General features: G+C 37.7%; 1 protein-coding gene and 1 long non-coding RNA gene across 2 annotated transcripts; both read right to left on the bottom strand.

Moving 5' to 3' along the window:
* Positions 1-28,460: 28,460 nt before the first annotated feature.
* Positions 28,461-29,081, bottom strand: LOC149179617 (uncharacterized). The gene has a single exon (XM_089418023.1). It carries the CDS (start codon positions 29,031-29,033, stop codon positions 28,521-28,523), a length of 513 nt encoding a protein of 170 aa, XP_089274149.1. The 5' UTR covers positions 29,034-29,081; the 3' UTR covers positions 28,461-28,520.
* Positions 29,082-29,811: 730 nt separating this feature from the next.
* On the bottom strand, positions 29,812-36,276 carry LOC149179618 (uncharacterized). The gene is made up of 2 exons (XR_016257392.1): positions 36,144-36,276; positions 29,812-29,842 (listed from the first exon to the last, which is right to left on the bottom strand). It is a non-coding gene; the product is annotated as an uncharacterized LOC149179618 (long non-coding RNA).
* Between the last annotated feature and the right edge of the window lie 35,813 nt (positions 36,277-72,089).

The following is a 72,089-nucleotide window of genomic DNA, read 5'->3' on the forward strand; positions in this document are numbered from 1 at the left end:
CTCTTAGTCCTGATTCTAAGGACTATGAGAGCAGCGGTGATGAAGCGCGGGATGATGATTTTCAAAATATTGGAGTATCACAATGTCCTCTTAGTCCTGATTCTAAGGACTATGAGAGCAGTGGTGATGAAGCGCGGGATGATGATTTTCAAAAGATTGGAGTATCACAATGTCCTCTTAGTCCTGATTCTAAGGACTATGAGAGCAGCGGTGATGAAGCGCGGGATGATGATTTTCAAAACATTGGAGTATCACAATGTCCTCTTAGTCCTGATTCTAAGGACTATGAGAGCACCAGTGATGAAGAACAGGGTGATGCAGTTAGTCCTAATTCTAATCAGTATAAAGGTAGCAGTGACAAAGGACAGGATGTAGCATCTTCAATAAGTAAGCAGCCACATTTTCAACATAGTCCTAATTCTATGGACTATGAGAGTAGCACTGACAATGTACATGAGGAAGAATATCCATTAAACATCGAGTCAGATTTTCCATTTAGTCTGAATTCTAAGGACTATGATAGTAGCACTGAAGAAGGGGAAGATGAAGGGTATCCTCTCAGTCAAAATTTGAAAATCAGAGCAGATCATAGTGTGGATAACATTCCTCTTAATGATGATGAAAGTCCTTATAAAAATGATGATCCAATGATGGAGATGTTGCCAAGAAATATTGTATCGAGGAGTAGGAGTAGACCTTTTCGTCTCGATGCAAGCTATTCTAGTTATACAAGGGGTAGAGTAGAATATCTGACGAGAAGAAGTTCTATCAGCGCTCTCATTTCAAGTGAATGTTGCCAAAAAAATTGCTTGAAACGTATGGATCTCACATTTGCATTAGAAAGCAGGAAGAGATATTTGTCAATGAATAAAAGCATGCAAAACTCATATTTAGTTGGCTGCATGCAATCTACATTGTCAGGTTATGATTATCATATTAGGAATTTTTTATTGTGTAGAAAAGCTTTCAAAATGTTTCATTCAATTGGGAATTTTCGTCTCTCGAGAATTCAAGAAAATTTGGAAAAGGATCCCACATTTTATTCAGAAGTACGTTATAAAAGACAGTTTGGGCCATTATCAAATACTGCAATGTCATGGATGAAATATTTCTTTTCATAGCATGGAGAGTGTATGCCAAATAGAGAGACAATACATATTCCAGATAATTTTTCAAGACGAGAAATCTACAACTTATACAAAGAATATGCAGAAAGTGCTGAGGGACAGGGCCACTTTATTACATATCAATATTTTGTGAAGATATGGAAGAAAGAATTCAATAATGTTCGTATTCCTAAGAAGACAAGGATGGGGATTTGCAGTACATGTGCTTCTCTTAAATAAAAAAGGGACAAATGTGAAGGCTCAGAAAGAGGTAAGTGTTCATAACTTTTACTTTTAAAATTGTATAGTCATCAACTATGAAAACATATTTCTTAATGAATTTCTTTTATGTTGTGTAGATTTAATTGTCAAAGAACTTCAAGAGCATCGCGAACAACAAACAAATGAAAGGAAGAAGTTGTACAAGCATCGAAAGAAGTGTTATGATAATCCAAATAAATATTTGGGTTTGATAATTGATGGTATGGACCAGAAGAAAACACTTTTACCACATTTTGTTCGCACACCCAAAAATCTACAAGAGGAAAATTTTATTCAGTTTCACTTGGTCGGTTGTATGGTCTTCAATGGGAAAATGTTGCCAAGGGTGTACTTCACAGCTCCAAATATTCATAATGATGCAAATCTGACCATAACCATAATTCATGATGTGATTTCTCATTGGTCTGGTAATCTTCCTGAAGTTTTGTATCTACAATTGGACAACACTTGCCGTGAAAACAAAAATCAGGTTGTTTTTGGGTATCTGAACATGCTTGTTGAATTGAGAATTTTTCAAAAGGTAAAGGTTGGTTTCCTTCTTGTTGGGCACACTCATGACCATATTGATCAGATGTTCAGTCGTTTTTCAGTCACATTGAGGAGGAAGGAAGTTGGGAGCTTGCCATCACTAATTGAATGTCTTAAGAAATCATACATGCCAGAGCCTGCTTTTGAAGTGTTGGAAGAAACTGTTGACATGCGAAGGTTTATTCTGGGATCATATGGTGAGGGGAAATGCATTGAACAACTTAATGACATTAGCTTCCAACATCAATTTCGTATCAAGAAAATTGATGGGAAAACACTAATATGGGGCAAGAAGTATTCAACTACTACAGAGTGGGCACCGTCATCAGGATTGCAATTTTTGAAGTTCATTCCAGATCATCCAATATTTGCATCAAAAATATTGTTATTACAATCAGTTGGTGAAGTTCAGAATGCACGTAGACAGAACAAGGCTATAAATTATTCTGATTGCCTGGAAGAAATTAAAAAATGTATTAGATATACATATGAGTACTTTGACATTGCTGATTCAGTTTGGTGGGAGTCGTTTTTCAATAATCAAAGTGATCTCATTTCGACAACAATAAATGAAGATATACCTTTGAAAAATCCATTTATTTGGCCACAACATGTGTCGAATGAACATGAGGAAGTAAACATTGTTGAACAGCAACAATCTCAAGGTATTATTAATTCTTCACAGGCAGAGGAAAGAGAGATGTATATAGGTTCCAGAAGATCTCGTGCACAACGTGAATCCATGGAAGACCTTTATAGGGGTTCAGTACAGGATATTAAGGAGGGTTGCATGATTGCAATGCTAGCAGATGGAGATCCCAATGGCTATCCATTTTGGGTTGCTAAAGTTATAAAGGTCTTTACAGAAAATGAGGATGTTACAGGTGTTGAAGTACATTGGTATGCCACAAATACACACCCATTCAATGGTGTGTATAAGCCAGAGATGGTAGTTGACAAAAGAAATGGTGGAAAAAGAAAAAGAAAGGGTACAAATATAAATCGCCGCCGCACAGACATATTACAATTGAAGGATGTTGACATACTTGTTTATGACTTCAATTTAACAAAGAGAGGAACTCTTCGCTTCAAGACGACAGAGATTCTGAAAAGGTTGTTACCAGAAGGAACAGTGTTGACATGGGACTCTGCTGAAACCAGTCGTAGATCTAGAAGACTTTTGAAACCTGGAATCTTGGGCATGCATGTGGACTCAGATGGGGCACTAGTTGATGACAGAGAAGAATATGGAACATCTTCGTCAGCATCCAGTCACTCATCTGAAGATGTGAATTCTGATGGTGTGCAAGAAAATATGAGTGATTTTGAATAATTGTTTAAGACAGTTTATATAACTGATGTATGCATCGTATCTTCAAATAAAATTAATGTTTTCCATATTTTGTTAAATGAGAAGTTATGAAGCATTTTTATGTTGTTGGATTATGTCTTAAGTATGATAAATTTTATTGTTTAAATATCTACAATGCAATATCAAATTAGAGATATAATGTCTGTTTTATTCAGTGTAAAAATAAAGACTTTTGAATTCATTCAGTGATATAATTTGTTCATAATGTCATGTTTTTTTAGTTTTGTGGTTGAAAACATGTTAAATTTATACTTAGGAAAGAAAAATGATATTCTACGAGAAACATTAATGTGTTTTTCCTTAAAATTTAACTTTGTTTGAGACATAAAAAATTGATTTTATTAGCATTGTTTAAAAAGTATGAAAATTGACCCTAAAAAAAAAAATCATTATTCCAGTATCAACACTTTCGTTCTGAAGCTATATTTTGGAGGAAAATTTCGTAGAAAATTTCGTAGTCACTGCCATTTTTAAAACAACCGCAAAATTGACACCTAAAAAAAAACATCGTTCCAGTATACACACTTTTCGTTTTGAGCACTGTTTTTATGGTTTTTTTGGGGTTTTTGGGCCAGAGTTCCCGTTTTGAGTTTATAGTTCTCGTTTCAAAGTTTACATTGTTTAAAACAAGAAAACAAATTTTACTCCCACTAACTTTCAGGTATATACATTGATCCATAATGTTTTCTACAAAACCAAAAGAAGAAATTACATTATGGAATTTCAAATACCATTGGCGGGATGCTTGTTTTAAACCATATAATGACTTCTTGAGCTTGCAAACCAATTGCTCACCATCACTAGAGGGGAATCCTTCAGGTTGTTTCATGTAAACCTCCTCCTCTAGATCTCCATTAAGAAAAGTCGTTTTCACATCCATTTGTTGCAACTCCAAGTCAAAATGGGCTACTAATGCCATAATAATGCGCAAGGAATCTTTCTTAGATACAGGAGAAAAAGTCTCTGTGTAGTCGATTCCTTATTTCTGAGTGAATCCCTTAGCAACAAGTCTTGCCTTGTATCTCTCAATGTTGCCCAATGAGTCTTTCTTTGTCTTAAAGACCCATTTACATCCAATAGCTTTTGCACCATTAGGCAACTCAACAAGATCCCAGACTTCGTTACTCTTTATGGAATTCATCCCTTCCTTCATGGCATTGTACCATAGTTCTGATTCTTTGCAACTCATGGCTTGTGAAAATGACTCGGGATCATTTTCGGCTCCAATGTTGTAGTCAGATTCTTGTATATACACAACATAATCATTAGGAATTGCTGATCTCTTTGGTCTAGTAGATCTTCTTAATGTTGTACCATCATCTTCCTGAGAAGTATGTGATTCAACTTGTTCAAAAATTCTTGGCAACTCTTGAACTCCTTGATCTACTGGAATATCATCAGCAGCTTGTGGAACTTCAACAATTGGTTGTTCAACACCAGTTTTTACTTGAGGGGTGCTATAAATAATAACCAATCTATCACTTGAAGTGGAAGGTTGAGATTCTGAATGATCCTTCTCAGAAACTATGTTTCTGGTTTGATCGCTCCCACTGATCAAGTCATTTTCAAGAAACTTTGCATTTCTTGATTCCACAATCCTAGTGCTGTGAGATGGCCAATAAAATCTGTAACCTTTAGACCTTTCAGCATATCCAATGAAATACCCACTAATGGTCCTTGGGTCCAGCTTCTTCTCTTGTGGATTATAAATTCTCACTTCAGACGGGCATCCCCAAATGCGCATATGTCGCAAACTCGGTTTCCAACCTTTCCATAATTCAAATGGCGTTTTAGGAACCGCCTTGGTTGGAACTCGGTTTAATATATACACTGTCGTCTTAAGTGCTTTAGTCCACAAAGATTTAGGAAGATTGGAGCTGCTAAGCATACTCCGCACCATGTCCAATAATGTTCAATTTATTCTTTCTGCTACACCATTCTGGTCGGGTGAACCAGGCATGGTGTATTGGGCAACGATCCCATGCTCTTGAAGAAATTTAGCAAATGGCCCAGGTGCTTGTCCATCTTTTGTGTATCTACCATAATATTCTCCACCTTTATCTGATCTCACGATCTTAACTTGCTTGCCGCATTGTTTCTCTACTTCAACCTTAAAGATCTTAAAGGCATCTAATGCTTCACTCTTTTTATGAAGCATGTAGAGATACATATATCGTGAGTAATCATCTATAAAGGAGATGAAGTATCTCTGACCATGTGAGTCCATGTTTGGACTACATATATCAGTATATATGATCTCTAATATGTCCGAACTCCTATTGGCACCTTCCTTTGACTTGTTGGTCTGCTTTCCCTTTATGCAGTCCACACAAGTCTCAAAATCAATAAAATCCAGAGTATTAAGTACCCCTTCATTTACCAATCTTTTAATTCTTTCTATGGAGATATGACCTAGTCTCCGGTGCCATAATTTAGATGAATCTTCATTAATAACACATCTTTTAGTGCCAGTGTGAACATGCATTGAATCATAAGTGACATTGTTTTGTAAATTAATGCAGTAAAGACCATTAGACAAAATACCATTCCCAACATAATCAGATTTATAGAATAGACTGAAAGATTTTTCTGAAAAGTTTAAGGAATATCCAAAAGGTACAAGCCTTGAAACTGAAATCAAGTTTCTAGAAAAACTTGGAACATAAAAGGTTTTTTCTAATTCCAAAACAAAACCACTACTTAAAGTTAAATAACATGTTCCTATAGCTTCCACATGCGAGCCCATCTTGTTTCCTGATAAGATGTTTTGCTCACTTCCCACTGGCTTCCTTAGGTTTTGCAAAGCCTGCAAGGAATTCGAAATGTGAATTGTTGATCCAGAATCAATCCACCATGTGTTAATATTAACGTTAACCATATTAGATTCATAAAAAACAAATGAGATTAAATTACCTTTGTCCGCAAGCCATTTCTGAAATTTGGCGCATTCCTTCTTCATGTGTCCCTTCTTTTTACAGAAGAAACACTTGGAATCCTTCTTGATATCGGCTTGGGGAGGTACTTTACCTTTCCCTTTCCGATTGGCTTGAGATTTGCCCTTTCCACGCGTTGCCAGCATTGCACTCTCTCCCAGCTCCATCACCAGTCTCTCTTCCTCTTGAACACACATGGTCATAAGTTCATTAATTGACCATTTATCTTTATGTGTGTTGTATGAGATTTTGAAAGGTCCATATTGGTGCGGAAGGGTGTTCAGGATATAGTGCACTGGGAAGGACTCCGATATATCAACCTCGAGTTTCTTCAATTGAGCCACAGTGTCCCTCATCTGCATGATGTGCTCGCGCACACCTTTCACACTGGTGAGCCTTAGGGATGAGAACTTCATGATTAGGGTGTTTGCTAGTGCCTTGTCTGAAGTGACGAATTGATCATCAATGGCCTTCAACAAGTCTCGGACCTTTTCATGCTGATCAACGGAACCATGAATACCAGCTGAAATTTTAGTTTTAATGAACATCATGCTTAGACGATTGGATCGCTCCCATCGTTCATAAAGCGTGATGTCCGCTGCAGTGCTGGTATTAGTAAGTGTCGATGGTTCATCTTTCCTAATAGCATAATCTATGTCCATCCACCCTAAATGAAGGAGAATCCTCTCCTTCCAAATCTTATAGTTATCTTCCTTAAGTTCGGGAATGTCACAACGAATTTCAGAGAAATTTGCAGGTTGTACTACTGCATTAAAATTAAAAATCACATGCTTATGTTAAAATTGAGGCTTAATAAACTTTTATGTTTTACCAATATAAATCATGCTCAAAAAATTGAATCTAATGACATAAAAATTGCCTGTGGGCTAAATTTTCAATTCAAAGAGATTCAATAAAACTTTATGATAAAACTTATTAATTCATAACTCCTGTGGGTAGGTTATGAAATTTTATCCCAATTAATTACATAAATATAATAAAAATTCCTGTGGGATAAAATTTATTATATTTAGTCTAATTAATTACAATTTAATGTCTAAATAATCTTTATGTGATCTTACCAATCAAAAAAATATATAATTTTATTTAATTAAAGATGTTGTGGCTATTATCTAATTAATTAAAATTATATGGATCACTAGACATTATTTTTGTTGCATAAACAAAACTTAACTAGAGAGAAAAATAATGTTTACTGAAAGGAGTAAGTCAAAATGACATTTTAAATAAACTCCATATAACTGTAATAATTCTTCACAAAATCAAAATTAAGATTAAAGCAGTCAGCATTACCGTAAATGAATGCAAATTGATTGTTCAAATTATAAACAAAACAAAAAAATAGACTATCAAACAAGCTATTTTGCTCATAAGACAAATTAAATTAAAATTAAATTTCAATAACGCTAAAACTGAACTTCATGCGAAATAAACATAGAATCAAAAACTGAATGCCCAAATGAGAAATAAACCATTTCTTATTTCTTCTTTAATTACAAATGTTCATTATTATAAATGTAAGTTCAGAGTAAATTTTACAATTCATTAACAAACCCATGAGGCAAAATTGGTCTAACCACAGATCCATATGTAATCTCAGGTTTAGCCAAATTTATTAGAAGCTAACCAGATCTATAAAGGGCAGGTTGATCTGATGAAATAAGTTAGTCACTTCAAATTTCCTCACCATAAAACAAAGATGCAGTCATAAAAAAAAAATTAAAAATAAGTTTGTCAAACTGTTGTTTCATGTATACATACATCCAGATCACAGATCCAACTTTAGGAAAAATAAAACCTCTGAGGAAGATAAATCTAAAGTTGGATGATTAGTTCCGACAAATCACAAGTAAACTTATCAAAAATTTTTAAAAAATAAAGTTATGGCCACGACATTAATCATAGAAAACAGAAGATAGAGGTTCAAATTTAATGCTTCCATGAAATTTGGGATTCAAGGCTAGCTAGATCAACCAAAACGGAGCGGCCTGACATTTTTAAGCCCTTAATTGCTATGAAGCTTGTAAATGATAAGGGGATATGGGTCCTTTCTTTGATGAACCAGCCGAGTGCGAAGAAGGAAACACCGGCCAAAATGACAGTTCCCCATGCCTGAGAATACCACCCGCTATACTTCCTAATGGTGCAAATAAAATATGGACAAGATTACATAAGGTTATTTTCAGGTGGTTTGCAGGCATTTTTTTTTTTGTATGGTCTCCATGGATCGGACATGGATTCCATTGCTTTTGGCTCTGGTGTGCCTAATGTCACCGTTAAATGCCCTCGTTTCCTCTTCTGAATCGACCTTTTATGAATCTTTTGACGAGTCGTTCGAAGGGAGATGGATCGTATCCCAAAAGGAAGATTATAAAGGTGATAGATCGAATGTAGAGAACTTAAAGCAAGGGAGGAAATAAGTTCACTTCTAAATCAGGAAAAAAGGGCAGTAAAGATTATCAGAACCAAAACGCAAGCAGGTAAGCCATATAATCATTAACGCGCACAAAAATTACGAATACAAAGCACTTCAAAGTATTCGTATCGCACACCAAGGCAGAGGTAAATTCTGTTCTGATACCAAATGTTAAAAAATTTGTGACAGCGATTTTGTATACGGAAAAAAACTTAAAAATTATGCAATTATGCAACAGCGATTCTGTATGCCGAAAAATCTTAAGTGCCCAGAAATATAAATTACCTCCAGCCGTTGGTGACGTTCTTGATGCAAACCATAGTTCACTTGCTTCTTTACTTCAGCACTCCAGCTTGAATCCAAGCAAAAAGAAAAAAATACAGAAAATCTGAAAGCACTTCCAAGCTCTGCTCTCTCAGCTAGATAGTGTAAAACACTGAAGGAGATTGAGATGCTAGCTTGGGGACTAAACAGATAAATTTATAGCCAAGCTTCTGATGGCTGAGTAATGGACCACTTCAGTAGCTCCCAACAATAAATTTATTAACTGCAGTTGATTTCCTTAATTTAAGAAAATTACTGCAGTTGGTTTCCAGAACTTAAGGAAAGACTGCAGTAAGATTCCAGAATTGTAGACAACAATTGTCAAAAAATTTATGGAGCTTAACAGTATTTGTATTCATTTTCAATCCCGTGCCTTTTACGGAATTGGAATGCTATTGTACCCCACACGCTTTTAGCTTTTAGGTTAATTCCTGGAAATGAATGTGAATTAGATTGTTTCTACGTGGCTTCCTTCCATCCAACGGTCGCGTCTCTCTTCATTTTCTCTGAGAGAGAGTTGGATTACTGCTTACCTGTCTTCAGTTTCTCTGCCGTGATTTTTGGAGGGGGATACATTTTCTCTGCCGTGTTTGAAGTGCTCCATTTTTTTTTCTCATAAACCTAGAAACAAAGAACAGCTACGACGCCCACTTCGAGGAACTGAACCCAAGTCTTTCAATTCCAGACGTTGACGTTAACAAATGACCTAGAAGTTGTTTTGTGAGTGTAGTCTATTTGCCGGGTAAATCGGGTCAATGATTTCAATGCAGCAACCTTCTATTTATACAGCACCACCGATTCTGGTAGAGCATAATCCTTTGTAACCAACTGCAACCCTCATTATTTTTCAGCCATTGCAGTTCTCTTCCAAAATGGGTATCAACACATATCACATGTTATTCCTCTCTTCTTTTCTTCTTCTTATGGTTACTCTTACAATGCAAGCGCCTTCGCCAACCCCGTCTCCATCTTTAACTTCTTCATCTCCACCTGCACCTCCAACTACTTCACCTCCTCCAACTGCTCCATCTCCATCTCCAACTACACCTCCCCCTCCATCTCCAACCACAGCCATCCCTCCCTCATCTCCATCTCCAAGTCCTTCACCTCGTCCCTCAACTGCTTCTAATGGTGGGTCGCATGGAGTTGTGGGTGTTCCTCGCACGCTTCTTGCCATGGCTCTCTTTGTCTTTTGGATGCTGTGAAGGAGAGGCCTGTCCGATTGCATTAGGTTAGCGAAATAATAGGCCGCACGGCCAATCTTTGCTTGGTATATTAGTATATAAAAATTAGCTTTTGAGTATATGGTTTCATGATATATGGTATTCCTTAAGAATACAAGTTCTTCCTACGTGAGATGGCTCACCCTACGATGGGATACTAGATCACAAATTCTTTTTGTTTCGTGAATTTAGATATTATTTTCTTGTCACTGCTTTTGGATAGGAGTATATTGGGATTCATATCTCGTTATGGATGAGGTTTTGTAACCGATGTGAAATAACACAGGCTAAAGTGAATTGAGCTTCTCAAGCCGAGGACTTCATTTCGAAAATGGTTCTACGATATAATCCCTCCTAAGTGAGCGGTGAATCTAGGAAGTGAATCAATGTATAAGATTTAAAAAATAGATTAGTATTGTTCCTCATCTTTATAACACTACTTGTTTGAATGAATACCTAAAATGTATTTCAAATCAAATTTTGGATCTATGATATCGATGAGTCTATGTTTAGCCTTTATCATTTGTAAATTATTTATATATAAATATTCATTTATTTATAACTCCTATTTTTAATAGATTTTTATTATTATATTAAATTAGTTAAATAAAAAATGACAAATATATACGATGTCCACAAAGCACAATGGAAAAAATGACAAATCTATACCATATCCACAAAGCACTAATCAAATGTATGATTAATCATTCCAAAATCGATATTAATAGCTCAATCAAATTAGGATTCCCAACAAATGATCAACAACATATTATAGTTCTCACAAAATTGTAAAGAAATCATAATCTTTGTGAGATTGTTATTAGCGAAGTTTATATTCTTAATACAAAATGTTGCCTTTGCATTTTGTTTTTCTCAGCACATAATTATAGGGAGAAATAGGATTTTGTAATAGTAGGACTTTTTATTTTTACAATTATGTAGAGAAGAAGTATTCTTCCACAAATAATGTTGTTAAAGCTTCCATCCAATTAAATATATTTAAAAAGTCCAATAAACTAATCACATTGTATGGTAGTTTGAGAGAACCAAAGAATTTTTGAGAAAAAAATGTTAAAATGTAACTTGCAATTGTTTCCTACATATACATTAGCTCCATTTCTCTATGTTCTAATGCAACCATGAAAAAAGGATTTCAACATAATAGTGCTATTGAGTATTCTTGTTTATATTTATCTTTACATGCAATAAAATCATTTCCATTATTGGCTTATATTTGTTCACAACAATCAAAACAACAAAATTTTATGTACCATCTTGTAGCTCCTTATTTTTATGCTTTGTTTGATATATATTTGGGTATCTAATATTGAACATATTATGTGTTAATTTGATTGGGTAATTAACCATGCATGATATGTAAATAAGGACCTCAAAGTAAATTTTCCAAGGTTGTAAATAATTGCATAAATTCCAGTTAAGAATGGAAGATACTGCAATTGAAAAATAATGCACATATCGGACACTAGACAAATGTTAGGGCATGGACAACTAAGACAAATGTTGATATCATATGGAAAATATAGATAAATGTTGATACATGGGTGGATGAGACAAATATGGAGAAACAACAATAATTAAAATATGTTTGAGCTATGGACAATTGGGATATGAACAATTAAGAAAAAAATGATGAAATATGGACATTTAAGTCAAATTCTAGCACATGGGTAATTAAGACAAATATTGAAACATGAATTTAGATAAATCTTGGAAAATGTACAACTTCGAAAGAGTTGTGACATGATGAAAACCATGGGAGATTGAAATATAATGAGCATGATAGGGCATAAAGTTAGCTTACAAATTTTTTTGGGTAAGTCACATCAATTTTAGTTTCATCGACATTTCAAAGCAATGTAGTGTGGTCACTTATGAGGGAGGATATTGAACATTTCTTTACTTCATTGTATTTTATATAAGTATCGAATATATCGAATATTGTTCAAAAAATGGATACGAGGAGCATAAATAGACTTGACTCCATGACAATAGTAGAGGAAATTTGAACCCATGGGGTCAACAACCCTTTTCAATGTGTCATGCCATAAACTCACCACCATCTACAAATCACATATCCATGTGATAACTCTTTTGAGTGTTTTGTTAAAAGGCACATGTGTCTCATGGAAGAATGAAGTATGTAATGTATAATTGAAAGAGAATATTCTTATTTCTCCACTTTTTCATGATGTGAAAACGGTCTTCCATGATGCTAACCACCTATAACTTACACCATTGTACACATGTGAGTCCCGGTAGATGATGTGGTGACTATTTGATGAGAAGGATTTATTTTTTAATAAGTATAGAGGGTGGGACAAGATAGTAAACTTGGATTCCTTTGTGACTATGGTGAAAATAAATAGTGTGTGGGTCAATGACTACCATTTGAAGTCTTTAAGTGACAATCCAATGTCTTGGACTTTTCTTACCTACATTGAAGGACTTGCCTGGATCAATTTCAAAGGGACTATGTAGTAGAAAAGGAAAATGGTTAATCTTGAGTGGTGATTGGCTAAGAGGGAGAAGTTATGGTTGAGATGCTTTGAGGCTCATGCTTCAAGAGAGATAGTGGTCCATTGTTAGTTTTTGTAGAGCCTAATGCAAAGTGGTGTTCATTGAGTTTGAAATAAATCCTATATGTTTCCTTTCCAAATTATAACTTGGATTGGGGTTGGAGTACATAGTAGATGCCTATGGATATATGGTGTTTTTCCCTTACACAACCACTTGAATTTTAATTAAATGTGAGTTATACTAATGTTGATTTATGTACATCAACATTTATATACTTATGTGTGTGTGCATGTGTAGTAAATCATGGTTATTATGAAATATTTCAAGTTTATATGTAAATATTGAGCTCCTGGAGCTACTTAATTTTTTATTCATTGTAGTTCTTTACCAATATGGGAACATATATCAGATGGCATTCCTCTGTTTTTTTATTCTTCTAGTCACTCTTACAATCCAAGCTCCTTCGCCAACCTTTTCTCCATCTTTGAATTCTTCACCTTCTCCCTCATCTCCACCAACAACTGCACCTCCATCTCCGACTACAACTTCCTCGTCTCCATCTCCAACTGCTTCACCTCCTCCTTCAAATTCTTTAGATGGTGGGTCACATGGCATTTCTCTTTCTATGGGCATGGATCACACTCTTCTTTCTATGGCTCTCTATGTCTTTTGGATGTTGTGAAAGAGAGGTCTTTCCTATTGCATTAGGTTAGCCAAATAATAGGCCACACTACCAATATTTTCTTGGTATATGAGTATATAAAAATTAGTCTTTGAGTATTTGTTTTCATGATATTGTATCCCTTAAGAATAAGAGTTATTCCTGCGTGAGATGTGTCACCCTACCATGGGATATCAGATTACAATATTTTTTTGTTTCATAAATTTAATTAGAGATATTACTTTCTTGTGACTATTTTCCTTGACATAATAATCATATAGTATGTTGGGATTTATATCTCGTTATGGATCAACTTTTATAACCAATGTAAAATAACATTGGTGAACCTTAATTATGCTTATCAAGCCTAAGACTTTATTTCGAAAATGGTTCTATCATATACTCCCTACAAGTGAGTGGTGAATCCACTTAAATGAAACAACACATAAGATTCAATAAATATATTAATATTATTCGTCATCTTAATAACACTATATGTTTTCATGATTACTTAAAATGTATTTCAAATATTGGATCTATGATAATGATGAGTCTATGCTTAGCTCCTATCATTTGAAATTTATATATATATAAATAATTTTAAATTTATAGCTACATGTAGTATTCTTGAGTAACTAATTTTATTTATTTATTATTATTATTATTTTTCTTAATTTTTTTTTTTTTTTGTAAATGAAATTTATAGAAATTTTCGTTATTGTATTTTAAATAATTTTCACTCACATATAAATACTTTGAAAAAAAACATTAAAAGAAAAATGACAAATCTATACAATGTATGGTTAATCGTGTCAAAATCAATATTAATAGCTCAATCAAATTAGGCTTCCTAACAACTGATCAACAACATATTATAATTCTCACAAAACTGTAAAGAAATAATAATTTTTGTGAGGGTATTATTAGATAAGTTTATATTCTTAACACAAAATGCTACCTTTTCCTTTTGTTTTTCTCATCACATTTTTATGGGTAGAAATAGGAGTTTGTAACTAAAGGGCATTCAACTTTTAGAACTATGTACACAAGATGTATTCCTCCCACCAATTATGTTATTAAAACTTACATCAAATAAAAAATGTTAAAAAATTCCAACAAACTAATCACATCATATTGTACATTTAATAGAGAAACAAGGAGTTTTTTAGAAGAAAATGTTAACATGTAACTTGCACTTGTTTCTGTTAGGCCCCTATACTAGTAGTGTAACCCCTTATTGTTATTAGTACAACCCACTTATTATATTGATGTACCCATGTAGTGCCCATATTGTTACTATTGTGCCACATAGAAGCCCACTATTGTTATTATTGTGCCCTTACATTATTATTGTTATGTCGGCTCTGATTATGTTATGACCCCTTAGACTCCTATATATAGAAATGAGGTCTTTTCATTTGTATCATCGAAGAATTTCTCATTTGTGTAATGTAAAGGAGGTTGCCCCCTCGAAGAGGCTGAATTCTAAGGCGTGGATCTTTCTTTTCTATCTTTTTGTGAGCTGGTTTCATAACATTTGGTATCAAAGCTTTGGATTCTAGGGTTTCGCTGCTCCAAACAAGTCATCGTGGAATTTTCGCTATAACTTTTTTCTGCGACGCTTCAGAAGCTAAAAAAAACCCATTTGAGAAGAAATCACGCTAAACCTCGGGTCCAAATTTCAGAGTTTTTTCGCTACATTTGCAGAGATATGATCTGAGGAAGTTGGTCTTTTTGCAGACTCCTGAATTACATTCCAAACAGGTGACCTAGGGAAAATCGTCATAACTTTCTCTCTGAGCATCAGATTGAAATTTCGTAAGAAGGTATAGAAAGAGGACGGATTGTAGTTTCTTTTATATATTTTGCAGAGCCAAATGTCGAAACAGGGGCACGTGGCACTTCATACAAGTTCGCTCTTCTGGAAAGGTCTATAATTAGGTCATCTTGGGAGATTGTGCATAACTCTTTCTTGGAGAATCCAATTTGGATCAGACTGGTGGAATTGGAAAGAGGACACAGAGGGCTACTATAGGTCGTAATTTCAGAACTTAAAGATCTGAAAGTACAGAGTTACAGTCGTTTCAAGATCAAGCTCCTAAAATCAAGAAAAAGCAAGATGAGGAAGTTTGATGGCAAGGATCCGGTAAATTGGATACTTCAGATGGAGCAATATTTTGATCTACATGGTGTACCACTGTTACAAAAGGTATGTATTTCATCTTCATATTTAGAACCAGATCAATTTTTATGGTATGAAGGGCTTTGTTCTCGTAAACAACTTGTTACGTGGTCAATTTTCACAGAGGAAATGATAGCACATTATGAGGATACAAAGAGAAACACCTTCGTTAGAGCAACACCACAACAATTGGAAAGAGTAAAAGGGCTTTGTGACATAGTGGAAAGCAAAATTATGGAAACTAGGAAGCACACCCCTCACAACTATAAAGATGGAAGTGTTGTTTCTCCTAGCCTTCCACAACCTGCAAGGGTTACACCACAACAATTGGAAGAAAAAAGAGAAAAAGGGCTTTGTTACAATTGTGATAGCAAATGCACTAAAGGTCATAAGTGTGCCGAGAAGAAATTATTTTACATAGAATATGAAGAGGAGGAAGAAAAGGATCAAGAAACATCAAAAGAAGAGGATATACGCTAGGACCCCACCCCAGAGAAAGAAGAAATGAATCAGACCATATCTTGTAAAGCATTGGCAAGAATTACCACTCCTGAAACTCTCAAGATAGAAGGACATATCAAGAAGAAAAAGGTGCAAGAAGTGAAAGATCACATTGAGAAAGAAGAAATGAATCCAACAATATCTTGTAATTCATTGGTTGAAATTACCACTCCTCAAACTATCAAGATAGAAGGACATATCAAGAAGAAAAATGTTCAAGAAGTGAAAGATCACATCGAGCATCAAGAAATGAATCCGACCATATATTGTAAATGATTGGAAGAAATTACCACTCCTCAAACTCTAGAGATAGAAGGACATATCAAGAAGAAAAAGTTTCAAGCAGAGAAAGATCACGTCGAGCATCAACAACAAGTTCTCCAACTTTTAAAGGATAACGCCACTTCGGTGCAAAATCAAACGAAACAACAGGTAGATCAACATCATAGTGAAAAATGTTTTGATGAAAGTGATTGGGTATTTTTACTGCTACATCTCAAGCAAGCTATTTATGAGAAGGAAATTTTGGCAATACTACATGCACTTAAAAAATGGCGATCTTACCGAATGGGAAGACTCTTCAAGGATGAGGATGCGGAAGCATTGATTTGTGCTATTTCTTTTATCCAACTAGATTGGATAAATGAAGCAAGGGATGAATGGAAGAAGGACAAAGAAGTATGGCCACTTATTCAAAAGTTGCAAAAGATCCCAATTCAAACAATATTGCCAGAAATTGAAAAGGAAGGAAAAATCATATTGGAACCTGGAGCAGTCACAGAAACAAGAACTTGACAGCTATGAAATCAATCAATTTCAGAGTATCTCATCAAGTGGAAGAACTTACCCGCTGAAGATTCCACTGGGAGGATAAGAATTTTATACAGAAGCATCAAGAACTACTCAAGCGTTGAGGACAACGCTTTTTGAAGGAGAGGGGCATGTTAGGCCCCTATACTAGTAGTGTAACCCCTTATTGTTATTAGTACAACCCACTTATTATATTGATGTACCCATGTAGTGCCCATATTGTTACTATTTTGCCACATAGAAGCCCACTATTGTTATTATTGTGCCCTTACATTATTATTGTTATGTCGGCTCTGATTATGTTATAACCCCTTAGACTCCTATATATAGAAAGGAGGTCTTTTCATTTGTATCATCGAAGAATTTCTCATTTGTGTAATGTAAAGGAGGTTTCCCCCTCGAAGAGGTTGAATTCTAAGGCATGGATCTTTCTTTTCTATCTTTTTGTGAGCTGGTTTCGTAACAGTTTCCTACATGTACATTAGCTCTGGCTCTTTTTGTTCTAATGCAACCATGAAAGAAGGATTTCATCACACTAGTGATATTGAGTATTCTTGTTTATACTTATTTGTACTTGCAATAATATAATCCTCCTTATTTAGCTTATATTTGTTGACAACAACCAAGACAAAGTTTTATGTACTTGCTAGTTTATCTACCATCTTGTAACACTTTATTTTTATGATTTGTTTTATATATAATTGGGCATGGAATATCGAACATATTATGTGTCATTTTGATTGGGTGACTAGCAATGTAGGATATGTAAATAAGGACCTTGTTGTAAATATTCCAAGGTTGTAAATACTTGCATAGATTCCAATTAAGAAATGAAGGTGACCAATTGAAAAATAATGAACATCTTAGACACTAGACAAATGTTAGGACAGGGACAACTAAGACAAATGTTGAGATCATATTGAAAATATAGATAAATGTTGATATATGGGTGGATGAAACAAATATTGAGAAACATCGAGAACTAAAATAAATATGAGACATGGACAATTGGGACAAATAATGGGACATGAAAAACTAAGAAAAATGATGAAACATGGACATTTAAGACAAATCCTAGCATATGGGTAATTGAGACAAATATCAAGACATGAAGTTAGATAAATCTTGGAAAATGGAAAGCTTGGGAAGAGTTGTGACATGATAAAAAACATGGAAGATTGAGATAAAAAATCCCTTACTGAAAAAGGGCACTCTTTAGATAATGATCAAAAGAAAAAAAAGATAATTATCAAAAGGAAAGTTGAAATTAGAGTTAGCTCAATTTTCAAAGTTGGAAGCTTTTGCACAATTTGCTTCCGATCTTGATACCGATTCAACAACTTCTGTCTATTCTGTTGATCCAGTAGCAACACTAGTCCATACAGAAGTAGATCATCCATTATTTGGGGGTCAATCTATTAGGAATAGGGTTACATAGCGATGGATGGTTCGAACCATAAATGGACCGAATTCCTAGAAGGAATCATGAGAATTATAGGGCATAAGCTTGGTTTGCAATGCCTTTTGGGTAGGCCACTTCAATTTAGTTTCATCGAAATTTCAAAGCAATGTAGTGTGGTCACTAATGAGGGAGGATATTGATCATAGCATTATTTTTTCATGTTTTATATAAGTATGGAATATACTGAGATTATATGAAAAATGATTATGAGGAGCACAAAGGGGTTATGGCTTTGTTCTCGCTGAAAAAAAAACCCTCCAAAATTTTGCATACAATAAAATTTTGGAGCTTAATGTGGATCTTGCAATCGTTTGTTCCATAGTCACTTTTGGTCAGCTAACACTTTTAAGTTCCCTTCTTGGATCGGAAGTATCGAAGTCACTTTCTCACACTTGCTCAGACGGCAATAAGTTCATGAGTGCAATTTTTTACGCAAGATTGGATAAGCATAGCACGTTCCATCAATATTGTGCATGTGCGATGACCAATCCATATTGGCAATCAGTGCGCACTGAGATCAATAGTTTCTCACATTATAGTTGCATTTGTACTTCTATTTCAATGAGTTTTGCAAATTGTCACTCTCGCACACATTTTTTTTTGCGAGTGTCACTTTCATGTTTTTGGTTGTCACTTTTCCTTTATTTCACTTTGACTAGTGTCTCTTTCATGTTATCTTTGCTTTGGCATGCGTTACTTTCACTGTCGTTCACATATCGAAAAAGTCATTCGCACTTCAACAATTGTCGTCTTTTTGCATGTTAGCTATTACACGAGGCATGGATGCCTGTTCTGGTGGTTTCAAGGGGTTATCTCTTTGTGAATGAGTTTGTATAACCATGTAAACATCAATCACACTCATTCCCAAAGTTTTAAGGATTGTCGCACAAGTGGCATCACGATTGTCGTAAAGTATATCTTAAGTGTCGCACTTGTCGTAACTTGTTGTAAAGTTGTCACACTGAAGGAAATGCATTGTTCAAGTGTCATGGATGGTCTATGTTTATTGTGTCGTCAAGTATTCTAAGTGTATCATCATAGTCAAAGTCTTATCAATGTCCACGTCAATCTCACACTTAACGATTTCTTGAAAGGATTCTCAACCAATCAACCTAGCTTCACCCGACCTCCCTGAACTACGCACTATGCATTTTCAATCCTCTAGTTGTGACCTTCCCCTTTGGCACTACACAATGCACAGTTCCTACCTCCTAGGACTGTTGCACTGCGTAGTTTATGTGCTCAAGCTTTGACCTTGACCTCTATAATTTCACAATCCTTTCTCCCAACATGGCCCTAACTTAGCACTATGCAATCACAAGCCACAAACTCATTCCCTGAGCTTCTCAAATGTGTGGTTTTATAATATCCCAACCTCCCTTATCTCCCAGAACTGTGTAGTGTGTTCACTCAGTGTCCATCCCCTCAGCTTGCCTCTTGGGCTGCCAAAACTGCGTAGTTTTCTCGCTCATTCCAACCTAAACTCCACACTTTGCAGTCTCAAGGATCAAGCCTTAGCCTTGAGCTCTTGAGCTACGTAATTGTGCAATCACCTAGGCTCATATTTCCTATAGAATTATGAAATAGGTTGATTTAGTGCCTATCCTCTCAGCCTGTCATCCTGAGCTCCCTGATTGCACAATTTTCTTCCTTAGCCCATCCTAAACTGCACATTACGCAGTCTTAAGGCTCAAGCTTCACACTTGACTACCTAAGCTACGCATTTGCACAATTACAAAGTCTCTTTCCCAGCCTATCACCCAGTTCCAACTCAATCACTGGATCAATGTGCACCATCTTAGACTAGGGGTTTATCGGATTGATGTCATCTTGTCATGAGTGAATTGCAAATACAAGAACTCAATCATGCTACGACAAGATGATGAAGAAGGATCTGGAGAAGGAGAACATGCTAGAAGACACATATGTAGTTGAAGAGATAATATGATCAGCAGGCGAGAAGAGAAAGGAACATCAAACTCTAATAGAAGATGAAGATGAAGATCACATCGAAGACTCCTCATCTTCAAGTCATAAGGATGAGGAAGAAGAAGAACACATACCATCTTTTCAAGAAGACACAAAGAAAGAAGAAACAAGAACTTAGCTTTATCACATCATCATGCAATCCTTGTCATCAGTGGGCCTAGAATCCTCGACCAGTTAATGGTGGGATATATGGTAAAGCCTAGAGGTGGTTTCCCTTTACTAGGCCTAGGAATCCTTTCCGGTGAATGGAAAGATATATAGTAAAGCCTAGAGGGTGAAGTCTCGGTTAGGGCCTAATGATTCGATGTGGATTGATGTAAATCCTTAGGGACTAGAGACAAGAAAAATCCTCACGGTGTAGGTGGAGAAATCTTGTGGCATCCATGCTTGTTTTGGCCTAATGGTCTGGTGGAGATCATGGTAAATCTTGTTATTATGTGTTTATTTTGTTGACCTAGTGATCCGGTGTGGTTTGCGGTAAAACTTGGTTTCTATTGACGAGGGTGAGGTGGTTTAGCCTCAGGATGCTATGGTTGGTTCTTTTGGTTTGAGTCCCACATTCATGCTTGGAATATGGCACGGGGGTGATTAGCTGAAGAGAGATTTGGCTCAACCAATCTATGGTTGGGTGGAATGTGGTGGTCCCATCTCGAGTTGGATTTTGCATTCATTAATAAGAGGTTCTTTCCTTGGCATCTTATGTGTACATGTACTGGTTTATATGTGGATTCTATTGCTAATGTATACTTGATATTTCTATTGTTATTATGTTGGTTATAAGCATGTATTATGACAGTGATGATGTATGGCTCTCCTCATGTTTTGATTTGTAAATGAATGAATAATGTATCTATGACCTAATAGATAATAATGCAACTAATTATATAAGGGAACAATTCTTCTTAGCGGTTCTTAGATAAGTATGAGATCCTTATGCTCATACATGTTGTTAAACTTGTAGATTACATATTTGTGACATGTTTGATGAAATTCCTGTCATGGCTAGTCGGGATCTAGTCTAGACCTTGTCAATGTTTTTGCAAATGTAACATTTTTATGTTGTGTAAATTCATTTTTGAACTTGTCATTAAGTTTTGGGCAGTGACTTGGGCTCTGGGGCTGAAAAAGTGGCACAAATCCTGGAGTCGCAAGCACGGGTTTGAGGAGAAAAGTCCCTAGACGCATGCATACCCATGTTGTGGGAGCGTTTGGAGCCTCCCAGTCACACCCTTGTCCATATGAAGGGAGCGTTTGGGGGTTTAATGGTATAAAAACTTAGTGGAACCCAGGGGTTGGTTACTCAAGTGGTTCGAATGGCTCCTGGGAGTTATGTTGTTGATGTGGAAGGTATGTATGGTGTGTTTCTGTCAATTCCACTTCCTTAAGGTGACTTAGGAGGTTGAATCCCATTATAGTGGCCTCTCGTCGCATATTTACCCCAGTTGGCCAATTACTTGGGTAGATGTGGGATGAGAGTGTTACAATGATATTGCACCTCCAAGGACTGCCACATGGTAGCTTTTGGTTTTTCAAATGGTTAAAAATGTGTGACATGTGGCACCCTTCTCAGATTTCCACATGGCATGATGAAATCATGCTAATGTGAACATGTGAGTGACCATGGACCCCCAAGACAGGGTCACATGGAATGGTCACATTACCTAAGGAGAGGGGATAACACTAATTTTAAGGTGAGAAAATCAATCTCATGGAAAGGTTAAACCTGAGACTTCAAGCAACATCGTGCTTGAATAGAGGCTACTTGAACGTTGGTCAGACCTAAGGTCATCTCCAAGGTTGGCCCTTAAAGCCCCGAGACCACACACACACACACACATATATATAGATATATATGTATGTGTATGTGTCGAGACTCCAACCAAACACACATTCCAATCAACAAACATTCTATGATTGAATTGAAGATGAACATTTGTAGTGTTGGCATGGTTAATATGTTATGCGACTCATGGAGGGTTTTACTCTTTGAACACGTGTATACATTTTATTAGTACATGGTTCTGCGAAGCAAGTGATGCCCATTTTTTATCTCATACATAGGGATCTGAATATGTGAAACAAGTCTCCCCCCAGGTCACGATTCAGCAGGTAGGTTAGTTGGTTATGTGGTATGATTTGTTCAATGTAGGTCATGGGTTAGAATCAAGACATAATCGGTCAATATTTTTTTTGTAGGGGTTATTGATGCACTGAATTTAACCATTCCGTCAAATAGTTAGTCATTTTGTAGAGCCCGTAAAGTAATATTTTGTAGAGTGTGCCTTTAATTTGTCATTCGATAGAACGATTAATTTTTGTATGGTTTTATATAGCTCCATATGGATTTTGGAGGCTTGTAGGCTCATTTTAAGACTAAATTAAATTCTAGAAGAAGCATGATGATTAAGCTTCATTGGTGAATAGTCCTAAAGGCATGAAAAGTCTTGATGATGTATTTTTTTATGTTCAAAATTAACGTTATATGTTTTTGAAGCTTATGAGTAGGTTGTAGTTGATGTTGAGTAAACAAGAATAAGTTTCGAGAAGGGTTTTATGTAACCAAATTGATGAATAGATTGGAACAGAGTATGGATAGATTGATGACAACATTATAACAATAGTAGTATGATCAGCTTGAATATTTATATTGATTGAAGGGCGGGTGGTTCCAATTTGAAAGATTATGAAAAGTGGTCCATAAGAGGTTGAAGAAGGGGGTGGGTGCCTCAATTAGGTTAAATCCTACAACAAGTTGAAACTTGCTAATTTCTAAGGCTGGAGCCTCAATCAGGTTGTATCCTATACTGAGTAGCTGCTTTCACATTTTCGAGGTTGTTGCCTCAATCGTGTTGTAGCCTACTTCAAGTAGTTTCTTGCATATTTTGTGGGTGGGTGCATCCAATAGGTTAGTGATTGCAATTCTATGTAATGAATTGAAGAAGAAGAAGAAGAAAAATAAGAAGAATTGGTCGTTTTCTCCCATAAGGGTTTCCATATAAAATCTTGCTTTCTCTTGTGTTAATGCGATGACTTCTTGATGTGTTGTTGATGTGATGATGGCTTCTTGATGCATTGTTCTATTTATTGATATGTTTAAAATAGTTATGATACATTGCTACATAGTTGTTCATTGATAAAAAGTTTTGAAATGATAAAATTGTTGCCACATTGATTCACCACCCCTCCTCCCCCTCTCAGTGTGATCTTTGGTGAAACAAGTGGGATTAGAGAAGGTGCCTTCAATAATAGTTAACTACTTAGAGGTGGATTTAAGGAATCATGGAAACATGGACCTAGATGCAATTTTCATCATAGTTTTGGAATTTGAGTTGGAAGAGTTCAAAAGGAAGTATGAAATCTTGACAAAGAAACTAGGAGAAACATAAAATTAGCTAGAAGAAATGAAAAGGTTGCTAAGAGAAAGGGATGATATGGTTGCCCTTCTCAAAAAGGAAAAGGATATGGCAAGACAGTCAACAAAGGAAATTCGGAATGTGTCTAGACCAAAATAAGTAGCAAGAAACAATCATCCAAGTACCGCACATTTATGGTTATTGTTATTTATATCACATATTGGTCATAAGGCAACTAATTGTAGTCATGAAAGCAACTTTCTAGAAGTATGTCTGGTAAAAATGGAAAAGACTATTTTCAAAATCATATCGAATGTTTTATATGTCATAACTTTAAACATAAGACCAAGTACTGTAAATCTTATAGCAATCAATAATAAATGTTTACTTAAATGAAATTTTATATAAATATATTTAGCCAACATTCTAAAATAAAAGTAAAAATCACATTATTATAAATTTTACATATACATCCATATGTATTTTCCTAATTAAATTTAATACAAAATAATTATGAATATTTTTTTATATATAATTTCCATTTTCTTTATGGTATTTAACTATAAAACACTTCCTCTACCTTAGTTAATGCACACCTGCCGAGCAAATTAGATAAGTTTCCACCTTTCCTTCGACCGTGGCTTTCTTGACTCTTCATTTTCTCTGAGAGTTGGATTACCGGATTGTTTCCAGTAATCCATCGGCCGTACTTGTCATTAGTATCTATGCCATGTGTTTTGGGCCACGACACATTTTTTCTGCCGTTTCTGAAACGCTCCGAAATTTTCTCAAAAAATTGGAAACAAAGAATTATGGCGTCCATTATACGGCACGCACTTCTAGGAGCTGCACTGAAGTTTTTCCTTTCCACGTTAACAATGACAAACGAGTCGTTTTGTAAGTCTAGTCTATTTGCCGGGCAAATCGGGTCAATGATTTCAATGCAGCAGCCTCCTATTGGAGCATAATCCTGTAACCTCTTGCAATACTGATTATTTTTAAAATGATTCTACCATATAATACTACCTGCGAGTGGTGAATCCAGTGAAGTGAATCAATGTATAAGATTTAATAAATAGATTACTAGCATTTGCATGTTATGTTGTAAAGGAAACGCCGTAAGGTATAGAGTGGTGAAGAATAGCATAGAGTGGGGAAGAATAGGGAAATGGATAGAGTGGGGAAGGATAGGGACATGGATAGAGTGGACATTCTTGAAAGCAAGGGTGGATGATAATGAGTTATAATTGCAATAGTTAGTTATGTGTATTCTGAAAATGGATATTTTGTAAATAATAATAGTTTGTGAAAGAATAGCGACATGTAAATGGACATTGTTGAAAGAAAGGGTGGATGATAATGAGTTAGAGTTGAAAGTATTAGTTATGTGTATTTTGAATATGGATATTTTGTAAATAATAGTAGTGTGTGGAAAAATAGCAACATGTGAATGGACATTGTTGAAAGCTAGGGTGGATGATAATGAGTTATACTTGAAATGATTAGTTATGTGTATTCGAATATGGCTATTTGGTAAATAATAGTAATGTCATGTAGAGGTTATCTATTATCCATGTAGTTGTTTTTGTTTATGTGAACATGTTTTTGTACATTATTTTTTATTTTTTATTTTTATTTTTTGTCTTTCGAGATGTAATTTTTCCATATGCTACTTATTTATGGTGTTATTAGAAAATACCATTATATTGTAATGGAAGAGGTGAAAGAAACGATACAACATTGTGAACAACATCATGGTCGTTGTTCCATATTTGAAAATGCATGAAAAATTGTTGGAGCCATCATGATAATAATAAAAATTCCAGCATGATTTTGAAAAAATTTAGCTAAATTTTTTGAAAAAGTGGATTATAGTTGTCAAGTTTTAGAATTTTGAGTGCCTTAATTTTGCATAGAAAATGATAGAAATTACAGCATGATTTTGAAAAAATCCAGCTAATTTTTTTGAAAATGTCAATTACAGCGGTCAAGCTTCAGTATTTTGGGTATCCAAGCATTCATGATGGATGCTAAATCCATTTCCGCCATCCAAAAACAATTTAAACACTCCCACAGTCAAATATCGGAATTTGCCGTCCAGAGAAAATTATGATCTCTTTCGATAAGACTGGAAAAAAATGGTCTACCTTTGTGTGGGAAACATGATTGAACATCAAAGTTTCAAACGAATGCGTACACGCATAGAGGATTATTATGGAAGATTCCTTCTTCAAGTAATCGTAATATAAGCCATGAGGATATTAAATGTCCTTAAAAACTAAAGCACAGAACTTGGGAGCTTCAAGACCCGGGAATGGAATTTGGTATTTGGTAAACATTTTACAAGGGAAACATGATAGAACATCAAAGTTTCAAACGAATGCGTATACACATAGAGGATTATTATGGAAGATTCCTTCTTCAGGGAATAGTAATATAAGCCATGAGGATATTAAATGTCCTTAAAAACTACAGCACAGAACTTGAGAGCTTCAAGACCCAAGAATGGAATTTGGTAACATTTTTAAATGGAGTTTCCCATACAAACTGACGGTAATCACCCACAAGCTTTCAAGTTCATGGCCCCTAAATTTTTGCATTCTTGATAATGTTTTCTCACTGTTTCAATGTCATTTTCATGATGCTTCCAAAAAAAATTAGAAAACAATTTTATAAGTTTTAATTTCTATCTATAAAATAGCTACTCCATTATGAAGAATAGAGACTATTGCTACTCCATCATGAAGAATAGAGAACTTGCGAGCTTCGAGACCCAGGAATGGAATTTGGTAACATTTTAAATTGAGTTTCCAATACAAGCTTTCTCAATCTGACAGAATCACCTACAAGCTTTCAAGTTCATGGGCCCTAAATTTTTGCATTCTTGATGATGTTTTCTCACTATTTCAATGTCAATTTCATGATGCTTCCAAAAAACTATAAAACAGTTTTAAAGTGTTAGTTTTTATCTATAAATTAGCTACTTCATCATGGAGAATACACATTTGTTAGGTATTATTTGGCATTTCACATGATGTTGTATTATGAGTCATTGTGTGAGTAAAGCAACATTGTGAATCTAGTGTGAGGAGGACCAAGGTGTATTTAGTAGTCACAATTGATTGAGGGATGAGGCACATTGAAGAGTCATAGATAAGAGAGATGCATTGAAGAACATTTTGGTAGTCCATCATGAGAAACTGTGTGAGGCATTTTGCCACCATTTGGTCATCTCAACATATTTGTTACTTTCTGAAACTAGCATTTCCCAGGTATGCTTGTCCACTAAAGTTTGTTATGTGATTCACTGTAGTGTTGCAAGTTACACTGCATGGTTTCTTAAATTCTACTGTGGTTTTACTAATTGCCTATATGGTCTGCTAAAGCCAAAATATTATAGCTTATGACATGACGTGTGAAGTTTACTTTCCAGGCTTTAGTTATAGAAAACAGTAGCTGAGTTTTGTTACTTGTAACTTGTTGAATAGTTGAGTATACTAACATAGTAAAGTCTGATATACTATAGTATATACCATATTGCATTTCCAACAGATAGGAGGCATTTGATTGAAATAAAATTTAAATACTAAAATCTGAAGCATTCCTAGGAGACAGAATAGTTTCGAGAACTTCTAAATAGCCCAAGTCTCCAATTTCATTTGGAAATTCTTTTATGTTTGTACCCCTAAGATCTAATTTTTTTAGGTACTTTTGATATGCTGTTTGCAGAGGTAATATTTCAATGTTCTTACAATAGGAAACATCTAAACATTCAAGTGTGCTGATGTTTCCCAGTGTTTCGCTAGAGACGGTTAAATTATAGCACCAACTCAAATCAAGATATTTAAGACGAATTAAATTACCAAAAGAACCTGGAAGCATCTGCAACTGTAGGGAGTGAGACAGACCTATGTATTTCAGGTTTATTAAATTACCTAAGGACTTTGGAAGCACCTGCAAATGAGAAGAGTGAGACAGATCGATGTAATCCATGTTTATAAAGTACCCAAAGGAATCTGGCAGTGACTTTAGATTTGGGCAATTGTTTGTTGATAAGTTGGCCCATCAATTCTCCATATTCTCCTCTACCAAAGCTCTCAACGCTCTCTTTCAATCTCAGTTATCAATTACATGAATACCAACTAACTGTGAAGGCACAGTTTGTTGATAAGTTGGCTCATCGATTCTCCGTATTCTCCTCTGCCAAAGCTCTCAGCTCTCTCTTTCAATCTCAGTTATCATAGATTCACAATCTCAGTTAGCACAGATTCACAGACACATGACATAAACATCCACACATATACACAACAAACATTACAAAAAAGCAAATATAACAGTACATGGGTAGGTAGCACATGGGAATATGAATGATAGAGAGTATATTTAAAAACCTTATTTAAAAAACATAAATGTAAATGGCTTTATTTTTTAAGATACTAATATTTTGGAATCTATTTGTCTCAAATTGTGTGTTTACATTTCTTCCATAATAATCGCTAAATGTGAAGCTTATTACATATGCTTTGTCCCTATCCAAAAAGGATGAGTCAATCTGAGACCATCCATTCAAGCACAGAACATCAAGGCAAATATGCGTCCTGCCATGAGCTATATGGGTAACATTCATCAGAGAATCTACCAAGGCTATATGCTAGGCAGGGCTTGCACTTTCTCCATAATGTTTTAATTTGGATTGTCGAAAGGCAACTACACAACCTCCCTCAACAATCTAACATCTTAGAACACAAACTCTGCCTGACATATAACCTTTGGCTAAGACTTCAATTATGCATTCATTTCAAATTTATTTCTTTGCTTTTCACATTTCAAGCACCTTCACTTGTTGCTGCAACTGCTCCAGTAATCCCGCCTCAGCCCACTGCTTAGGACAACCCTTAGAATCAATGTACTCCAACGACATACAATGTTGGATACCTGGCAGCCCTTCTAACTTGGAGCACCCATGAACATTTAATACCCGAAGCTTTGTCAGTTTGGCCAATCCCCGTATGCTCTTCAGCTTCGCACAATCATATGCCTGCAACTCTTTCAAAGATACCAACGTTTCAATACCTGGCAGCTCCTCTACATTTTTGCACTGACTAATCTCCAGCACTTGAAGTTTTGGAAGACTAGAAAGCCCTGCTATTTTCCTCAAGTTAGAGCAATTAGTCAATTCCAGTTTTATCAGAGTCTTTGGCAATGTTCCGACCTCCACCAAATGATTACAAAACCTGAGGGAGACATATTTAAGGATGGGGCAGACACCTGTGGCAAATGATACCTCTGATAATTTCGTGTTATAAACTTCTAAGACTTGCAGCCGAGGCATGCAGTTGTCATTGGGAGATTCTAAATTATTCAATGTTTGCAACCGGAAATTCAATACTCTCAACTCAGTCAACTCAGTCAACAGTCGAATAGTCACCGAAAAATGTTTCAATTCACTGCAATTCTCGAGCCTCAATTCCTTTAAGATCTTCAAGTGACCAAGTGAAAGTGGTAGACTGTCCAGCGAAGGGCTCCCTATTTCCAGAACTTCTAAAAAGAAATTCTGTCCAGCGAAGGGCTCCCTATTTCCAGGTGCCAGGAGGGATCTCATACATACATACACAACTGATTTCTTTATTCTAGTAACATACTCCGCTATGTTTTGCATTTTACAATAACCGCTTATGAGAGAAAAACATAATCTGAAATGTCATTCAACTCTCATAATCTGAAATGCCATTTAACTTCCTACAACTTAACAGGTATCTACTATTCAGTTCATCGTTATATATTTAAAAAAAAAGAAACTTCAAAAAGGAAATACAAATGAATTGTTTACATTATCAGATCAACTGTCTTAAGCGTATCTGTCAAATGGAAAATATTTAAGCTCATCACTATTCAAGAAGTGAATGTACCCCTCCCCAGGTCACAACTGTCAAATTCTATAGACTTATCAGAGTAAAGATAGACAAACAAGCTCCTTCAATTTCTACTCCACATAGTACGCAAGTCTCCGGAGGTTCATCCTCCTGATTTTATCTGCCTTCTTGGATGGTTTCTTGACTGGCTGATTTAAAACCCCTGCATCAGCTTCGTCATGGAACCATCCGACTGACTTCTGGGCTGAATACATGAGTTGCGAAAAGCCTGTTCCAGAAAACAAATTTGGTCAGATACTCTAGACAGACTTCAGTTTAAATTATAAAATGTCATGTTACAAAGAGAAAATCACCGCCTTGATAAATAGCTGTGAAACTCAATAAACATTTGTGAGACAGAGAAATTAAAAAATAAAAAAGATCAAAAAACCTTCTATACAGTTATCTAGATTCTAAACTGAAAGATCGGAAGATGTACCACTACTAAAAAACCTGGGAGACAAATTGGCAAACAATGTATTAGTAATGAGATCAAGAATGAACACCTACTTCGAACTACTGTCTACAGCAACATATTCTCTAAATATAGGACAAGCAAAACAACTCTTTATTTCCAATTCCAACAAACATTAACAACTGAGAAAAACTATGTTGCACTGTATTTTGGGAATAGGGGGGGCTCAGTTTCCAGGGATGACTGAAAGGAACTCCCAAATTTCATCAAAGGCAGACAGGGATGGCAAATATTAATTTTTTTAATAAAATATTAAAAAATCGAAAAGAGAGATAATAAAACTTTATCAAATTAGCAGCACTTAATTTATGGGTCCAAATGGCCTTGTCTGTGTGAATATTAGAACCCTGAAAACTAAATAGGGTCCAAGTACCTATCAAATGTGGGAGCCAAAACTGTTGTGATTATGCTTCGTTACAATAAACATACTACATGGAATGTAGGCACGCACTGCATAGATAATATTTGTCATGGTCTGAATGTTGAACCCAACAAGATAAAGAATTTACCTTTTTGGATAATAGTGCCACATGAGCAGTGGTTTAGATAGGGGCATCCAACATCTCCAGATCTAGAAAAGACACCTCCCATAGCGATATATACAGGATGTGGGGAAATTCCACCACATCCTCGGGAGCATCCCTTCTAAACAACGAGTTCCCCTTGTCCAAGTCCCCAGAGGCAGGGATAGGCAAGGGATATCTAGGGGTGGGAAAAACTCCCCATGCTACACTAGAAAAACTTGATGAACTAGGGTAGGTAATAACAGAGATTATAGATTTCTAAGCATGATGAAGAAACAATTAACATGGGGGACTCGTCCCCATGCTACACTAGAAAAAAAACTCAATGAAATATGGTAAGTAATAACAGAGATTAGAGATTTCTTGGCAAAAAGTAAGAAACAATTAGCTAAACCTACTAGTTACCTCCTACAGACATCAGTCAGATTGGACGTTAAAAGTTGTAAAATATGAAGAAGAAGCAGAAGAAATTACTCACTAAAAGCAACCTCTAGAAAACAAGTTCTCCTAGTATATTTTCTCAACCCACAAGGTATAACAAATTAGTTTCCATCCATTGTTGAAAAACTTGTCTAGGCAAATAAACCAGTATAGCCAGAGTGTAAGGGTGCACCTAAGACTCGAACAAAAACTCGGTAATAGAAATTATTCAAAATGAGGGGTTTTATTTTCTCTTTTGCCTTTAATTTTTTACGATGGTCAGCTTTTTTTTCCATCTGCCTAGCAAGTAACCCACAAATACTTGCAGGTCTGACACTTCACAATTCAAACTGGGGACCAAGTTAACTTAGACTTGCAGCAGTACTGAGCTGAGTTCGACACGGGAGCACTTAAAAGACTCCACGAGTTTTCAACTCTCATTAATAGAGATTTTGTGCTCTTTCTGTCAACATGAGACTATTGTGAAACTTCCAAGATCTGAATCATTGCTGGCCTAGTGATTGGCTAACACAAGAGTGCCATTGTCACTTGCAAGAATAAAACTTGAGACCTGTGACCAGTGAATTCCGCACTTTTCCATTAAACCATAGACCCATGTCCCAGTGTTTTTGTTTTACGATAAAGAAAAACTCATAGCAGAGACAACATGATCTTCTGGTTTATGATCCATCTAGGGCATCAAAGCAATCAAAGCCAAATGGGCATTCATGCCACGTTGGCAGGATAATCATGACAACCATTCAGAAAAAACAATTTTGGGGAAGTTTCTTTGTTTTGCTTTGTTAGTTTAGCTTCTCATTGGGGTTCTCTGAGTTCGATGGAAGGAGAAAGGATAGAGAGAGAAGAAAAGTCACAGGCACAACAGGATACAGACCAGAACAATGCATGTAAATCTTGCTGCCAATAATAGAGTGCAAAACAACTGTACTCATATGTAACAAAACTCTGTATAGAAATTTCCTAGTGAATAAAGCCACACTCTTCCTTCTCAAAATAGTTTTGAACTTTTGTGTAATAAATCTCACTGGTAATATCTTGCTTCCTATATTTTCTTACTTCCCTAAATGCTAAATGTAAACCGACTGAAATATCCCTGTTTTGGGTGTCCTCATAGCTTTCTGTTAGTAGCTTTGGTTTCTTTGCTGTAATTGTCATTAGAAGGTATCCAAAGACTCTTCTGATCTACTGCGTTTTTCTAATTTCTCTAGCATGAACTATGTATATAAATCGATCTGCCCTGTTTTCTGGGTATTACTTTAATACTGACTAGCATTTTGGTCCCCTGTTAATGTCTCTGTGTTGGCAGGTGACAGAGCAGGTCATTTGATATCAGAGTGTTATACAATCCTGGAAGTGGATGATTACAACCAGACAATAGTATCACTTGGAGGGAGAAAAGCCCTAGGAAGAGTGAAGACGAACCTTTCAACAAATTGATGGGCAGATGCATATAGAAAAAATGAATAACAGATTAAGGCAACTTGAGGCTTATTTCAGTTGTCAGGGACATTCTGATGTGCAAAAGATTACCTTTGCATGTTTGAAAATGTCAAAGCATGCCCTCATGTGGTGGGAAAGCTATTGCTAGAATTTGTAACAGCAAAAGAAAGCACTTGTTATGTATTATAACGAGTTCAAAGTTTTTCTGAGAAGGAAATTATAGCCAGCCAGGTGTGAAAGGGAGGAGAAAATCTAGAGGCAGTGTCTTAGATAGCATCACAGGTAGCTTGTCCAAGATTACACTGACGAGTTCCAAAAAGCAAGCTATCATACTGAGTATTTTGGAAGATGAAGCCAGCGTGGTTATGTAATACATTGGAGTTATTCACTGTTACATTCGACAAGAGCTGGCCTTGCTCAAGGTTCACAGCCTTGATTGGGCCTATACAAAGATAGTGTAATGAAGCCAAAAGCAAATTAGGTGCTATGATTAGAGGGAGCTCCAGAGAACCAATGAGAGAAATGAATGAACAAAAATAGACCATGAAAGGTAAAAGGTTGCTACTGTCGTACAAGGATGGATGAAGAACATAATGATGAATGTAAGGCAAAAGAATGGACCATTGCAAAAGACATGGGCATACCAAGGACCAATGTTGAGAGTTACATCCAGAACTAATTCCCAAGAATCAGGAAAGAAAAAAATTCCGTGTGATGAAATGTGCTCCAATGGACAAACAAGAAGTCGGAGGAACAGGAAGATAGATGAAAACTGAACCTTATGGATCAGCCTCGCCCTGAGCGAAAAAATGAAAGTAAAAACGTTTTCTTTGTGAAGGGTCAGTTAAAAAGTCCATTACTTACAACCCAGTAGCTAGAAAAATCTGATATCTGAAGCTTTTGAGTAGCAATTGGGTTTATCAATGGAGGCACATCCAAAACCTTACCCATTTGGTTGGCTGCATAAGCCCAATCAATTAATGAAATCATTTGTGATGTAGTTCTGCTTGATGTCAGTGAGATAGTGATGGGCATTGGGGAGTCCTTACTTATGTGACTGAGATGATATTTTCTATAGAAGACCAAATAAGTGTATGCTGCTCAAGCTCTATCTCATTAAATCTTACTTGGGTAAAGAAAATATATCCTCGATTTGGGTGACCCAAATGAATCCATAATCTAGCAAAAGGTTCATTTTGACAATATTAAGGCCCAAGGTGGAAAAAAGGAGTGCCGAACAAGTAAATCAGAATTTTGATAGGTGGGCAAAGGAATCAGCTAAAGGACCTTCTGTCGCAGTCTAAGGAGGTGGGTCTTGAGCCAAAAGGGGTACAGATTGAAAAGCTAGTTCAACATTAAATTCAGCTATTGCTGGAGGCAATCCTGCCCAACTTGGCGCCAGAGCCAAGTGTATTTCTTTGCATGTCACTTGTTTTATCTTTTGAAATAATCATGTGCTTGGCTCGCTTTCAACATTAAGAATGTAAGACAATGGTCGCTGCTCATGAAAATCGTAGGCCCATCTTGGCAACATTGCAACAAATAGAAACAGGTGAGAATGCACTTGAAGTGAATGATTATTGTACAATTCTGATAAGCTATGCACCCTGAGAGAAGAATCTAGAGGCTGGAGTTCACTTGCTGCCAGAGGCCCATACTTCAAAAGTCACTGGCCACTTTGGTGTATAAGGAAAACGCAGGCAAAACCTGCAAGGGAATGTGTATTGGCCAAGAATGCAAGCAAAGGCCACCAAGTTTAACGAGGGTTGTGCACTGTGCAGCACCAAAAATTCAGCAAATGTCGGGGCTGCACATTCCCTTATAGTGCCTTCAAGGCCTTGGGAAATTATACCTATGGACTTTCTTGGTGGGCTGTCCAAAACCAAAACTTGTGACAGAAGTCTACCATACCTGCAGCATTGTTACAACTGGGACATTCATGGTTGAACTAGCAAATCGCCTTTTCAAACCTTGCTTGCGATTCTTGCCCCAAACTCCACTTAATATAGTGTTACAAAGTATGAAAGAGCGCAAGGTAGCAGGTCCAGTAATGATTAGCTTAGTGCTGTTACATTCATAGAATGAGCTCAAGAACTTTATTCTCAAATGCAGGCCAGGTTGCAAGAGGTTCAAGCACGGTATACCTGGAGGAAGATAGCACTTCCAAATTTCTAGGCTGAGTTGAGGAACAGTAAAACGAAGCCTAAGGAGCCCAGGGACCAGATCTATTCGTGAGGGTAAGTTGATGGAGACCATCAAACTACCAGGGGCAAGGCCCGATCCTTCTAGGACGTTAATGCAATTAGAACCATGGGTGCATTCAAGCCAGGTGGCAGTAGAGTCACCAAAAACAATTGGTAAAAAACACAGTCCTGGGGAAGTTTCGATGTTTTGCTTTGTTAGTTTATCTTTTTCCATTGGAATTCACTAAGTTCCCTGGAAGGAGAAATAGGGTAGGGGATACAGAAAGAAGCCAGGGTAGAGAATAAAGGTCACAGACACAACAAGACAAATATGTAAACTTTGCATAGTATTCTCCCGTTGAATAACTAAACACTCTTCTACTAAAATTTGTTTTCTGTGTAGTAAATTTTGCTGGAAATAACTTGCTTACCCTGTTTTATTATTATTATTTCCATGGCATGTTCTGGGAAATGTTTAAACCAACCGATATGCCCCTCTTTCTGAGCACCTTCAAAGCTCTTTGTTAGTATATTAGTTTTCTTTGTCGTAATTGCCATTAGCAGAAACTAAATATTCTGCCGATTTACTATGTTGATTTCTCTGGCAAAATCTATGTATATAAATGGATCTATCCTGTTTTCTGGGCATTTTAGCAGTTTGGTCCCCAATAACAGTCTCAGTCCTATCAGGTGCTAGGAGGACATCATTTTAGCAGAGTTGGTGCTGAAGCAGCTGGTGACTCCAGCTTTTGTAGCATGATATTTGAGAGCTCTTGTCATCGCTATCTAGGTTATCAACACCACTATCTGGGTTATCAACACCAGCCGCCCTAATTCCACACACTTCCGTGGTTGCTTGTTTATTGGTGAAATACAAGGATAAGAAAATTTACAGACATTTATATCAAACAATTTATAAAGATTTGATTGATGTGGGCACTTACGTATGAGAAGTACTACAATACTGAGAGGGGAGGGTTGAGATCTCACCCATTATATGTGTCCAGATCGAAAACCCTTATTTCTGCAACATGAGAAAGGGCATCTCTCCAGGTTTGAATGCTGGTGGAGTTGTATCGCGGTTTCCCTTCACCTGTTTGCGTGGGGGCATGAGGATACAAGGGATGCCATTGCCAATGCCGATTCGACTATACAAACAGTTGCTGGAGCCCGTAAACGGAAAGAGCCATAAACTCCATGAAACCGTAAATGGAAACAGCCATAAACTCCATGAACTCTGCCGGAAGGTCAGCACACAGATCTATTTGGGTTATCAACACCAGCCGCCCTAATTCCACACACTTCTGTGGTTGCCTGTTTATTGGTGAAATACCTGTTTATTGGTGAAATACAAGGATAAGAAAATTTACAGACACTTATATCAAACAATTTATAAAGATTTGATTGATGTGGGCACTTACGTATGAGAAGTACTACAATAATAAGAGGGGAGGGTTGATATCTCACCCATTATATGCGTCCAGATCGAAACCCCTTATTTCTGCAACACGAGAAAGGGCATCTCTCCAGGTTTGAATGCTGGTGGAGTTGTATCGCGGTTTCCCTTCACCTGTTTGTGTGGGGGCATGAGGATACATGGATGCCATTGCCAATGCCGATTTGACTATACAAACAAAAACTGGAGCCGATTCGGCGCATAGATGTCAAGTGGTGAGTGAACTATCGCCCTAATTAACTAATCACTAATATAATGTTTTAAAACATTTTTTTATTAAATTAGACGGATGATTTTTGTTCAATCGTCTAACAGAAGATCTAACGGTTATGATTAGGACAGAAAGACATTTGGGGGAGTCCATTTCAAAGGGAAACGCCGTACGGCGTAAATATTCTTCCACAACTTCATAACACTATTTGTTTAAATGATTACTTAAAATGTACTTCAAATCTTGATCCATGTTTACCCTATTATTTGTTATTTATTTATATATACAATCTTTAATTTATAGTTATTTAAAAAAAAATAGTAGTTAATGATTTTCATGTAAATAAAATTTATTGCAAATTTTCATTCTTGTATTTTAAAGATTTCTCATTCATGTGAAAAGATTTTCAAAAAAATTATTAAAAAAATAATAATAAATTTATACAATGTCTACAAAAGACACCAAGTGTTTTATATTTGATGTATGATCAATCGTGCCAAAACTAGTACTAATAACTCAATCAAATTAGGAGAGGTGGACTACAATATTAGTAACACTCACACTCACAGTTAGTTGCATAAGGACATCCAACCGTCTTAGCTAGGGGAGTTTGCATGTGCCTTATTTGGCATCTTTACAATTCTTGTGTAAGCCTTTTTTGAACATATTTTTTTTCATTTTCACTTCATCCTAAGAACCTTTTTTCTTATATAAAGGAATTTTGGTCAGGGTATAATTATTTCCTTTATATGTTATTTTGATGTGTATTCTTATGTGTTTACAAATATAATTACCTTTCTATGTTAACTAGTGGTATTAAAGAGGTAGAGTTGCACAAGTAAATTAAGGTAGGATCAAGACATAGGCACTACAACTCAACATGGATGGTTATTGCAACTCTTAGTTGCCAACTGTTCCAACTCACATTTAGTGGGTGTTGCAACTCCCGATTGGTACTTGTTGCAACTCTCGGTTGTTAGGTACTACAAATCCTTGTTGTTGGTTGCTATGACTTGTTGTTCAAGCACAATGTTGTGACCCATCATTCTAGTGTAGTGATATAATTCTAAAGTGTTATGGCTTTGACCTATTGGCACTCATGCTGCAACTTTGACATGCTAACAAATGTGTTGTGACTACTCCTTGTTGCGACTTTTAAGAAGTTGTTGTTGTGACTCTCAATCAGTTAACCATTTGGGAAATATATTGTAAATATCAATAGCTAGTGCAACACATCATTTGAGCCACAAAATTGTTGCCAACAGATCACCCAGATCAGTCAACCAACCAATCTCCCAACACAAGAAAGTGATAAGAGCAATTGGTTGATCCACAAGGACAACATGACTGAGATGCCACTTTGTAATAATATTTAAAGACAGGTGTTTTTAATGAATCAAGATTAACCGTTATTATATGTGATTCATGTTGATTTTTGTAGCTTGGGAGGTACTCCACAACACTAAGTGTTGGGTTTGTAAGAAGGTTGACCCACATGGGCTTTGTGGACGAATGACCCAAGTAGTGGGTTTTGCACCCAAAGTTGTGGGCGTCAAACCAAGAGGTGTTTTCGATAGTTTGATCATTGAGGGCATGTGGACCACCCTCGAAGGACTAAGGGGAACCAAAGGCATCAATGTGGCGGTGTTAGTTGAATGAAAAGAATTTTTGTTCTCATGTTTTATGGAGTTTTAACATTTTGTTAAGTCAACTTTGATGTTATATGGTGACCCTAGGTGGCTAGTGAACCCACCTATAACACTATAAAAAGGAGGCAAGGATTAGTTCATTCCATAACCATCCAAGTGCATTCATCATTGGAGAAAGATATCTAAGGTAGCTACAATTATGTAGGAGACTTTTCCAAGTGACGAAGAAGTCGAAGTTCTTGATTCTCTTGTGTTTGGACAGGGTCGAGTTTGGGTAGCTTGTTGGCCAAGTTGGAGATTAAGTTTTGGGCACTCATTTTGGGTAAATATTCTTTGTGTAACAAGCCAAAAATTTGAGGGTTCCTGAAGTAGGGCTGAGCCATTGTTGTAGAGAAGGTCGTGAGGCCTATTTTGGAGGGTCAAGAGGTTTAGACTACTATTGGAGCTTGGCCGCATATGTCGAGGAACTAGTGCAAAAGTTTATAGGGAGGTTTACGAAGGATTTGAGGAGTTGTATAACTGATGTTTAGGGCTGGTCTATGTGTGCTACAAAATCCCTAAAAGAGGATCGTATACCTCAAGGATTATGCTCATAACCTTGTTTATTACAATGTTGTAGAAGACATCTAGTAAAGGTATGTTCTTCTCTATACAAGTTGATGAATGGTAAGGATTGGTAGGTTTGATTTTAGACAATGGTATAACAACCTATGCACAATGAGTTGGAGGCATGTTAGTGGTTTCTTGGAGTGCCCTAGTACAATGGACAAGGGAAAGCTTGTCATTGTTAAGAGGGAAAGTTGTTTGGGTTCTAATTCATTGACCTCAAGGGTGTATGATTAATGATAAGAGGGCTGACCATTGCACCCTAGTTCAGTGATTGAAAGTGAGTCAAATCAGAGATAAGAGTGTAGTTTCCAAGCCCTAAGTCCTATTATCTTTGGAGCAGTAGAGAGGCAAGAAGTGGGAAACTGTGAAGTCGCTATGTGTTGGTGTCCTTAAGGACCAAGAAAACAACTAGTAGGAAAATTTGTTTGGGCCAAAGTCAAGTCACTCTTGGAGCAATAATAGGATTGATAGTGGCAGATTGTTGAGCTAGAAATGCACACTTTTTGAGGAAGCATAAGTTGCGTGATCAGTAGAAGGAAAGGCAAAGTACCTGCTAGGTGTGTTCAAGGTACGTGGACTGAAAGGGTTGCGGAAGTGCTACATATGCAAGTAGGTCAAGTGTACATTGTTAAGAGTAGATTGGTTATCATAGTTTTTGATACAAAGGCCTAGTTGTTGTGTTATATTAGGGATGATTGTAAGGGCCATGATCTATGGTACGAGAGCCCTAAAATTATTGTATTAAAGATTTGTACTATAACAAGTGTTGGTTTAAAATTTGTCTTATATACTTGTTGATTCACTGCTATGTATTTTTCGTTGTGCAAAGAAGAAGTGTTGTGCCATTTGAGTGTGTTTGTGATCATGATTTTAGGCTCAAACCTGAATCTTGAGTAACGTGGAAAAATCAACATGGTATCAGAACAACTTTGAAGGGCCATTGGATCAGAGTGTGCACAATGGAGTAGTTTAGAGGGAGATGAGATTGTCTAGATCATGGAGAAGAGGATTCAACTAAGGGCATGGAGATGTGGTCTTGATAGGTTACATAGCGAGATGGACTAGGAGTTCTAGTGGATCAGTGGAGAACCTGGTGAGCAATAGTTTGTTGTTTGGAGGGTTGTAGATCGCGGGCTTCCTATGAATTGTCATGGATTGTTTTGACTACTCGAGAATTGATTTGGCATGAAAAATTTGTCTTTGTGTGATGGAAGGGATGTTAGCATGCTAGTTTCTTCAGTGTTTTGAGATGTTGCACATCCAAGATTAGAGCCATGTGCATGTGTTGTGTTTGGTCTAGGAGTATGAGATTACTTGCAGTTTTAGGTTGCGGTGGTAATGTGGCCCGTGTTCAACTGCGGCTCAGAGTGACCTTGTAGGACACAAGTTCAGTAGAAGTGCGAGCTAGTGGAGGTTGTGTAGACTCAGAGAAATTCTAGCTTTAGAGGGAGATGCCCTATGGAAGTTCGAATATTCGGGTTTTGACGAGATGAGGTAGAGACACTATTAAGATAGTGTGGTTCATTATTTAGGGTATGTTGCAGTAGTGAATTCCAGATTGGTCTAGTGTCTTCGGTGATGATGATGGTCACTTCCATGCAATGGAAGTACATCCCTCACTAAGAGGGAGTGTTTCTTCATGTAGCTTCGGAGGTACTCCACAACCCTAAGTGTTGGGCTTGTGAGAAGGTTGACCAACATGGGCGTTGTGGGTAAAGTACCCAAGTAGTGGGTTTTGTACCCAAAGTTGTGGGCACGAAACCAAGAGGTATTTTCAATGGTTTGATTATTGAGGGCCCGTGTGGCACCCTTGAAGGAATAAGGGGCACCAAAGGCATCAATGTGGTGGGTTAAATGAATGAAAATAAATTTTGTTCTCATATTTCATGGAGTTTTAACATTTTGTTAAGGTCGACTTTGATGTTATATGGCAATCCTAGGTGGCTAGTGAAGCCCACCTAAAACTCTATAAAATGGAGGCAAGGATTAGTTCATTCCACGAACATCCAAGTGCATTCATCATTGGATAAATAAATCTAAGGTAGTCGCAGTCCTATAGGAGCCTTTACAAGTGAAGAAGAAGTCAAATTTCTTGATTCTCTTGTGTTTGGATAGGGCCAAGTTGGAGAGGAAGTTTTGGGCACTCGTTTTGGGAAAATATTCTCTATGTAACATGTCGAAAAGTTTAAGGTTCTTGAGGTAGGGTCGAGCCCCTATTGTAGAGAAGGCCAAGAGGCCTATTTTGGAGGGCCGAGAGGGTTGGACTACTGCTGGAGCTTGGTTGTATATGTTGAGGAACCATCGTAGAAGTTTAGAGGGAGGTTTGCGAAGGATTTGAGGAGTTGTACAATATGTGTTTAGGGTTGTTCTGTGTGTGATACAAAAGCCCTAAAATATAGTCATATACCTCAGGGGTTACACTTAAAACCTTGATGACTACAAGGTTGTAGAAGACGTATTGTAAATGTATGTTCGTGTCTTTCTAAGTTGATGAATGCAAGGGATTGAAAGGTTTGGTTTTGGACAGTGGTATAGTATCCTATGTACAGTGAGTTGGAGGCCTGTTAGTGGTTGCTTGGAGTGCCCTAGTACAATGGACAAGGGAAAGCTTGTCACTGTTAAGAGGGAAAGTTGTTTGGGCTCTAGTTCATTGAACTCAAGGGTGGAGGATTGATGATAAGAGGGTTTTTCATTGTGCCCTAGTTCAGTGATTGATAATGATTCAAATAAGAGATAAGAGGTAAACCTCCAATCCCTAAGTCCTGTCATCTTTGGAGCATCAGAGAGGCAAGAAGTGGGTAGTTGTGAAGTCCCTATGTGTTGATGTCCTTAAGGAACAGGAAAGCAGCTAGTGGGCATATTTGTTTGGTCCAAAGTTCAATCACTCTTGGAGAAACAGGAGGGTTGATAGTAGAAGGTTGTTGAAATAGAGATGCATGCATTCTAAGGAAGCATAAATTGTGTGTTCGATGAAAGGGAAGGAAAGTGCCTGCTAGATGTACTCAAGGCAGGTCAATTGTACTTTATTCACAATAGATTGGTCATCCTAGTTGTTGATACCAAGCCCTAGTTGTTGTCTTGTATCAAGGCTTATTGTTAGGGCCATGATCTGTGGTATGAGAGCCCTAATATTGTTGTATTAAAGATTTTTAATAAAAAAATGTTGGATTAAAATTTGTCTTGTGTACTAGTTGATTCATTGATATGTATTTTCCGTTGTGAAAAGTAGAAGTGTTGTGGCATTTGAGCGTGTTTGTGATCATGATTTTAGACTCAAACCTGAATCTTGAGTGTCATGGAAAAATCAACAATTCCAATGTAGGCTTCGAGTTCTTTAGTGAAATGATTTGTTTTCAGGATTTGAAGATCAATCTTTTAAGAAAGGCTAATATACCTATCATAATAAAAATATTTGTTATTTTCAATGATCTCAAAGTCTAACTTCTAAGGATGCCATCTTTATTAGATCAAATTATGTTTCTAAAATGTTAGCACAAAATAGATGAGAGCTTTTATATTTAAATAAAAATAATAACAAAATATGAAAAATGTGCATGCGTATGACTTTCATGCAAAACAAAATATTATTCTTCTAGTATGTTGCCTTATATTTGAAAATATACTATCAAGAATTACACTTATAATATGAGTTTAAATAAAGAATATATATTCTAAGTTTAAGATTCTATGATATAGAAATATACACAAAATTAATATCCTCTCATATTATATATCAGAGAGTACATACATAGCATTTTGTTCCAGGCAAAAAAAAACATATTAGGAGTTTAATTGTATTATTTTATTATGAGATAAATGCTCTTATATATTCTAAGTTCAAGGTGTAGATAAAAAAATTAGGATAGATAAACGTATTTGAAGTTGATAGAATCTCAACAATTAAGGATGATACAATAGAAATCACATATTATAATTGTAATAAAAAAGAATGTCTAGATAAAATATAATGTATAGATGTGGAATGTGCTTTTTGGGGGGAGGGGGTGGGCGCGACACTTATCAATATATATTTTTAGATAATTCTTCATATTGTTAATAATTTTAATGTGAGTGATGATGGATGTACATTTACCAAATTTGATAAATATGCCATTCAATTTCATTCTTTTAACGATTGATTTTGTTTTGTGAAGATTATTAGTGATATTAAATAAATTTGGTAAGAAAAATAGATGTCATCTACATTGAAATGAATAAATATCGTTAATAATTTCATTGAGTGTGATGATGATTGCACATTCACCAAACTTGGTAGATTTCAATTTATTTTAAGAGATGCAACTCAATTTCATCATTTTAAAGATGGATTGTGTTTTGTGAGGATTGTTAGTGATAGTAAATGAATATTGATAAGAATTTCAATGTAAAATGATGGTTGTACATTCACCAAATTTGTTAGATCTCGATTATATTAAGGGATGCAATTCAATTTCATAGTTTTAAAGATGGATTGCTTTGTGAGGATTATTAGTGACAGTGAAAAAATTTGGTAAGAAAAATAGATGTTTAAATGAAATGAATAAATATTGTTAAGAATTTCAATATGTGCGATGATGGTTGTACATTCACCAAATTTGTTAGATCTCAATTTATATTAGGGATGTGAGTGATGGTAAATAAATTTGGTAAGCAAAATAGATGTCTATATGTGATCTACAATTAAATGAATTTATTATTATTATTATTATTATTAATCCAATTTTAATGCCATGACTAAGTGAGGCTCACCTTCCTAATTTGTGGGACAATGGATACCGTTATTCATGAGATAAGGGACCTTAGAGTAGTGATTTTACTACTAAATTTTAGTAAGGCATACAGGCTCCACCCCGTTAGAGATTTGAATCTGCAACCTCTTAGGAGGAAACAGATGCTCTTCATGATTAAGCTCATTCGTAATATACTCATAAAAAATCTTAGTATATGAGAATTAAGCTAAAAGCTATCTTGTAAATCATAGTGTCATGACCTCCCGATGGTCGCGCCGTTGTGGGTGTGTAATGCTGGTAAGATTTCATATCAAGGCACTCAACTTCTTTCTCCCAGACTACGCCTCTAGCCTATGTGTTCTATAGAAAAACCACCATTAACTTTGCAGAATTAAGTTGCAAGTAACTTAAACACAATATCCAATCACTTATTTATACTTAGCCAATTCTTCAAATACAATATACTTCATTACATTAATTCAATTTGTGATATCGTAACTTCAAATATAAAGAAAAATGACAATAGAATAGAACTTCAACACATAGAAGTATGTGTGATGGGAGGGGGAACTCCTAATAACAACTTCTCCCCTTTTTATTAACTTCAAAATTTTAAATATAATACAATAGATTTAGAAGTCTTAGGAAGTCATTGACTCAACCCAAATCAGTTGCCAAAAGTGCCAAGTCCCACAACCCAGGTCATTCCCAACCTTAAGGCTAGCACCATGCCCAACAAAAATCCAAAAATTTAGCGCTCTTCACAATCCAGAAATCCAACTTTATGACCTGCCCAGAAAACCCGGCTCACCTGGATGACCCCCTCTTCTTCTTGCGTCATGCCTTAGTTGTGATATCTCTATCTATGATTTGCACCCTTCATTATGCAGTTATGTTCCTCTTGTTATATGAAATTTCTTGGTTGCCTCTAACTTCGTGTGACCTCCCTTTTCTTACATGTGCATGTGCCTAAGTTTTAACTTTGCATCGACACCCCTTCATGTATCGGGTTGACCTTCATTTCATCGTGTGGTTTTCCCTTGCCGTTCAGCCATGCCATCATGCCTAACACATAATGCCCATTTTGGCGCATGGGTGCCCCTACCATCATGCGAAGGTGCCAATGGCATGGGCATTCGCCTATCACACTTGCACGCTAAGCCTTCACCTTTCAGTTCCTTCCATCACACGTCATCATGTTGATTATTCTGACCATGCACATGCTTATCTCGTGCTACCCATGTAGGTCATGCTGACTAGTGACCATGCTGCTTGAGCCACCCACCTGTTGCTAGCTGTTGCACACTATCTCGCCCTTGGGTGCCCGGGTGCCTCACCTTTGTGCGAGCATGCGCAGGGTGCACGTCTCTGTGTCATGTACTCTATGCGATGCCTTTGGGTCTTCACAGTCATACAAATCTCTTCTCCCAACACTTTTTCCATATTCCCAACATTTCATGCTCGTTCTCCACGCTCATGACATCACAAAACTTCGGCGCACACGGCCTATAAGTTGCCAAGGTTCATCATGGGTGGCCATTTAGCGTTGGTGCCATCTCGGGGCCCTGACATCCTCCCCCACTTCAAAATGGTTCTTGTTCTTAACAACAACTCCACCTGACGAACTTCTTCGCCAAGTCCAAAACATCATGAAGCCATCAACTCCCAGCTGCACTTCCTCTTCTTCTTTTTTTGAATTTGTCTACTCCTATATTGATACAAAAATATGATTACAGAGAGGCAGAGGCCTCGAGAGTTCTAGCCCCAAGAAATGGCATGCTTACAAAATCTCGCTTGAAAACTAACCAAAAAGACTTGCCTAATGACTTGCTTAAAGACTTGATATATCTAGAGACTGTGACTGAAGACTGACTAGAAATATATCTAGACCAGGACAGATTGATTAGACCCATTCAAATACTCAGTATAGCACAACCCTTTTAGAACTGGAATATGACCAATAAACAGATTGATCCAAGACTGTGAACAAAAAACAAGAGAATGCCACCCACGCAGGGGAAACCGACAAATTAAAATTGGAAGCAGATCTGATCCTGAGAGCTATAAAATGTGAAATGACTATAAACCTAGAAGGGATGGAGCATCTTCTTATAGCACCGAAACAAAACCAGTAGGCACAGTCCTTTTTAATCTTCATGAGAGGTTGGAGGTGATTCTTCAACAATGCGACACCCGAATTGGTAGGGATCTTCAATCTCAGAAGGATGGCCCTTTTTTCTTAGGGAACCACCACCTGTAGGAGTGCTCGGACTTGCTTGCTTGGTTGTATCCTCGGTAGCAGAGTCACCTGGGTCCTTTCTCTGCATATTTGCAATCTGCGAGTTTTCATTCTTGTCTTCCGTCCTCGGCTCCAGAGGAACCCCTGGATGAACAGCACCCGAACCAATAGTATCCTCACACAGCTCAACAGTGACTGACACGATGAAGGAGGAAGAGCTTAGTGTGTAGGGGAAATGAAAGTGAGTTGTATGAGATTGGGAATGATGAGAGAGCGTTTTTGTGAGAAGCTACCCTCGTCCCCAGCCACGACCACTCCTTGTCATAGGATATATGTCAAATCAGAAACCTGAGGCTTCAGACGAAGGGTTCGAGGTTATGGAGGAAGGCTGGCGGGTGACGCGGCCCCGGGAGCCACCTCTTCTGTAGCTCATCCTTGAGCGCACTTTGGGCATTTTGAAATGTGCTAGAGAAGTGGAACAAACAGTAGTGGAAAAGACAGAGAGGGGGCGACAGAGGAGGATGCAGAATAGACTATTTGAAGCATGAAAACACAGAGAAGTATCAACACCGTGATCTAGAGCCATACCATACCCTGGGCTGTCTCGTGAGCGAGGAGCTTCAGCAGCACTTGACCGGCATGAGAACAGGGGAGGAACAAGAGTGAAATCGAGCATAGCGCCATCGCAAATAAACTAGCATGCTGGAGAGAGGGAAGGAGTTGTGTTAATGCAACATTAAAGTTGTTGGTCGGAGACATTAACTCATACTTCATGCGAGGCCGGATGGCAATGGCGATTAGCCACGCACCCACCCTCCACGCCGCCTTCGTACTGCTCACCAAACTACACACCCGCATCCGGGGGAGATAAATCTTGTTGCACCAGAAGAGTGCAGTCTTGTTTGAGTTGTGCATCATTAGAATCGCGTATTGGGCCGGAGAAGAACAGGAGCTGTTGATTGGCGCCTTGATTAGCCAATCTGTCTGCTACCTTGTTGGCCGAACGCCGAATGTGCTTGAAGGTAATGCTGCGGGAGGTCCTGAGCCATTCTTCAATTTGTTCCAATCTGCTTAGAAGCTGCCAGCTCGAAGCAATCTTTGCTGCTGAGGTACCTAAGTGAATCCGAGTAGCGGCTGCTATTAAGATTTGAGAATCCCCTTCTACCTCTAGAGGAAAAAAATTTCCTTTTCTGCTATATAGATGCCTTTCCATAAGCCTTCAAGTTCTGCAGCATTGTTGGTATCTTTGCCAATTGAACCATGATATATGTGCAGTGCTAAGCCAACATCGTTTCTGAAAACACCACCATATCCAGCCAGCCCAGGATTTCCCTTAGCAGCCCCGTCGAAGTTCAGTTTGTAAGAATTGGAAACAGGAGGAGACCAATTTTGGGGCGAAGTAGTACTGATTGGGGAACTAGTCTTGACTTGAGCTAAGAAAGTGAGGTCCAAATTCCAATTTTTCAGGATGAGGCATTCTTGGGGTGAAATTGGCAAGTCCGAGTCTTGCCAGTGTCTTAGAGCTAGAGTTTCTTGTAGGTTTTGTTTGAGAAGTAGCCATAGGGTGTCAAGTGGCTTACTAAGATTGTTGAAGATTCTATTATTTCTCTCCTTCCAGATAATCCAATAGACAAAGCCCGGTAGGAGGTTCCAAAGGGAATTGAGAAGAAGGCTTTGGAATGGATGTCGAGGCCAGTTTCTGATGGTGTTTATAATGTCTCCCACATGTTTGTCCTTTCTTCTATTATACAATGAAATTCTCTCCCAAAGTTGAGCTGCTAATGGGCAGGTGTCCAGGAGATGCAAGATGGTCTCTGAGTTAAGATTGTAGTTAGGACATCTAGAAGGCCCATTAAATCCTCGCTTTTGTAGATTATCCCAAGTGAGGATTCGTTGTTTGCTTAGAAGCCATAGGAAAGTAGAAACCTTAGGCCAGATACTTGGTTGCCAGACCTGATCCCAAAGCTGATCCTTTGCTGTTTGCGTGGGTTGATAGAGAAGTTGGTATGCTTCCTTGGTAGTGAACATGCCTTTAGGCGTGTATCCCCATCGCAGTTTGTCCTTTTGATCAGAATATTTAATTTTCCTGAGTTTGAGCTCCTGATCGATCTCTTCATATGTTTCCTCCTGCCAATTCGCCTGCCATGTACTAGCTGATCTCCAGAGTTGACAATCTTGGGGGTATTGCTGCTGCGAAAACTGATGAACATGGATTTGATCAGTTTGCTGCATAGAAGCCTGCCATCTATTTTTGTAGAAGAGTGAGGCTAGTTTGGGAAGTTGTTGCCAAGAATCCTCCCAAAATCTAGCTGTGGTACCCGAATGGATTTCCCAGAAGCTGTGCGCTTGAATAAAAGCACTATGTTGCTTGGCAGCATTCCAAATCAATGAGCCAGGAGTGGTTGTGCTAATTTGGATGAGATCTTCTGGTTGACTGCCTGGCGCATATTTGGCTTGCCAGAGACGTGCCCAAGGAATATGTAGTTTGGAAATCCAGTTCCACCAGATACGGGCACCCATGGTATTATTGCTGTGAAGGGGATCCCTCAAACCTAGCCCACCAGCTGATCTCAGTAGACAAACCTCAGTCCATTTGACAAGAGCCCATTTTCTGTTTAATCCTGAGGATCCCCAAAGGAAGTTTCTTTGAAGATTGCGAATATTCTTAAGGACCCATTTAGGGGCTGCCAATATAGAAAATAGATAAAGAGGCATGGCTTGGAGAACGGATTTGATTAGGATAAGCCTACTAGCAATGTTGAGCGAGCGGAAAGTCCAGGAAGAGAGCCTAGTTTCTAAGTGTTCAAGGAGGGTTCTCCAAGAGGCGTGTTTAATAGCTGAGTCCAACAAAGGAGCTCCCAGATATTTCGAAGGTAGCACGGCTATCAAGAAGCCCAAAATCCTAGCTATGTTTCTCTGAGTAAGAGCGAGAGTATGGAAGAAGAAGAGCTAGGGTTTGGAGGCATTGATGGATGTTCCAGAGGCCTCTGAGAAGAGATTAAGCAGAGCTTTAAAGGCGGAGGCCTCTTGTACAGACGGATGGCCGAAAAGCATATTGTCGTCGACAAACTGTTGGTGGGAAATGGGGGGTAAACCATGTAGAGAAATTCCCTTTAAGGTGTGGGAGGAGATTGTAGAATGAAGAAGGTGACTGAGACCTTCGGCCATGAGAACAAAGAGGAATGGGGAAAGAGGGTCCCCTTGTCGAATGCCATGGGAAGGACGAAAGGGCGCAGAAGGAGAGCCATTTAGAAGGATGGAGAAACAGGGGGAAGAGATAAGATTCATGATCCACCGAGTCCAAGTAGCACTGAAGCCAAATGCCAATAACATTTGATGGATATAGGTCCAGCTAAGTTTATCAAAAGCTTTAGAAAGATCTAGCTTGAGAATCATACCTGGCTTTTTTAGTATCTTGAGAGAGTGGATCACTTCATTTGAGAGAATGATAATGTCCATGATCTGGCGCCCTTCTACATAACCTGTTTGCTCTAGCGAGATGAGGAGAGGGAGAAGAGGTTTGAGCCTATTCGCCAAAACCTTGGATATGAGCTTGTAGATGAAATTGCAAAGTGCAATGGGCCTATATTTGTTAGGCGTGTTGGGTTCATCTGCTTTAGGTATTAGCGCTATGAAGGTAGTATTTAGGGAAGGAAGGATTCAGTGCATTGATCTTGATTCTTCCACTATCTCCCGGACCTCTGTTTTGATAAGCTCCCAAAACACGTGAAAGAAGTTGGTTGTGAAGCCATCGGGTCCCGGCGCTTTGCCATTCTTCAGTTGGGCCACAGCATCCTCCAGTTCCTGCGTAGAGATGGGCTGGAGCAGCATATTGTTGTGGTCCGCTATAATAATTTTAGGAATATGCTGTGTGATTGATTGAATGGCCTGATCCCTGCAGCCCGAGGGCTCCCAAAGAATTTCCTAAAAGTACTCTTAGAATTCTTGTTCCACTTCTTCATGCACTTCCAGTCTCTCCCCTTGTCAATTATTAATGAAGGTGATATTATTGTGCATTCTCCTTTGAATAGTAGATCTGTGAAAATTTTTTTGTATTTTTCTCCCCTTCCTTGAGCCATACGATTCTGGATTTTTGTCACCACATGATGTCTTCTTGCTGCCTTCGTGCTTCGATCTTGGTTAAGAGGGTCTGCTCCTATTGCACATAATCTTCCGTTCTTCCCTCCAAGATAATAAACTGTTGTAATATGTTCATTTGCTGCTCCTGCACTTTCCGATGATCAAAAATATTACAGGGGGGAAGAGATTTGTAAAACTTGGCCAGCTTGGGAAATCTACCAGATTCCACCAGCATATCATCAATTGTAATGGTCCTTTGCAGATCCGTTTTGCGCCCTCGTTTCTTCGTATCTTTCAGTATTTTTTTTCCATCCCACGGACTGCCGGCCTGAATACCTAGACATTTGTTATGCTGTGCTCTGGCTAGAACTACTTCAAGTCTTTTGATTTCCCAGGGGGGTATTGTATTGAATTCTTTCTGTCTACATGCTGTTTCCAGTTTGAGAATGTCTAGACCTTCCAGATCTACGCTTTCTGGTTCCTCATCCATGTGTATCAGAGTATTCTATTCTTCCTCGATTGTCTTTTGATGAATACTGAGAGCTAGAGCTGCATCTAACTCCATAGAAGAAGATTGTAAAGCTGTATCTAGATCTATTTTCTTAGAGGAGGTTGAGGCGGGGATGCTTGCGATATTGGAGGCTAAGATCGGAGCTGAAGATTTTAGAGTCTGGGGGGTTGAGGAAGGAGATGGATCTGCATGAGGGATTTCAGGGTGATCCTCCATGATATTTTGAGCAGTCAGAATTTTGAATCTGTTCTGTGTGTCGGGATTCTTGAAATTATCTAGGGCTACTGAAGTTTTCTTGGCATGCTTTCTTCGACTGGAGACCTTTGTAAATCCCTCAGTATCTTTGCTTGTCTCATTGACTGGGGCTTTGGACTAAAGATTCAGAGGGCAATCCCTAAAAAGATGGCCATGTTCATGGAATTTTCTGCAACGAAAAGGAACATGCTCGTAGTCTATTGTTTGGATCCATTCAAAATCATCATGGAATAGACTTACCGAGTCCGTGAGTGCTTTGGTCAGATGCATGTGTACACAGATCCTGGCATAGGAGGTGTATCTTTGGAATTTGGTTTCCTCAGCAGCTTTGATGAATACCCCCAGGCTGTTGCCTATGTCCTTTAAGGTCTCCTCGTTCCAGTATTCTAGGAGAAGAGAGTACATACATATCCATACTGGAGCCTAGTTGAAATCTTCTTTGTCTGGGTTGAAACTTTCTATCCAGTCATGAAGGTACAGACCTGAAGAGTTGAAGAAGTACGAGCCTACCTCGAAGATGCAAGTTTTGTCCTCCAAACAGTTGAAAGTAGCAGTAAAGAAGCCTTTGGGCTCGAGCTGCAGGGTAACTTGTCCTTTAGGCTTCCATTTTGATGCGATCCATCCTTGCAAGGCCTTTTCAGTTGGCCAGAATCTGAGGAACTTGCCTATGAGTGCATGATCCCTCATATATTGGATTTGGCTATTGATTCGGTGACTGGGGAGATCTACTTTGATTCTTTCTGCAGCCTTAGGGATGCATGTTGCAGAAGACACCTTTGGCTATGACGTCGAGGAATTTTGGTCAATGCCTTTGTCTTTGGCGGCCGCGGAACCTACAGCAGAGTCACCAGCGGTGTCAATGGCAGGATCAATGTCATGGTCCACCCGAGGGTCGACGCCTGTATTGACCTGAGTGTCTGCGCTTACTGACTTGTCAGAAGAAGGACCGGTGAGGGGAGGAGGGGTTGAGCCCGCCCCTCCAGAGGGCAGATTCATGGTGGAGAACTCAGCTAGAATGCAGTAACAAGATCGACGTAAGCACAGAGGAGAAATGCAACAGGGTTAACGTTCGAACCCTAGCACGAGCAGCATCGCTCGTCCGCCATTATTCTCTCACAGCTCATACTATTAAAGGTTACATTACAAAACCCCCAGCTGCACTTCCTCTTGCTTAAGTCCTTTCTTTACAAAATATTCACTTCATATGAACCTTCATCAAGGCTCAAGTCTTCATACAATAATGAATTCTTAATCTCATAGTCATCAACCACAACTCATCATAAGCCTCCACCATGCCCCAACTCACGGAAGATTGCCCCCTCTAACTCGGCTGCATGCTTCAACCGCAACTCATATCGTGTCGACCCATAGAATATTATCATCATGTGAACCTCTGTTGTCATACTCCAACTCAAATCCCCCATGACTCAAAATAGTTGGGTGTTCAATCCAACCATCATGTCCTACCCATGAGAATTCACCTCCTCATGCCTTCATTGGTTATTTCTCCAGCACTTCATCACATCTTTAATCATCATCAATAAATCCTCCCATATTCATGCATAAGTCCTTAAATTGATGTTATGTCATTGTACCATATCCAAGTCCAAGAAGAAACTCCATCTCATCTCTAATATGTTGCTCATCATCTCTCCGTGTGTTGCCCTTGGTCACAGACCAAAAACCTCCATCCATTAAAATGGATAAAACTCATCAAACTCAACCCATGCATAAGTGTCACCACCGAGGCACCTTCATCATTGCAACCGCCATCAAACTCCAAGGTTTCTCGCTCCTACCCATCCATCAAGTCACTCCTCACAAACATATCCCAAATTATGCCCAAGGTAATCCTCCCATACCACATCAAAGTCAAGTATCCTTGACCTCATCTCCTAAAAAAGTTAGATACTTCAAGACCACCATCATATGAACTCTTCATGGGTTGTAACTCCCTTAAATTTCTTCAAGTCATCACGAGTTCCTTCAAACATTCATTCCTTCAATCGAGTCCCTTATTCTGTCCAAGTAAACTCCCTCAATTAAACATCCCTTCCTTCAATTTTATGTGCACAACTCCAGTCTCTTAGCTTTTCCACTTTCGTAGGACTAGCACAACTTATGTCATCACATCCTTACCTTCGGTCATCGTGATCTCTGCCTTCATCGTTGTCTCCATCACTAAAGTTTTTCCAAGAACTTCTCCTCAACCTCGAATGAGACTCCAATGAAGAATTCCACCCATGTTATGTCGTTTTCTTCTTCCAATGTTTCCTACTTCCTTCATTCCAATAGCCACATCAGATAATTGGTCAAATATGACTCGTCTATCGCATAAGGTTCATCACGTTCCACCCTTTTCTTGGGCGTTCACACCTTCTTCCATGAGGTCGAATACCACCCAAACAAGTCTTGCACCAAAAATCATCCTTTTCCACGTAATCGAACAAGGACTCATCCCATCTTTCCAAGGGAAAGTCACCCATCGCACAAGAAAACACAAGCTTCCTTTGCCCATATATGCATAAGAACCAACTTCCAAATATTTCATCAAAACAAAAGTCATTGCAATACTCACTTCATTCATGTGAGGTCTCTCCAAGGGAGTGCCTCTGTCTTCCTTCCAACGCTGCGATATGCACGAATATGTTTCAACTTTCGCAAGCTTTGTTTCACGAAGATCTTCCTCTTTCATTGGAAAATTCACAACACTTTCTTCATACTTGACCATAGGTCCAACTTCCTCTTCACATGTCACAACTTCTTCTTCATCATCGCGGTTAACAACTTTGGTTTCTTCAACCAAACATCCTTCTTTAAAAATACAAGTGCCAACATCACTAGTCATACCTTCTTCATGACCTAGAACTTCCTTCTCGCTCTCCTTCTCAAGCATCTCAATTATTTCCTCAACTTCAACCCTCTTCTCATGAAATACACCAAGTTCCTTTGCAAATTTTTTCATTTATTCTTCTAGGCACTTTATTCTCTTAATGATTTGCTAGAGTTCACCCATGCCTGAATCTGACTCCCCTTGTCTTGCCAACACATGAAGATAATCCTTCAATGTATAAATCATCCTACAAGTCCTTCCTTCTTTGTTCAAGCCCTTGTTGAGCAACCTGCAAATATTCCTTCAACGAGATCAATTCTTCAGCCATCATGATGCCCAATTCTCAACCAAGTTCTCATATTTGATCACAAATTTCCATGGTAGTGGCCATTGTACCATTACCTTCAACTTTTTCCAAATGCCCACCTTTGCAAAACATGATTTGATACCATCTGTTATGACCCCACGATGGTCGCACTGCCGTGGGCGTGCAACATTGACACGATTTCATATCAAGGCACTCAACTACTTTCTCCTAGACTACACCTCTAGCCCATGTGTTTTATAGCGAAGCCACAATTAACTTTGAGAAATTAAGTTGCAAGTAACTTCAACACAATATCCAAACACTTCTTTATACTTAGCCAATTCTTCAAATGCAATTTACTTCATTACATTCATTCAATTTGTGATATCATAACTTCAAACATCAACAACAATGAAAATAGAACAAAACTTCAACAAATACAAGTATGTGTGATGGGAGGGAGAACTGCCAATAACAACGTCTCCCCCTTTCTATTAACTTCAAAACTTCAAATATAGTATAACATATTTACAAGTCTTAGGTAGTCATTGTCCCAACCTAATGCACTTTCCAAAATTTCCAAGTCCCGTAACCCAATGTGTTCCCAACATTAAGGCTAGCACCTTGTCCAATAGAAATCCCAAAATTCAGTGCTCTTCACATTCCAAAAATCCAACTCTGTGACCTACCCAAAAAACTCAACTCACTTGGGTGAGCCCCTATTCTTCCTGCAATGTGTGTTAGTTGTGATATCTATACCTGTAATCTGCACCCTTCATTATGCAGTTATGTTTCTCTTGTTATGTGAACTTTCTTAGTTGCTTCCAACTTTATGTGGCCTCCCTTTACTTATATGCACCTGTGCCGAAGTTTTAACTTTGCATCGACACCCCTTCATGTATTAGTCCGACCTTCCTTTCATTGTGTAGGTGCCCCTTGCCATTTGGGCGTGCTGATGTGCTCGACAAGCAATGTCCATTCAAGTGCCTGAGCACCGCTACCATCGTGCAGGTGCACACATGTCTCGAGCGTTCGACTGTCGTGCATTGAATGTTAAGCCTTTCCATTTCAGTTCCTTCCATTGCATGTCATCGTGTCTATTCTTCTTCCCATGCACATTGTGCCATTTGCCCATCTTGTGTTACCTATGCAGGTCGTGCCAACTAGCACTCATGTTGCCCGAGTCACTTTCTTGTCACTCGCCTATGCATGTTATCTCGCCCATGAGCACTCGAGTGCCCCTCCTTCATGCAGGCGTGCCCAGGGCACTTGTCTCCATGTTGTGCACTCTACACGATGCCCTCAAGCCCGCTTGGTCATCCAACTCGTTGTGCCCAAAATTTGTCCATATGCCCAATGTGATGTGCATGTGCTCCACACTTGTCGCATTGCACGACATGGGCGCACACAAATTCTAAGTTTCCAAAGATGGTCACAAGCGCATGTTTTGCCTTGGTGCCTTGACACATGACCATCATTATGTAGAAATTCCCACTGTAGATCACCTGGTAATGCAATGTACTAAAGCAAAACACTTGATCTACTTCTAAAAATAATTGAGTGGAAGCTTAATCGAACATGAGAAACATCAAGCATGAACAGATATAATTGAGAATGAGAAGTATATAACCATAACACAGAAGATATATCACTGGGGAAAGCACCAGCCGAAAACCCCAACTCTGTATTATCATACAAGTGGAAATCTTGTTTGAATCAGCTCTCAAGCTATCCTGCTCCCTCTGCAATCAAACAATACTGCTCACAGACTCAATAGACATAGAATATATCTTCCTCAAGCCCTCCAAGCCTCTAATTTCCTTGCGTAGTTTTGTTTGGGGTCCAATGATATCATATGTGTGAATTGGCCTCATCACACTAACTGTTACCTCTGGTCTAACAACGCAATCCTTAAGGAATAATATTCCTTCTGCATGCAAGGAATATTCACGAAGGAATATCCTAGCAACTAATAGTACACTGTCCCTCCATCTGATCTCAACTGGGTCTCTGACTGCATTGACATGCATGAGTTATCCATGAGTAAATCTTCAGTTATTTGAAATACAATAGTTACATGCATGCAACCATTAACTAACTGAACTCTCATTAATCTAACAAACTGTTAAATTAATCTAACTGGACTTGACTTAGTTAACTAAGCCAACTAATTACAACTCAATATTGCAACTCTCTCTTATCTCTTTAACTGATGGATAAATCCCTCAATCAAAGGAGAAATTGATGCATGCCCCACATAGACTTCAAGTTCATAATTCCTTAACTAATTAACTCAAGATGAATTAATTAATAAATTTACAAACTGCTGTTAATATCAAATTCGAATTTTACTTCCTATGTTTAGTCCAGGGACTGACTAAAATAAGAAGGGATCCCGAAATGCTATTTTTAGAAAATCTATTTTTAGCACTTTCACTTTTCACCCATTGTAGCTAAGATCTCTAACGGCTGAACTGCTATTTATAGCCCGACTATTTACAGCAGTGTTGTTTTTAGCATCTTCTATTTTTAGCATTTCTTGTTGCAAATCTCAACACTCCCTCTCAACAAGAAAGGGATTATCAATAACCTCGATCATGTCTCTATGGAACTCAAACTTGCATTTTGACAATGCCTTAGTCAAAATATCTGCATCCTGCTCCTCGGTCAAAACATGCTGCAACATCATGATCCTCTTGACCACACAGTCCCGTATATGATGGTAATGCATATCTATATGCTTGGACCTGTCATGAAACACTGGATTCTCAGAGAGTTTTATGCAACTCTGATTATCACAGTATATCACTCTAGGATCCATCATCTGACCAAACAATCCCACTAGAATCTTCCGCATCCAAATGGCCTCGCATGTTGCATGATTGGTAGCCCTGTATTCAGCCTCTGCTAAGCTAAGTGCAATTGATCTCTATTTCCTGCTATACCAAGAAACTGCAGCTGAACCAAGGTTGAAGATTCCTCCAGAAGTGCTCTTCTGGTTTGATGGACTACCAACCCAATCCACATCCGTGAAGCCTTGCAGCTTCACTCCCTCTGTCTGTCTGTACCGTAATCTATACTGTTTAGTGCCTCTGAGATATCTCAACACATGCTTCGCTGCCTTCAAAAACAACTTGGTACGCTGAACCATAGCTTGACTCAGTTGGTTCACCGCAAAGCATAAGTCGGGTCGTGTGTTCACCAAATACATGAGTGAACCCACCAGCTGCCGATAAACAGTAGCAGCTACTACCTCACCTGAAGTAGCATCCTCCTTCCTCCAGTTCCCAGCTAGAGGAGTCTGCATGGGTTTGCACTTCTCCATGTGAAAGCACCTGAGTATCTCATTGGAATACTTGCCTTGAGACACAAATACTTCCCCATCTTTCTACCACACTTCCATGCCTAGAAAGTAGTGCATGAGGCCCATGTCCTTCATCTCAAACTCTCTTGCAAGGTCCTCCTTGCAAGATTTGATCAGCTGATCATCACCTATCAAAATCAGATCATCGACATAAAGTACAATAATCAATGGCTTACCTTCTACCATGATGTGGTAAAGGTTTGCATCTACTTCACTCTTGGTGAAGCCCAACCCGGTGAAATAGTTGTCGATCCTGGTATACCAAGCACGGGGTGCTTGCTTCAGCCCATACAATGCTCGCTTGAGTCGGCAAACATGCGACTCACGATCGAAGGTCTCAAATCCTTCGGGCTACTCAATGTATACCTCTTCCTCAATCTTCCCATTGAGGAATGCTATCTTCGCATCCATCTGATGGATCTTCCAACACATCTAAGCTGATAGAGCTAGCAGCGATCTGATAGATGAGTACCTTGCTACGGGAGCAAAGGTCTCATCATAGTCGATCCCCTCAACCTGTGAGAAACCTTGGGCAACAAACCTTGCCTTGTGTTTCTCAACACTGTCATCAGCTACCTGCTTTACCTTGTAAAGCCATCGGGAACTAACCACTGATTTGTCCCCAGCTCTAGGGACAACATCCCACACACTGTTCCATATGATAGAATCGTACTCTTCTACCATTGCATTAACCCAGACTGGTTGCTGCACTGCCTCCTGAAAAGAAGAAGGTTCGTTCACTACACACTCCCCAACCAGGGTCATGTAGCCAGTGTATCTCTCGGGAGATATCCTCTATCTGTGCTGAGAGGATGGTTGCCCCACATTCTCTCTCGCATCTAGCATCAATCTGTCAGCTTCCTGCGAGCGTTTCCGCCCGTCTCTGGAAGACTCTCCAGGAGTGGTGGTCTCCACTACTGGATCCTCTGCATGTGGCTGATCCACATCATCAGGAGGCTCCTCCTCCTTTGGAACTAAAAGTTCCTCATCACCATGCAACTTGAGCTCCCTCTCAAGTGACACTCGCATGGCTCTCTGCTCGTCGAACTTCAGATCCCTACGCACTACGATCCTTTGACTAGCAAGTAGAAACACACGATAGTTGTGGGGTGTATCTGTGTACCCCACAAGTATCCCCAACTCAGCTATTGGGTCTACCTTCTTCCAAGCATCTTTGGTCACATGATAGAAAACTAGTGATCCAAAGATGCGGAAGTGACTCACATCTGGTCGCTTCCCCGAAAAAGCCTCCATAGGTGTCTTCATCCCCAAAATACGATGAGGACTTCTGTTTTGAAGGTACACTGCTGTATTGCATGCCTCAGCCCACAGATGAAGTGGTATGCTTTGGTCATGCAACATTGCTCGAGCTGCTCCCACAATAGATCTGTTCTTCCTTTCATCCACCCCATTTTGTTGTGGGTTATGAGGTGCCTTCAGTTCCTGTTTAATTCCTTCTTCTGCACAGAAGTCTTTAAACTACTGGGAAACATACTCTCCACCATTATCGCTACGCAAGGCTTTTACTTTCTTTCCAGATTCTCTCTGCTAAGGCTTTAAACTCACAAAACCTCAAGAAGGTTTGATCCTTCTTTTGCATAAAGTAGATCCAACATCTACGAGAAAAATCATCAATAAAAATAGCATAGTACCTTTGCTTAGCAGTGGAGGCTGTAGAGAATGATCCACATACATCTGAGTGAACTCGCTCCAGGATTGCTCCAGCTCTACTATCCCAATCCTGAAAGGAAGCTTTCGCAGACTTACCCAGGGTGCATCCTTTGCATGTGTCTGTTTGCTCTAGTTTTCCCTTGGGTAAGCCAGTAGAAATTTGTTGCATGATCTTCAAGGCCCCATGATGGAAGTGGCCCACTCTTCTATGCCACAGCTCACTAACATCTTGGCTTTGCACCACCTCTACTTTGGAACTCAGTGTAGCGCAATCATCTACCTCCAGCATGTAGAGATTCTTTACTCGAATCCCAATTCGCTTGGTCTGTCCAGTGCCGATATGCCTCAGGAAAACTTTTCCTTTACTAAAGACTACATCATAGCCTTTATCTTCTAGCATAGCAATAGACACAAGATTATTTTTCAAACCTGGTACATACTTAACAATAGATAGGGTGAGAGGAGCACCATGCTCCCTCTGAAACACAACTATACCTTCATCTGAGACATAGTACTTTCCATCATCGCCCATCTCTATCCGCATCTGGAGATCCTTCTTCTCCAATGTACTGAAAAGATTCTTGTCACCCGACATGTGGAAAGAAGCTCCACTGTCTAGGTACCAAACACATCCCACCATGGATGAAACCATGCATGCGATAAGTGAGAAATCCAGCTCAAACTATGAAGCTAATGCATCACCATCAGATCCCTTGGAGGAACCCTTCTTGGATTTCTTTTGTGGACAATTCATTGCATAATGTCCTGTCACACGGAATTTGTCAAGGGTGCGGACACGACTGACCTTCCTAGAAGTCTAAGACATTCTAATGACAAACAAGACAAAATGGAGTGATCTTTCTCTAAATACACCTTTTACAACATGAAAACTACAAGTGTTTAGGCTTACCTTATTCCAAAATGCTGTTGTTGAAGTCCGTTCTTGACGATCCGGATGAGCTCCTCCTTCAAGTCAATTCCTGCAACCACAAACAATCAAACAATTACCAAGCACTTGCATTTCATATAATAAAACATATATTCAACATGCAGACCAAGGAACACATGAAATAACTCATTAACACAAGCTATTGAGAAAAATAAACCAGTTTGTATTAATAACGAAACAAAGAAACTCTTACAACCTGGCCTTGGTGTTGTGCAAGTTCCTCCCAGGGTCCATCAAGGGTTTTCCTCTACTTTGACAAAGCTCACCCTCTCCCAAGTAGAATCAAGTGAAGACAATCTCTCCTCACAAAGGTTCTAATGGAAGACCTAAATCCTGCAGCATTTACCCAAAGAAAATGTATAGCTCCAACCTCCTCTCCTTCTGGCTCAATGCCTTTATTTATAGTGCTGTAAAGAGGTTATTCAGGTCCACTATCAATGGGATCATCCCCCTCTTTGGGTGGGATAGCTCCCTTATTGATGGGATAAGTTCCCCCTTAATAGAGATACATGAACCAACTGGAGGCGCATCCATTTCATCAAACCGACCTCTAGAATGTTCTAGAAGTAACCACAAGTAACTTTTTCAAGATAAAACTCGCGCATTTTGCCTTTTACAGAGGGATGCACCTGTCCCTTAACATACAGAGCGTCCATGGACGCAGATTTTGTGAACATGGTCAGCGTCCCCGCAGGTAAGGCTAGAGAGAACCTGCGACCCCAGAGATAAACATAGTTTTTACAAGACTTTCTCTCTTCTTTGAGTTTGAGATGGATAACAGAGGCATGAGACTTGCCTAAGAGGGTAGCATGACTGTTGATTTGAGCCATACTAACTGTAAGTAGTCAAGGTGACATTTTTTAGTGTAACATGTCCCACTTCATGACAGTGAAAGCATCGCACCTTCGATTTGTCAACCTTCTTCCCACCATGAGAAGATTTGGGTTGGGATGCCTTCCCTTTCCCTTTCTTAGCTTTACTCTCTAAAGCTAGATTTTCTTCATCATCTTGTTTTGATGAAGATCCATCCCTGGTGCTTCGCCTTATCTCCTCCTGCATCAGATCTGACCAAAGTCATTCCCAATCTGGCAGTTTCTCTCTTCCATTAACCGAGTCATGATAGCTATGCCAGCTCTTAGGAAGACCGAGAAGTGCAAGACTCACCATGTCATCGTCAGCTGTCACGATCCCTATGCTTCCAAGCTCATCCCTACAGGTGGTGAGCTTGTTTAGGAACATATAGATTGTGTCGCCCTTTTTCGCACTTGATCTTTCGAAGTTTATCTTTCAGCGCCAGCTTCCTTTGATCGCTGCTATGCTGATAAAGATCTTTCAATGTTTTCCATATCGAAAACGGAGTCTCCTTCCCATGGAGGCTCGAGACAATGTGATCTCGAACTCCCTCCAGGATGATTCTCCTTGCTTTAGCCACACACTTTTTCCATTCCACCAGTTGAGTAGCATTAGTCAGCTTCTGGACTTCTTGATCAATGAAGTCCTTTAGGCGGTTATTTTCTAATACTACCTCCATTCGATCCTTCCAAACTATATAATTCAAACTGCCATCAAAGGCATATTCGAGTCTCAAACCACTTAACGCCATCGGGGGAATAGATGTGATAAGAACTCAATTCAATATTCAGAAACCAAACTTCGAACTTCTCCTGCTTTTATATTGTTCTTCCTTGATCACCTTTGCTCCGATACCATGAATTCCCACTGTAGATCACCTAGTAATGCAATGTACTAAAGAAAAACACTTGATCTACTTCTACAAACAATTGAGTGGAAGCTTAATCGAACATGAGCAACATCAAGAATGAGCAAATATAACTGAAAATGAGAAGTATTCAACCATAACACAGAAGATATATCTCCGGGGAAAGCACCAGCCTAAAACCCCAACTTTGTATTATCATACAAGTGGAAATCTTGTTCAAGTTACAAAAAGAATCAGCTCTCAAGCTATCCTGCTCTCTCTGCAATCAAATAACACTGCTCACAGACTCAATAGACATAGAATATATCTTCCTCAAGCCCTCCAAGCCTCCTATTTCCTTACGCAGTTTTGATTGGGGTCCAATGATATCACATGTGTGAATTGGCCTTATCACACTCACTGTTACCTCTGGTCCAACTGCGCAATCCTTAAGGAATAATATTCTTTCTGCATGCAAAGAATATTCACCAAGGAATATCCTAGCAACTGATAGTACACTATCCATCCATCTGATCTCAATTGGGTCTCTGACTGAACTGACATGCATGAGTTATCCATGAGTAAATCTTCGGTTATCTGAAATACAGTAGTTACATGCATGTAAGCAAATTAACTAACTGAACTCTCATTAATTTAACAAATTGTTAAATTAATCTAACTGGACTAGATTTAGTTAACTAAGCCAACTAAGCCAACTAATTACAACTCTCTCTTATCTCTTTAACTGATGGATAAATCCCTCAATCAAAGGAGAAATTGATGCATGTCCTCACATAGACTTCAAGTTCATAATTCCTTAACTGATTAACTCAAGATGAATTAATTAATCAATTTACAAACCGCTGTTAATATCAAATTCGAATTTTACTTCCTATGTTTAGTCCAGGGACTGACTAAAATAAGAAGGGATCCTGAAACGCTATTTTTAGAAAAAATATTTTTAGCACTTTCACTTTTCACCCATTGTAGCTAAGATCTCCAATGGCTGAACTGCTATTTATAGTAGTGCTATTTTTGGCATCTTCTATTTTTAGCATTTCTTGTTGCAACTCTCACCACATTAATGGATATTTACTTAAACGATATTTTATATAAATATGCTTGACAAATTTTCTAAAATAAAAAAGTAAAGAATAAATTATTTTAAATTTTAACATATACATGTTTATGTTAGTGATGTTTTGCAATAATTTTTTTTATAATTTTTATTTTATTTATAATACTTAGCTATAAAGCTCGTCATCTATACACTATAAATTTAACAATCCATTCCTAATTACCTTTTAAAATAAGTACATCACATAACCTCTAAAAACTACATCAAGTAGGTTTTGGAGATGTAAGAAGAGGGAAAAGATACACCAAAATTTGAATATCTCTGCAAAATCAAACGATTAGCTTTTGGAGATGTATGGAGAGTAAAAGGATACAACCAAAATTTGAATATGTGTGCAAAATCAAACTATCACATCAAGTAGCTTTTGGAGATTTATGAAGAGTAAAAGGATACACAAAAATTTGAAGATTTATGTAAAACCAAATTATTACAACAAGTAGATTTTGGAGATATTTTTAAAATAGCTAATTACTCTCGCATGAAGAAGGTGGCTAAAATTAGAGAGTCAAGTTGAGTGAAGTCCAGTTAAGTCATATTTTGAGTAAAGTCGAATTTAGTGTGTGGTTGAATGTCAAGTTATTTTAGGCTAGTCGCTAGTAGAAAAAGGTTTAAATACCCTTCATTAGGTTCATTATAATAATCAAAATTTTTTTTGATCAATAAAATTGTATGTAAATTATTTATGTTATTTGTATCTATCCTCCTTTATCTTTCCAACACATATATGAAAAATAAAAAAATACACAAAAATTCAAAAAAAAAATTAAAAAAATAAAAATCTATGCAAAATCAAAGTAAGGATGCCCCATCTTTAGCTTACGTTATCTACTTCATTGTTGGTTTACCTTGAGGAGCATCCTCTAACTCAAATGAAAACATGCGTTTTTCCCTATTTGGACCTTGGCACAGTAGGGGATTACAAAATATTTTGTAAGCTGCTTCGTATTAAAAAGACTCTCTTTGAGTCCTCATTCGAATGATTGTTCACTAATTAAATTATTAAATTTGAATCTCATGTTTATCAATATTTCTAGAGTCATAATTTTATTAATATATTATTAGAAATGAGTCAATATTTCTAGAGTCATTTTATTAATATATTATTAGAAATGAGAATTTTATGTTTTGTTTTAATTCAAGTTTCTATATCATAATGTATAAAGAGTTTTTATATTTATCAATATTTTTAGAGTTATAATTTTTGAATTGGGGTTTTTGTGATCCATCATAGTTATAAGAAGAGCTTCGGCGTAAATCAATATAGAAAGATCTTTGTCGACGCATTTCGAACCGACCAGTGTGGTTCATTGTCAGGACAAGTTGAACCACACTGATTGGTTTGAAACGCGTGGACAAAGGTTGTGTGGTTCATTGTTAGGACAAGTTGAACCACACTGATTGGTTTGAAACGCGTCGACAAAGGTTTTCTATATATGATTTACGTAGAAGCTCTTCTTATAATTATAATTTTATTAATACATTATTTCTGGAGTTAAAATTTTATCAATACACTTAAATCATATATGCTAATTTTTAAATTTAAATAAATACAAAACTTAAAAATTAACATATACTACCCAATACATTAATAGAATAATAACTCTAGAAATATTAATGGCCCAATAACATTGCCATATTTAAAGTGATTTCCTAGACACCAATGAAAATTGCATCTACCTTCTTTCAAAATTATTTGCATCTCCTTTCCATGGATTCATAAGCCGTATTTGTATTCATTTTCTATGCCGTGCCTTTTACGAAATTGGAATGCTATTATACCCCACACGCTTTTAGGTTAATTCCTGGAAATCAATGAGAATTAGATTGTTTCTACCTCGCTTCCATCCATCCATCGTTCGTGTCTCTTCATTTTCTCTGAGAGTTGGATTACTGCTTACCTGTCTCCATTTTCTCTGCCGTGATTATTGGAGGATACATTTTCTCTGCCGTGTTTGAAGTGCTCCAATTTTTTTCTCATAAATCTACGCCGCCCGCTATACGGCACCCACTTCGAGGAACAGCACCAAGTCTTTCAATTCCAGACCTTGACGTTAACAAATGACCTAGAAGTTGCTTTGTGAGTGTAGTCTATTTGCCGGGTAAATCGGGTCAATGATTTCAATGCAGCAACCTCCTATTTATACAGCACCACCGATTCTGGTAGAGCATAATCCTTTGTAACCAACTGCAACCCTCATTATTTTTCAGCCGTTGCAGTTCTCTTCCAAAATGGGTAACGCATATCACATGTTATTCCTCTCTTCTTTTTTGCTTGTGGTTACTCTTACAACCCAAGCTCCTTCTCCCACACCCTCTCCATCTTCATCTCCACCTGCACCTCCATCTCCACCTGCACCTCCAACTGTTCCATCTCCATCTCCAACTACACACCCCACTGTTCCATCTCCATCTCCAACCACACCTCCCCCTCCCTCATCTCCATCTCCATCTCCATCTCCATCTCCAAGTCCTTCACCTAGTCCCCCAAAAGCTTCTGATGGTGGGTCGCACGGAGTTGCTCTGACTGTGGGTGTTCCTCGCACGCTTCTTGCCATGGCTCTCTTTGTCTTTTGGATGCTGTGAAGGAGAGCCCTGTCCGATTGCACTAGGTTAGCGAAATAATAGGCCACACGGCCAATCTTTGCTTGGTATATGAGTATATAAAAATTAGTTTTTGAGTGTATGGTTTCATGATAAATGGTATTCCTTAAGAATACAAGTTCTTCCTACGTGAGATGGCTCACCCTACGATGGGATACTAGATTACAAATTGTTTTTGTTTCGTGAATTTAGTTAGAGATGTTATTTTCTTGTCACTGCTTCTGGATAGTAGTATATTAGGATTCATATCTCGTTATTGTAACCAATGTGAAATAACACAGGGGAAAGTGAATTGCGCTTCTCAAGCCCATGACTTTATTTTGAGAATGGTTCTACGATGTACTCCGTCCTAAGTGAGTGAGTGGTGAACCTAGGAAGTGAATCAATGTATAAGATTAAAAAAATAGATTAATATTGTTCCTCATCTTTATAACACTATTTGTTTGAATGATTACCTAAAATGTATTTCAAATCAAATCTTGGATCTATGATATTGATGAGTCTATGTTTAGCCTTTATCTATGTTTAGCCTTTATCATTTGTCATTTATTTATATGCAAATAATTTATTCATTTATAATTACTTGTATTTTTTTAATTTATATAAAAGTTATAGTAAATTTTTATTATTGTATTAAATTAGTTCAATCAAAGAAAAATGACAAATATATACCATGTATGCAAAGCATAATAAGATAAATCTATACAATATTTACAAAGCACTAAGGGATTTACATTTGATGTATGATTAATCATTCCAAAGTCGATATTAATAGCTTAATCAAATTATGATTTCTAACCAATGATCAACAATATATTAAAATTCTCACAAAATTGTAAAGAAATCATAATCTTTGGGATACTATTATTAGCGAAGTTTATATTCTTTTGTTTTTCTAATCACATAATTACTGAGAGAAATAGGATTTTGTAATAGTAGGACTTTCTACCTTTACAACTATTTACTTTGTTTTTCTCATCATTAATGAGAAAAATAGGATTTTGTAATAGTAGGACTTTCTACCTTTACAACTATTTATAAGATGTATTCCTGAAGCCAATAATGTTCTTAAAGCTTCCATCAAATTCAATATCTTAAATAAGTCCAACAAACTAATCACATTGTATTGTAGTTTGAGAGAACCAAGGAATTTTTGAGAAAAAAAATATTAAAATATAACTTGCACTTGTTTCCTACATATACTTTAGCACCATCTCTTTATGTTCTAATGCAACCATGAAAAAAGGATTTCATCACAATAGTGGTATTGAGTATTCTCGTTTATAATTATTTGTACATGCAATAATATCATTGCCATTATTCGCTTATATTTAATCACAACAACCAAAACAACAAAGTTTTATGTACCATCTTGTAGCACCTTATTTTTACGTTTTGTTTTACATATATTTGGGTATGCAATACTGGACATATTATGTGTTATTTTGATTGGGACATTGACCATGTAGGATATGTACATAAGGACCTCAATGTAAATTTTCCAAGGTTGTAAATAATTGCATAAATTCGAGTTAAGAATTGAAGGTGCCGCAATTGAAAAATAATCGACATCTTGGACACTAGACAAATGTTAAGGGATGGAGAACTAAGGAAAATGTTGATATCATATGGAAAATATAGATAAATGTTGATACATGGGTGGATGAGACAAATATGGAGAAACATCGACAATTAAAATACATATAAGACATGGACCATGGACAATTGGGACATGAACAATTAGGAAAAATGATGAAACATGGACATTTAAGACAAATTCTAGCACATGGGTAATTAAGACAAATATTGAAACTTGAATTTAGATAAATCTTGGAAAATAGACAACTTGGAAAGAGTTGTGACATGATGAAAATAATGAGAGATTGAGATATAATGAGCATGATAGGGCATCAAGTTGACTTACAAAGCTTATTGGGTAAGCCACCTCAATTTTAGTTTCATCAACATTTCAAAGCAATGTAGTGTGGTCACTTATGAGGGAGGATATTGAACATTGCATTAATTCATTGTGTTTTATATAAGTATCAAATATATCGAAGATTGTTCAAAAGATGGTTATGAGGAGCATAAATGGATTTAACACCATGACAATAGTAGAGGAAATTTGAACCCATGGGGTTAACGACCCTTTTCAATGTGTCATCCCATAAACTCACCACCACCTATGCATTACATATCTAAGTGTTAATCCTTTTGAGTGTTTTATTAAAAGGCACATGTGTCTGATGGAAGAATGAGGTATGTAATGTATAATTGATAGAGAATATTCTTATTTCTCCACTTTTTCATGACGTGAAAATGGTCTTCCATGATGCTAACCACCTCTAACTTACACCATTGTACACATGTGAGTCCTAGTATATGGTGTGGTGACTATTTGATGAGAAGTGTTTATTTTTTAATAAGCATAGAGGGTAGGACACGATAGTAAACTTGGATGCCTTTGTCATTATGGTGAAAATAGATAGTGTGTGGGTCAATAAATACCATCCAAAGTATCTAAGTGACAATCTAATGTCTTGAACTTTTCTTACCTACATTGGAGGACTTGTTTGAATGGATTTCAAAGGGACTATGTAGCAGAGAAGGAAAATAATTAATCTTGAGTGGTGATTGGATGAGAGGGAGAAGTTATGGTTGAGATGCATTGAGGCCCGTGCTTCAAGAGAGATAATGGTCCATTGTTAGTCTTTGCAGAGACCCATGCAAAGTGGTGTTCACTAAGTTTGAAATAAAACCTATATGTTTCCTTTCCAAATTATAAAATGGATTGGGATTGGAGTACATAGTAGATGCCTATGGCTATATGGTGATTTTCCCTTACACAACCACTTGAATTTTACTTAAATGTGAATTATATTCATGTTGATTTATGTATCAACATTTATATAATTATGTGTGTGCATGTGTAGTAAATCATGGTTTTTATGAAATATTTCAAGTTTATATGTAAATATTGAGCTCATGGACCTGATTAATTTTTTAGTCATTGCAGTTCTCTTCCAATATGGGAAACATATATTAGATGTTATTCCTCTCTTCTTTTCTTCTTCTAGTTACCTTTACATTCCAAGATCCTTCCCCAAACCTGTCTCCATCTTTAACTTCTTCACCTTCTCCCCCATCTCGATCTACAACTACACCTCCACCTCCAACCGCTCCATCTCCATATCCAACTACACCACCTCCTCCCTCATCTCCATCTCCAACTACAACTTCCTCATCTCCATGTCCAACTACCTCACCTCTTGCTTCAAATGCTTCGAATGGTGGGTCACATAGTGTTTCTCTTTCTATGGGAATGGATCACACTCTTCTTTCTACGGCTCTCTATGTCTTTTGGATGTTGTGAAGGAGAGTTCATTTGGATGTTGTGAAAGAGAGGTTTTTCCTATTGCATTAGGTTAGCAAAATAATAGGCCACATGACCAATCGTTTCTTGGTATATGAGTATATAAAAATTATTCTTTGAGTATTTCTTTTCATGATATAGTATCCCTTAATAATAAGAGTTCTTTGTGTGTGAGATGGCTCACCCTACCATGGGATACCAGATTACAAATTTTTTTCATGAATTTAGTTGCAGATATTTCTTTCTTGTGACTATCTTCCTTGACATAAGAATAATATAGTATGTTGGGATTTATATCTAATTATGGATCAAGTTTTATAACCAATGTCAAATAACATAGGCGAACGTGAAATATTCTTATCAAGCCTAAGACTTTATTTCAAAAATGGTTCTATCATATACTCCCTACAAGTGAGTGGTGAATCCAGTGAAGTGAAACAATACATAAGATTCTATAAATATATTGATATTATTCTTCATATTTATAACACTATCTGTTTTAATGATTACTTAAAATGTATTTCAAATATTGGATCTATGATATTGATGAGTCTATGTTTAGCTCTTATCATTTTCAATTTATTTATATATATAATTTTAAATTTATAGCTACCTGTAGTATTTTTTAGTAACTAATGGTTTTTATGTACATAAAATTTATGGAATTTTTTGTTATGTATTTTAAAGGTTTTTCACTCACATATAAATACTTTGAAAAAAAATATTGGAGGAAAAATGACAAATCTATACAATGTACAGTTAATCATGCCAAAATCAATATTAATAGCTCAATTAAATTAGGCTTCCCAAGAACTGATCAACAACATATTGTAATTCTCACAAAACTGTAAAGAAATAATAATCTTTGTGAGGGTATTATTAGCTAAGTTTATATTCTTAACACAAAATGATACCTTTTCCTTTTATTTTTCTCATCACATTTATTATGGGAAGAAATAAGATTTTGTAACAAAAGGTGTTAAAATTGGAAACTAGGGCCAAAATCCATGTGGGTCATCTTATTTATGGCAGCTGATATTCTTCTTGGATTCCTCTCATTGAGAGGTGTAGGATTGATCTAACGATCATCTGATTCCGACAAGTATTTATGGAGATATGAATTTATTTGTATTTACTTGACAAATTGTCAAGGTCGGCCAGCAGCGAAATGTGTGGCACACATGCTTAACATTTCATATAAATACAAGTGAGGTTGAGGCATTATTCCATCATCTCATCTCTCACATTGTTCTCTCCTTTATTGATTGGGTTTACATAGAAGGAGTAGCACACACACATGGGAAAGAAGAGGACGAAGTTGGAGGACGTAGGAAAGAAGGACACAAATCTGTTTGACTACGTTGACTTTGACCAGGGATGAAACAAGTCGTTTTGACCAGTGTTGACCTTTCAGGAGTACGGTTTTGGTGTGGCTACATCTCCTAGGCAGGTCGCAGATTTTGGCACAAAAACTAAGGCATTATAACCTCTGGTTTGACCAACGTTGACTGCCCTAGTTTGTGATAGCAGGTTGACTTCAGTTGAATGCAATTTGATTGGGTTTTTTGGACTGTTTATGGGATGCCTCTTCTTGCTGTTGGAGGCCTAGATGATCAGGAAATTGACCAAGCATATTGGAGGTCAATTTCATCATGTTTGACCAGATTTGAATTTCTTGTTTAGGGTTTGCTGCTGCTGTCCTAAAATTACAGATTTATGTATTTGCACTATTTCTCTCTTTGTTGAACTATCGAAGATTATAGAAGAATTGATCAAAGGTTTTCCCCACATTGGAGTTTTTCCCTAGCTAGCCACCACATCAGGTGTCTCTTGTCTTGGCTTGTTTTCTATCGATCTATTAATGTTCTATCTGCATTTTACTATATGTTAATGTGATTGCTAAACAGTGGCTAATAAGAAGAAATTGAAGTAAACTTCTCTAAGCATAGAACATACCATAAATCTAACATGGTATCAGAGTTGAGGTGAATACAAAACCCAAGCAGTCTGTTGAAGCAATCTTAAAGACTTCATGGGGTCCTCATCACACTTCCCTGCTGAAGACAAGCTCCATGAGAAGTTTGACTATCACGGATGGAAGATGTCTCTCGATCTGACATTGGAAGAGAAGGAAGTGTTGGACCATGTGAGAGGCAAAATCATTGAGCCTCCTCAAATGCATATGTTGCTACAAGGAACAAGTTGACTAGGGGTGAAGTCAAAGCAAATAAGATCATCCAGGACTCTATCGAAAAGTGTCTGGTGACCTACGTTTCTGAGCTTACCACCTCCAAGGAAATATATGATAGACTGGTAAGATTATTTAAAGTTAGTGATGCAAATCAAGTTTTGTTCCTTAAGAATAAGCTGAAGGAAATTAAGAAGGGAAAAGATGAGAGTATGCAAGCCTACTTCTTAAGGATAACCGAGATCAGGAATGATCTCCTATCAATTGGGGATGTCATTCCTAATAGGGAACTGAACATCACAACTCTCGGAGGGCTCCCATCTGAATGGAATATGTTCGGAACCACTCTTCTAAAAAATAATGTAATTCCAGGATTTGGGGAATTGATGGCAAGATGCATTCAAGAAGAAACAAGGATGGAAGAGCAGGAAATGCCTACACTTATAGGCAATCCTGCTGCATTCTCCTCTCATGCTAAAAGGAGAAATAACTCCCGGGAAAAATATAAGGGAAAGGCCAGACCGAAAGGTGGAAGGAAAGGAAGATGTTTCATTTTCAACAAAATTGGCCACTATGTGAGGGAATGTCCTGATAGAAAGGACACATCTCATGACGATGATCAAAATCACTCCAGGGGAAATTCCAACAACAAACAAAGGAAGGGCAAGTTCAATGGAAAAGAAAAGGAGAATGTCGGAAATCAAGGAAGTGGTCAACCCTCCAAGAAGGAAAGAAACTCCAGGTATGAATCTAATGTTGTTAACAATAAGCAAGATGAATATTATCTAATATGAGACCTCTCTACTACTTCTCCTATTGACTTATTGGGAAATTGGCTTATTGATAGTGGTGCCTCAAGGAACTTCACTTGTTACAAAGAAGATCTCTATAATCTGATAGAGAAGGATACCAACCTAGAAATTATTCTTGGGGACAATTCCAAATATCCCATGAAAGGCGTAGGGAATGTCTCTCTTCAATTGAATCAGGGTAATACAATTCATTTACAAGAAGTCTATATGTACCTGATCTAAAAAAGAACCTGGTGTCCATTTCGGAAATGGAAGACAAAGGCTACAAGGTGGCCTTCATCGATGGCAAGGTACATGTATGGAAAAATAATTTTAAAGATGCTTTCACTCTTGGGTTTCAGGTTGACTCTATATATCAAGTCGGAGGAAGTCCATTGGGTGTCATGTCTTGTGACACATCTCTTCAGTTTGAACTATGGCACTGGAGGTTTGCCCACCTTCATTATAAAGCTCTACCCAATGTGAGACAAATGGTGACAAGGATGCCCAAGTTTAACGCAGAGCAAGAAGGTGTATGTCCGAGATGTGCCGAAGGAAAGCTCAAAAGGGGACCATTCCCCTTAAGCCATAGCAATACCTCCGATATAATACAATTGGTTTACTCTGACATATCTAGTATGATTCCCGTGAACTCCTTGGGAGGATATTTATATTACCTCACTTTTACATATGATTATTCTCGCAAGACTTGGATATACTTCTTGAAAAATAAGGATGAAGTGTTCTCCAGGTTTGGTC

Source organism: Pinus tabuliformis, chromosome 3_2 (assembly GCF_031772625.1).
Source record: "Pinus tabuliformis cultivar Carrire ecotype Pingquan chromosome 3_2, CPIR1, whole genome shotgun sequence".
NCBI classification, from domain to species: domain Eukaryota; kingdom Viridiplantae; phylum Streptophyta; class Pinopsida; order Pinales; family Pinaceae; genus Pinus; species Pinus tabuliformis.

Coding starts and splice junctions, on each gene's coding strand:
- LOC149179617 (XM_089418023.1), bottom strand. CDS start 29,033: ATGCCTCGGCTGCAAGTCTTAGAAGTTTATAACACGAAATTATCAGAG.